We start from the raw sequence: 60,948 nt of genomic DNA, 5'->3' as shown, positions 1-60,948 counted from the left end.
GATAGGACTGGGTGGTTAGGGTTCTCCTCCAAGTGTGTTAAGCAGTCCAGTAACGTTGTGTTGGCATTAGTGGCTTTTCACATGAAGCCAATCTGAAAGAGTTCTATTATCTGTAAGCGCTTATCCAGTTCAGGGTCACGGTGGGTCCAGAGCCTACCTGGAATCATTGGACACAAGGCAGGAATACACCCTGGAGGGGGCGCCAGTCCTTCACAGGGCAACACAGACACACAGATACACATCAACTCACACACTCGGACACTTTTGAGTCGCCAATCCACCTACCAATGTGTGTTTTTGGACTGTGGGAGGAAACCAGAGCAAACCCATTGTGGGAGGAAACCCATGTGGACACAGGGAGAACACACCAACTCCTCACAGACAGTCACCCGGAGCGGGAATCAAACACACAACCTCCAGGACCCTGGAGCTGTGACTGCGACACTACCTGCTGCACCACCGTGCCGCTACCTGAAAGAGTTCATTCACGTTTTAATTGCTTGAACATCCAGTTAGCAATTTATCATTTGTCCACTTCTAATGTCTCTCCTATCACACATTTAAGGGCGACTGAGTCCATTGTGTTATTCTTGCCGCCATTTCAAGCCCTTTAGAGTGATCTGTACGCCTGTGTTATAGAGCCATAATAAAATGTGAACCTTTCTAAAAACTTATTTATTTAATCTGCCAGGCTTAATGTGTTTGGATCTCTTGGAGCTAAGATACAAGCCCCAAAGCTTCTCAGTTGCAGAAGAAATATAGCAACGCTGCAGAAACTTGACTAAAAATAGGCCCATCTAAAAATGGTACTTGTGATGCATGTATTTCTTGCCACGTTTTTTCCCTGGGAAAAAAAATCAGAGGTTAGAACAAGCACATTTGAAAGCTGTGGAAAGCTGGATTACAGAATCCTACCTCTGCAATCATGCGGATAACCTGTGAGGAGACAGGGTGCGGACTTAACTCTGTCTGTGTTGTATTAGAGCCAGTAAAGCTCATAATCTGAACATTCAGAGACGGTTTTTGAATCCTGCATTGTTTGTGGAAAAAAACAGCAAACGCACCTTGACGCCGAAGCTCCATCCAATCTGCTGAGGCCGCACTCTCTTATTTGACATAAACAAGCAAAATTGGCCACCGGCTTGTTTTCTTCCATAAGCCCGTGCCTGAAAGCTGTGCCTTTTACCAATTACACTCCTCCATCTCACTTCACAGACTCACAGAGACAACAGCAGAGTCCAAGCAGTGCATTATGCTTTAAACTCAACTCATTTAATGAATCATTGCACATTCACAATAAGAGATTCTTCACGTACCCAGAGGCCAAAACCAGTTCAGATACACCACAAACAACAGTCCAGACAAAGAAAGAAATATTCACAACACACAGGAACAGTCTAGCGATGATAAACAGTGCTGCTCAGTTCTCACCGATGCATCGTTTCAGTCGTTTAATGGTTTCTGCTAAATGTGAGTGAATCGTGTGGGGCATAGAGCACAAATTAATTGGATCTAATTGATACTGATACTGCATGGCACTGGCCTCCGTGAAATAACATGCATTTTTGCCTTGCTACAACAGGGAACATCATCATCATTATAATCATCTTCATCATCATTATCCGCATCATTACTTTACTGAATGAAATGACCCTTTTATTCTTGCAAAATCACCAAAACAGACTTGTATCAACACAGTCCATACACTTCAACACAACACCAGATTATTATTTATTCTTGTTTTCACTTTTTTTTCACCATTCACACATACTCTACTGGTCAGAAGTGTGGAATGACTCATAGCTAATATTTTGTTTTTAATTGGATGTCTGTTACAACAGCTTTCTCAGATGTTAAAGAAAGTCCTACAGCCCTGGCCCTCATTCTGCACATATTCTTCATTGTGTTACAGCCTCCTACATGTTGGTTAAAGCCTAACGTTGTTGAGATTGATCCTCGTCATTGAATCCTTGTAAACATTCGTCTTATTTATGCTCCACCAATAAATGCATTTCTGGCAACTGTTGCTAGGTTGGACAAGCTTCATGCAGTGTTGGCAACAGAGCCATTTCCTGCCAAGTTCCACACTTCGTACGCAGGTTTGTTGTTGTTTTTCTTCTTCTTTGTCTTCTACTTCTTCTTCTTCTTTTATAACTGGAATGAATCAGAATACCACCAAAAAGAAATATGTTCCTTAAAACTAGACAGTTTTGAAGTGACGGTGATGCGTTAGCCAATATGCTAACGCTAGTTCAGTTACACGGCAAAAGGGACATGCTTCTTATTTTAGCAGTGATTCTTTTCACACACATGGAAAGTAAAATCATTTAAAAATTAGAATGTACCTCCCATAAACCATGACACAAATAGAGCTGTGCTAGTGTTTCACTGAGCAGAAAGGGATGTTTGTCCATGTTTTGCAAAACCAGTCTAACCTCACAAAAGTAGAGACAATTAAAATCACATTTCTCAGCGGAGCATTAAAAGGTCAGTTGTTCTTAAATATCACCTCTGAAGTTGTGTGTCACTTTTCAGCATCACGCCCTTATTAGAAACTCCAGCGGTAAGCAGATATTCCTATGGGAAACAATGAATGACATCTTAAGGAGATCACTGCTATTGCACCCTGTGGTAAACAAACACACTATGAACTAAATGTGGCTGGATAGACATTGTTCTTCTGAAAGTTACCTCTGAAATCTGTTTGCTAAAGGGTTGAAAATATGAAATATGAATATAGCTCCATGCAAAAAAACCCTCTAACCAGCGCTGACAAATGTGGTGGAAACTGTCACTCTGCTACCTCAGTGCTCAGTAGTACAACTTCAATTTGGAAATATAATAGACGCTCTCATTGATTTCATAAATACTAATTCAAACCCAAATTTCTGTTATGAAACCTACAGATAGTCCACCTCTGGAAAAGGGAACGTATTGTACCTTCAACCCAAATAGCAATGAACGCTTGGTCGACGTGTGGCTCCAATGTGGCACACCTGCAGGTCTCTTTTGGCTTGAATGACGGCACTCATTCAATGAGTCTGGCTGCCTCGACTCAGCCACAGATCCACATTGTATGGGCCAGATATCAGGTTTGCTGTGGAACAAATCTGGACGGAGTAAACCTTTGGCCCACATCTGGCCCACACTACACCTGCCAGTGCCATAACTGAGTCCTTGGTGCCAAAAGTGAGACAGATTTCAGCTATCTGGGAACTCACACAAGTGCACTGCAAGGCAACTGCTGTATGCTTCAAGAGATATTTATACTCTGTCTCTGTCCTTAGCAAACAACAGTGAACCTGTACAGGATCTCTTTGTTGTTGTTGTTGTTGTTCTGCGACACTTTGAGCAGCTGGTGTTGGTGTAGAATGGTATTAAAGTGTAGATTCAGTTCCATGTTACATTGTCTCTGTGCAAAGGAGGAGCAACATTCATATTTCAACAATTTTCAAAGAAAACCAGTGACATTCATGTTCTCATAGAAAGACCTGGGCACAGTAGGCTTAATCCCTCAAGTACCTTCCTAAAGAATAGTAGTGCTTCAGAAAACACTGCTGATGCACTGAGTTACATATAGAACTACAGTGAACATTACAGTGGAAGTGTTACAATCTAAAAATTCTCATTAAATACAACTCCGTCAGTGGCTTTAGCTAGTTACCTCCCACCCGTGCTGATGAGGACTTGATGGTTACTACAAAATGAGGTCTTTTCTATTGAACTGAGCAATTCCAGACTTGTGAGCAGTAGTGCGGCTCCTTCACTGTTCCTGTACCCAGGTGTGTGTGACTGGTGCAGTGTCGCAAGCGTGTGTAGAGCAGGCAATGGTGGTTCTTCGGCGCATTTCTGACCCATTTGGCTGCACTCCTTAAAGAGCAGCTTCGTTGAGACGCATTGGAATGGATTTTCAGCTCAGGGGTGTGTGTTAGAGTAATTGTGCTTGTTGTAACAGAGCAGAGCAGTGGAGTGTGCGACCGAGTCAAGGTTTAACCGCATTGTTCTCAGCGCATTAAGCGTCTATCTGCAAGATCAGAGTCACAGATTGCGCTCCTCAGCCAAGTGCAGATCAGAATGGGATCTGAAATGCAGATAAGCAGCTCATATTCCAAATACACACACACACACACACACACACACACACATTCACACACTCTCTGTTTGTGTTCACAGGTGATACTTCCTCAGCAGGTCTGATTGCCACATGTTCTTCCTGTCTGGGAAGCGCTCAGGGATTTTGATTCGCCTGAAGTCCTGGATGCACTTCTGCAGCTCCTGCTCAGGGGTCATCTTCTCCTTGCCCGCTTTCCTCTTGGCGGTCATCAGGTCCCGGGGTCCATGAGTGCGGACCCTCAGCAGGTCCGTCCTGCGCCTCATTTCCGCCTGCTGCAGGGCCTGGGCTGGGACCTTCTTCATGGCCCTGTCTAGCGTCTGGACGTTAGGCTGGCGAGGAGCGGGCCGGACGATGACCGTTTCATGAGGAGAGCTGGCCTCAGACTGAGTCTCAGAGCAGGAAGTGGACAGTTCGTTAAAGGACGTCCCGCTCTCGCCTTCCCGCTCACTCTTCTGACTCTTACAGCAGCATTCGCAGTGAGAGGATGACCAACCGGATGGACCACCTGAGGAACACACAGAGATCTTTAACAATAGTGTCAATGTTTGATAACATTGTTAGTGTCTAATTTTTAAACACTCAATGCCATATACACTGCTTTATGTCTACTTTGTGATGAATGGACCAATACATACACAAAACACAGCACAAAATGTAAGGAAGTGTGTGTTTGGTAGATTATTTCTTTGTTGTAGCAATGTTTCTTGGCAATAAATCTTGGAAAGTGTTTTGTTTTTATAAGCAAATGGCTCTTTGTTTTGTTCCTGTCTTCCTTGTCTCCGCCTTTGCTCCTCCCTCTTTTGCCACCTTTGTGTTCCTGCCCCCTCGTTATCTGTCCCAGGTGTTTCTTGTTTGTGTTTTCCTTTTAAAGTCCACGTCAGTGTTTCCTGATTGTGGGTCATGGCCTTGCTTGAGAGTCTTGCTATGTTTAGCTTCAATGTTCTGAGTTTAGCTTCAATATTCTGTGTTTAGCCATCTTGTTTTGCCTCGTTTAGCGTTAGCTCCTTTTTGCTCTTGCTTAGTGTTCACTGTTTATTTTTCAAGGTCTTTGTATTGTTTTTTTTTTTGTTCAGTGAGTTTAGTAGTCATTGTCTAGTTCCCTAGGCTCTCTGTTTAGTTCCCTTGTTGTGTTCATTAAAAGTCTCCTGCGATTGCCTCCATTCCTGTTTTATCTCTGACCATCCTGACACTCCCCCACACCCCACTATGTGACACATAAAGCTTATTTTGTGTGATGGTGTGGGGCAGCATCTCCCTCGCTGGAAAAACCAGGCTTGTCATCATAGGAGGCAATCTCAATGCAGAGATATTGAGATGAAATTCTTCAACCAGTGGCAATCCCATATCTCCACAGTCTGGGACCGAACACTATCCTCCAAGATGACAGTGCTCGCCCCCACAGAGCAGGGTTTATCTCTTGTGGGATCAGCTTGGGTGTGCTGTTCATGCCAGACTGACCAACACAACCACATTGGCTGACTTGTGACAAATGGTAGTTGAAGAATGGGAGGCCATCCCCCAGCAGTGTGTGACCAGCATGAGGTGCCACACTTGTGGCTGTGTGTGGTTCTTCCACATGTTACTGAGGCTCCTGTTTGTTAAAAGAATAAATTGTTAAATTGCCAATAAGTCTTGTTTCTTCAAACTTCAATCATCCAGTCCACCAAACACCAAACGAGTCAATGGCAGAATAAGCTGTTTGGCATTGGCAGAGAGGATTTGGCAATTTTTTCATGGGCGCAACTCACATACACAGCTCTACTGCTCATCCACAAAAGCATGTTCCTTACAAATGTGGCACCATTTAAAAGGGAAATTAACAGGCTTTCCAGCAGTATATTCAAGCAGATTTATTGCCAAGAAACATTGTTACAACAAAGAAATAATCTACCAAACATAAATTTCCATACTTTTTGTGCTATGTTTATATATATATATTGCTGTCAATCAAAAATATCTCCCAAAATAGCAACTTTACAGGAGAAGGAAAAAATTTCTTTAAAAATATATATATATAATGAATTGTGAATCACAATTTTTAATTTACTTATACTTGAGCCTAAATACATTTTTCTGTATATTTAGGTATAGACATAAAATGCTTTAATTTAAGACATAAATCTAACAAAATGAGCCTCATCAAAATGTATTTGTTCCTTTCAGAGTGCAGTTCTGACCCATTAACTTTAGAGGAAATATTTTTTTCCATTCTGCTGTTACAGCACAGTGAAGTACTGATGGACACAAGCTAAAACCATTTACTCCTACATACAGTTACACTAAAATACACAAAGATATTTAGAGCTGTTGAATTACTACCTCTGTTAGGTATTGTCTGTGAGAACCTAAAAGCGAATTCAAGTGTTCAAAGCCTAACCCTAACCTCCACCCTAGTAACACACAACCAATGGCTTGGTCCTGTAGGTCCTATCTGTTTGCATTTGGTTTTCTTACAAAGTTAGATCTTAGTTGTCTTAATCCAATCTATGTTAATTCAAGATGGAAGACAAATTGCAAGTCATTTTGTAAGAGCTGTCAGATGCAGTTTTACTGGGCTGTGGGTGTCATGTTACAGAGGATTGGTGCCTAAGGAAACTGAGAGGAAGCATGCAACCTGATCGCAAAGGTCAGCGCGCACAGATGTGTGAGATGCTATTCCGAAAAGTTTCAAGATGCCATTAGCTTCCAGTTACATCATGGATGCCTTCCCGATGCCGCCTGAGCATTTCAGATTCTGTAATGAGTGCTCACACCCATGATAATGCTGTGCCATCCGAGATGTAGCATTTCGACTGGAGGAAAGGAAACTCACAGGCCTCACTTACACAGCCCCATAGACTCGGAACCTTGACATTCAGCCCAAAGCATCAGCATGCGAGCCAAAGCCAATCGCTTAACCCTGAAAGGTCGCGCTAGCCATTTGACCTTATCTGTGACATTACGCCATATAGCATCAACATTTAAATCGCAGTTTGAACTTTAATAGAATTGATTTGCTTTGTGTTTGGGGATGGAGCTTAACTCCAGGCACAAAGAGCTTAGTCCTTGTCTCCATCAGATTATGGTGAGCACTGAAAACTTTTTGTTTGCTGATGGACGCATGCGAGCGTGACTGCAGGTAGATATGAGGCATGTATCAATCTTTACTCTTTGTTTTACAGTACATTTTGGCCTTGCACTTGTAATTAGTGACAAACAGCCTCAGTGCAGTCCATCTGTGAATGAACTTCACATTGGCAGACTGAGCTTACAGTTATGGGCAGCTGTGGCCTAATGGTCATAGAAGTGGGCTTGGGACTGGAAGGTCACCACTAAGACACACTCAACCAACAAGAAAATTAGTGGGGGGGGTCTGTTGAAGGAACAACATTTTCTCCACCCTCAACCTCCATGGCCGTTGTGCCCTTGAGCAAGGCACCTAACCCCCAACTGTTCCCTTGGTGCTGGTATGGCTGCCTGCCACCTCATGTGCTGGCACAAGTGACAAAAGAAAGCCACAAATATCAACATTTTCTCCTTTAATAACTATGATAACCAGTTTATTGTCTTATTTTAATGTAGTTTTAATGCCTTATGTCCACTTACTTTAAAACAAGCATAGAACATTGACAATAGTAAGCCGATGTCTCATAATTTCCAGTTCCACCATAAATGATGAAGCAATTACATCCTAGTGCCTGTGGATATTGCAGCATTCAAGGTGGGAATGGAAGTTTCAAGCAAAAAAACAGCCAAATAAGCCACTGATTTCACCTTTGACACCATAGAGTTAGAAGTGTGTGATAATAAAGGTTTATCAAACACTTCTAAAAGCATACAATGCCCGAAATTTAACTACATTAAAGTCCAGCTGAATTTTTCTGATATCGCTGCAGTCTGACAACAGAGTGCTGGTGAAGTTCTGCTCTTTTTATTTGTGTTCTGATGATGTTTCAGACTCTTGAAGTGTTCTTCCATTTCATAGGGGAAGATATCGAATACTACATGTTGTATCTCAGTTCCAAGATAGCACTTGAAAACAAGGGGTAGGGGTAACATTGTTTAAAATGGGATTCGCCCTTAAACACAAAATACTTACCTCCCACCTCACTGCCTTATACTGGTTCATTTCCTACTTTACCAACAGATCATACTTTGTTGCTCTAGGTAAACACAAGTCGTCTCCCAAGGAGTTCCCCAAGGCTGAGTCCTGGGCCCTTTGTTTATCATTTACATGCTTCCACTTTCAGATCATCCACAGCCATGGTCTTAATTTCCACTATTATGCCGACGACACTCCAGTAATGGCTCCTTCTGCCCTTATAACTGACATTCACAACCTGTGACACTCGATGCACATTAAATTTTTTACACTTAATTTATTAGGCATAGCCATAAAATATCGAGTGCTTCACAATCCAGACATACTTTTAGATTCCTTCCTTTCCTTCAAACCTCATATTATGATCCTAACCAAAATATATTTTTCCAGCTTCATAATGTTGCTCACCTTAGTCCTATGCTCTCACTTAAAAATGCATTTATCTCTTTCCATTTAGACTACTGCAGCTCCCTCTTCACTGGCCTACCTAATAAAACATACACTCTTCTCAGTTTGTTCACAACTCTGCCAAAAACTCAACTCTTGTCACCCCAGTTCTTCATCAACTACTCTGGCCAACCTTCTCGCTTTGTATTCAGTTTAAATTTCTCCTGGTGACATACAGATCTGTACAAGGTCTGGCACTAGCCTACCCTTCTGAACACTTAGATCCCTACTGTCCTGCATGATCACTGGGGTCTTCACCTCTGCTCTTCATTTTCTTCTTCTAAACCTCAGCTAAAAAATACCTCTTCTCTCAGTATGTCTCCACTCCTCTCTCTCTATTTTTTTGTGTCTTCCTATGATGTAAAGTGACTTTGGACATTAGAAAGATGTTATATAAATGCAACATTCTGGGACATTGAGGCCTAGGCTCTGGGGTGGCCAGTCCACTGTTCTTTCAGCTGCATATTGTCGAGTTGTCAAAGCACAGTGGAAGAATAGACAGAACTGGGTATATTTTTCTACATCTGAAGCCAAAGTGGAGCTTGGTTTCCTCCTCTCTCACAGATATGAGCATGGGGACAGTTATGGGTGGTCTATCAGGCCTTGTTTTTTTTTTCCTCTCTCTTTAGAAATAGCTCTTGTAAAAGGAAATTCTTTGTTTTAACTGGAACATCAGCACAAAAGGGACTGCTGCATAGTTCTGTCGTTTTGTTCCACAGAAAGTCCATGTATCTTCAGAGTTATCATCCTGATGCTAATGGCAAACTACAAAATGACAAAACATCCCCAGAGGCCTAAAAATATGATAAAAGCCTCCTGAAGGCCTTGAGTATGGACATGTGTGTTTGTGTGTGTGTTTGTGTGTCTGCCCTTTCTTATTCCCACCCTGATGATTCCCCACTGTGTTTTAAAGAACACAAAGTCCTTATCTGCTGGACTGGAGCTCAATAAAAATGAATCAGATATGCTCCCCACAGAGTTCATCATATCTCCCGCTTCCTCCCGTCTCCATCTCTCACTTTCGTCTGCCGTTACACAGAAACGGATCCTTTAACACTCTGCCCTCCAACATTAGCAGCTGACTGGGCGCCAGTCCTTCGCTTCTCTGAACACACAATGCACCTATTATTCCATTCAGAACAATGAAATATTATATTGTAAATTTTCCATTAAAATGAATACAATATAATATTCTTGGAAATTAATACATAAATAAATGTGTTTTATTCAAAGTAACTGCTTTGGGGTTCAAGGCATTTTCAATACAAGGTCTCCTCATGCTCCTCAAGCTAAGGTATAATAGAATTAACATCTAGAATGCCTTCGCTCAATTTCAAATTGAAATTGAAAATGAAATTAATGAGTTTCCCTGTGATGTACTGAAATATATTCAGATGTAACCTTGACAACATGACTTGTCAATCAACAACAGCCTTTTATGATGAAACTATTGTGATGTCATAATGCACATGCGGTTATTGTTCTATCTAAGATCATCAGTTTAACTCTAAGCAGTGGATGGGTCAGTGAACTGCAGAAAATTTCTCTCTACACAAATTAGATCAGTCTCCATTCAGTCTCTCCTCTCATATCACACACACTCACACACACACACACACACACACACTTTCTCAAACCCTTCTCCCTCCCTCCCTTCTCTCCTTCTCACTCTCATTCTCTTTATCTCTTTTTCCACCTTTTCCTCTATTTTCACTTTATACACACATTGTTCTGTTTCTCTTTCTTGTTCTTTATGTATGGATGTGTGTGTATGTGTGTGTGAGAGAGAGAGAGAGAGAGAGAGAGAGAGAGAGAGAGAGAGAGAGAGCTTGGAGTGGTCCAGTGGGAGTGTATAGATGCAGAGCGAGGCCAGGCTTCATCCAAAAAAGATCATAAAAGTTTCAGACTGCGGCAGAGACATGAGCTCTGCAACCAGCAGCTTTTCAACTCCAGACCTCCTCCCCATCTCTCCTTCTTTCATTCCCTCCTTCCTCCTGAGCACTCCTTCAAAGCGTTCACATGTGTCTCTGGCTGATAATAGAGCGACTGCTGTACGCTGGATTTTGGCAGAGTACCGGAGCTCATACGGTACGCTGTGATATGGTTTAATTCATGTCTGTCTTAAATACCAGAGGCATTGTGTGCTCAGCCACCATCCACTGACTTTGTTTAGCAAATATACGGGTAATCTGAGACCAGCTTTGAGCAGCAACTCTAGGTATTATCTGAAATGGCTTTATTCAGCAGATACACAGGGCCATCTATTGTTTACCCGAGACGATGTATAGTTTTAGAGTGCCCACATAAAAATCAATTAACACACTGCGAGGGCGGGTGCGGTATCTCCCGGCCTGAGCACTGATTATATTACACTACATGTGACACGCTTTCCTTCTCTCTCTTTATCTTTTTCTCTTATTCCTTCTCTCTGTTTTTTCTTTAATTTTATTTCTCTCCCTCTCTTTCTTTCCCATTGTTCTTAGTGCCACTCCTTCCCTGTGAGTTCATTTTCGCTCTTTTTGTCTCACCCCCTTTTATTTTTTAGTTTCCATCCCTCGCCCTTCTGACTCTGATGATTTCTCTCTCTCTCTCTCTCTCTCTCTCTCTCTCTCTGACCTATATAACTCGAGAAGGAACAAGGTGGAGGATAGACCTGGGTCGGATGTTTAACCTCTGTTTCTTGCTTTCGTAAAATATAGATTTGTGCTTGAGTTTACGTTCTACAAAGCCATGAGAAATCTGGAAGTATTTTAGAAGAAGTGGTGTTACAGCGACTTGTGGTGGAGGGAGAGCTGGCCCTTCTCAGTCCGTGGAGTTGAGAAGATATTTATATTATATTATTTATGATATTCCGGTACCCTGTATAAATAAAGTTTTTTGATAAAAATAAAAAAAATCTCTCTCTGTCCTAGTGACTCTCTCTCAAATTCAGATTCAGATTCAAATAGCTTTATTGGCAACAACAACATGGTCTTATAAACAAATGCTATATGTATCTGTATAATATATACATATATATGTTGTATATATGGCAAATATTCTCTCTCTCAGTATGTCCTAGTCCTCCTTGTCTCTCTCTCTCTCTCTCTCTCTCTCTCTCTCCCTCAGATGCAGCTGTACATATGATATTGCAGGTCCATTAGGGTGAGGCCTTGTCTCTAAAGCTACTCAGTAACTCAGTTACTATATAAGAGCATTCAGTGGAATCACTCAAAGAGCTGTTGAGATGCATTTGGCACCAGCAGACCATCAAGCCACCAGGGACTTGGCAGGGGATGTGTTCTTGTCCTCCTTGTCTCTCTCTCTCTCTCTCTCTCTCTCTCTCTCTCTCTCTCTCTCTCTCTCCCTCTCTCTCTAGTGCCTCTTGCCCTTAATGCCTCAGATGTATTCAAATCCAGACCCACAGAGTATTACGCATCAAAGGCGACTGGTATATAAAAAAAAAACATAAAAAATCATCTGCACCACTCTCTTTGTGGTACTTTAGAGATCACTCCCAAAGGCGCTGGGTCAGCACTTCTCTTTCAACTTCTAAGAATAAGTTAATACAGCTCTAAGTAGTTCTGCAGTTGTATGTGAGTAAATGTATGGCCTTAGCAGTGCCTCTTAAACTCTCCCATAAACAGCTCCTCCAAGCTCTCCATGCCGTACTGAACTGCCAAGGGACATGGGTTAGATCTGAGGTAGCTGTGGTAGTATGGGTCCTTGCTTCTGATGAAACAATTTAACAAATGAATTATTTATAGATTATTGCCTATTCCTTATTATTAGTTATACTGGTTATACACTGCCATAACATTATGGGCAACTCTACACCCACGGCCCAATTCTCTCAGCTCCACTGACTGTACAGGAGCCCTGTGTAGTTCTACAGTTTCAGACTGGAGCCCACTTCTTGCTTTGCATACTTTGTTAGCCCCCTTTGATCCTGTTCTTCAATGGTCAGGACCACCATAAAGCAGGTATGATGTGGGTGGGTGATCATTCTCAGCGCTACAGTGAAACAGACATGGTGATGGAGTGTTAGTGTGTGTTTTGACGGTATGCGTGGATCAGACACAGCAGTGCTGCTGGAGTTGTTCAGTAAAAAGATGTATTGTCCATTTTGAAAATCCAATTGTTTGCTAATCTATCCTTGGCTCAGACGTACAGTTCTGGGAAATATTTAATAGAGATTTGATCGGTACACTGTAAAAAATTGCTGTAAATTTACAGCAAGTCTGCTACAGTATTTTATTGTAAATCACAGTATTTACAGTAAATTATTGCATTATTCAATTACAGTAATATGCTGTAAATTTGAAATACAGTAGTGTTCCTGTAAAAATACGGTAAATGGCTGGGAACTCTGCTGCCAGTATTTTACTGTAAATCACAGTATTTACAGTAAATTATTGTATTATTCAATTACAGTAATATGCTGTAAATTTGAAATACAGTAGTGTTCCTGTAAAAATACAGTAAATGGCTGGGAACTCTTTTTTACAAGAAATTTTTTACAGTGTAGGGAACCAATAGGCATTAGGTGTGGATTCTTTAAACTTAAAAATTGTAGCAACCAAAGGAAACCTGTCACGCCCTCGTCTTGTCTCCTCTGTTTTTCCGGCCATGTGCTGAGAGAGCACATGGCTATGTTTTGTTTATATCCTTGTCTCCGCCCTCGTCCCGCCTCCTCGTCCGTGTCATGTGTCAGCCCGTCCTCGTTATCTGTCCAGGTGTGTCTCGTTTGTGTCTGTATTTAAGCCCTCTTGTGTCACGTCCTGTTTGTCGTACATTTCACCTTTGTTCAGTCGCGTTGGTTCACCTTTCACATTTCACTTCATTTCGTATTGTTGTTTAGCTCTGTTCCAGTCAAGTCAAGTCAAGTTGTGTCGTGTCGTCTCGTTCTGTGTCCCAGTCGCGTTGTTGCCTTCCTTCCTTCTTCGTGTCAAGTCATTTTGTTTATATCCCTACTCTTGTTGTTTTCTAATTTCGTGTTTGCCCTGAAAGTCCGTTTGTGTAAGTTTCCTCTGTCAGCGTTTCGCTTTGTTTTCCGTCTGTCCCCGTTTACCCTGCTTATGTCTCAGAGTCTAGTTTAGCCTGTTTTCCTTTTTGTTTAAAGTCTGTTTTGGTTATTTTCTGTTAAATAAACTCATTGTGTGTTAGCAAGTGCGTCTGCCTCCGTCAGTCTGCCCGTGAACCGTGACAGAATGAACGACCCCAAGGACGCAGCTAGCTCGGACCACTTCGTCAGGAGGGGTGCTCTTCGTCGGACTCCTTTTCGAACAAGCCCCAGAGATCCGGTGGAGGAGGCGTTAAGAGCAGCCTCAGACTGGAATCAATTGCATCAGCTCTGGCCCGACGTGGTTCCTGATTCCCCAACAAAGGACTCGAGTCGAGAATCGATGGTTTATTCTAGCGAGAAGCTAAGAGAAGTCAAGGCTAATATTATCCAGGCACTAATAGAGTCAAGGACTTCTGTTGAGTCGACTCCTGGATCGGCGGATTACTCCAGCGGGAGGCGAAGGAATCGCCGTAAGAAAAATGCTGGAGTTACTCCGTCGATGGTGGATTACCCCCTCAGGTCCGGGGAAATTTTTGGGGGGGGGTTAAGGATAGGGGCTGTTAGCCTTCATCCTCAGGAGGCTAACAGGGGCACATCTCTGGGGGATCCATGGTCGATGACATCCCTCATGAGTGTGCCCGTCAAACCCCCTAAACCCTCTACAGCTCCAACGCGAGCCCGGCGAGCGGCGCGGGTTCCTGCCTCCGAGGACGTCATCGCAGTAAGGCTTGCCGCTCCAGTCTCCGTGAGCGCGGCACCTCCTGCCACGCCTGTCTTCGTAAACGCGGCGCCTCCTGTGACGACGGCACAGATTCCTCTGCCTCCGTGGACGTCGTCGCACGTTCTTCAGTCTTCGTGGACGACGGCGCAGACTCCTCTGCCTCCGTGGACGTCGTCGCACGTTCCCCTGTCTTCGTGAACGCGGCGCCTCCTGCCGCTCCAGTCTCCGAGAGCGCGTCGCCAACGGCCGCGCCTGTCTCCGAGAGCGCGTCGCCAACGGCCGCGCCTGTCTCCGAGAGCGCGCCGCCAACGGCCGCGCCTGTCTCCGAGAGCGCGTCGCCAACGGCCGCGCCTGTCTCCGAGAGCGCGTCGCCAACGGCCGCGCCTGTCTCCGAGAGCGCTTCGCCAACGGCCGCGCCTGTCTCCGAGAGCGCTTCGCCAACGGCCGCGCCTGTCTCCGAGAGCGCTTCGCCAACGGCCGCGCCTGTCTCCAGGGACGTCGTCGCTAGGCCCCCAGTTCCCAAGCACCGCTCTGCGCTCACTCCTGACATCCAGGAGAAGCTTGCAGGCCTCATGGCAAGCCTGGAGCTCTCCTTGAAGGCGGCGCGCGCCTCTCCTGTCGTCATGAGAGCGACGCCCGCCTCTCAAGTCTCCGTGGACGACGGCACAGATTCCTCTGCCTCCGTGGACGTCGTCGCACGTTCTTCAGTCTTCGTGGACGACGGCGCAGACTCCTCTGCCTCCGTGGACGTCGTCTCACGTTCCCCAGTCTTCGTGGACGACGGCGCAGATTCCTCTGCCTCCGTGGACGTCGTCGCACGTTCCCCAGTCTTCGTGGACGACGTCGCAGACTCCTCTGCCTCCGTGGACGTCGTCGCACGTTCCCCAGTCTTCGTGGACGACGTCGCACGTTCCCCAGTCTTCGTGGACGACGTCGCAGGTTCCCCTGCCTCCGTGGACGACGTCGCAGGTTCCCCTGCCTCCGTGGACGACGTCGCAGGTTCCCCTGCCTCCGTGGACGACGTCGCAGGTTCCCCTGCCTCCGTGGACGACGTCGCAGGTTCCCCTGCCTCCGTGGACGACGTCGCAGGTTCCCCTGCCTCCGTGGACGACGTCGCAGGTTCCCCTGCCTCCGTGGACGACGTCGCAGGTTCCCCTGCCTCTGTAGATGACGTCGCAGGTTCCCCTGCCTCTGTAGATGACGTCGCAGGTTCCCCTGCCTCCGTGGACGTCGCTGCAGGGCCTCCTGTCTTCGTGATGGTGGCACCCGCCGCTTCTGTCTTCGTGAAGGCGGCTCCCTCAGCCGCTCCTGTCCCCGTGACTATGGCGGCACCCGCCGCTCCTGTCCCCGTGACTGTGGCTACGGCCGCTCCTGTCCCCGTGACTGTGGCTACGGCCGCTCCTGTCCCCGTGACTGTGGCTACTGCCGCTCCTGCCCCCGTGACTGTGGCTACTGCCGCTCCTGCCCCCGTGACTGTGGCTAAGGCCGTTTCTGCCCCCGTGACTGTGGCTAAGGCCGTTTCTGCCCCCGTGACTGTGGCTAAGGCCGTTTCTGCCCCCGTGACTGTGGCTAAGGCCGTTTCTGCCCTCGTGACTGTGGCTAAGGCCGTTTCTGCCCCCGTGACTGTGGCCTCGGCCGTTCCGGCCCCCGTGACTGTGGCCCCGGCCGCTCCTGGTCAAGTCCGTAGGTCGGCCCGAAGGACTTCGGGGCCAATCCCTAGAGTTGTGCCCAGGCTGGCTTCTCAGTCTGCCCCACAAACTTTTGCCAGTCCTGGGCATCCACCTGTTACTTTGGTTCCCTTGTCTGTCCCAGTCCTGGTTCCCGTCTCTGTCCTTGTCCCTGTACCCGTGTCTGCCTTTGTGTCTGTCCCGGTCCCTGTCACTGTGTTTGTGTCTGTCCCCCTGAATGTCTTGGTCCCTGTTCCCCTACCTAGTCCAGTCCAGTTTCCTGTGAGTCCTGTCCAGTCCCCTGTCAGCCCTGTCCAGTCTATGTTTCAACCCCCTGTCCAGTCTCAAGTCTCGTCTCCTCTCCAGTCACCCTCGGTCCTATCTCCATTCCAGTCCCCTGTCCTGTCTCCTGCCCATGTCCAGTCTTCTGTCCCCAAACATGTCCAGTCCCCTGTTAGTCCTGTCCAGGCCCCATTTCAACCCTATGTCCCGTCTCCTGTCCAGTCCTTGTTTCAAACCTCTGTCTCGTCTCATGTCCAGTCCACTGTCCCCAAACATGTCAAGTCACCATATCCATCCCGCGTTCAGTCACCTGTCCCGTCTCCTGTCCAGTCCCTGTTCCCGTCCAGTGTCAAAAACCCCGTCCAGTCGCCTGTCCATTCTCATGTGTTCAATCCCGTCCTGTCCAGTCTACTCCAGTCTCTTGTTTTTCGGTCTCCTGTCATGTCCCCAGCTCCTGTATCTGTTCCCATCCTGTCCTGAGTCTTGTCTCCCATGGTTCCTTGTCTTGTCTTAGTCTGTTTTGTTTTCCGTGCCCTCTCCTGTGCCAGCTCCTGGGGGATTTAGGTGTACGCGCCCCGGGAGTTGCGCGTTCAGGGGGGGGCATCTGTCACGCCCTCGTCTTGTCTCCTCTGTTTTTCCGGCCATGTGCTGAGAGAGCACATGGCTATGTTTTGTTTATATCCTTGTCTCCGCCCTCGTCCCGCCTCCTCGTCCGTGTCATGTCAGCCCGTCCTCGTTATCTGTCCAGGTGTGTCTCGTTTGTGTCTGTATTTAAGCCCTCTTGTGTCACGTCCTGTTTGTCGTACATTTCACCTTTGTTCAGTCGCGTTGGTTCACCGTTCACATTTCACTTCATTTCGTATTGTTGTTTAGCTCTGTTCCAGTCAAGTCAAGTTGTGTCGTGTCGTCTCGTTCTGTGTCCCAGTCGCGTTGTTGCCTTCCTTCCTTCTTCGTGTCAAGTCGTTTTGTTTATATCCCTACTCTTGTTGTTTTCTAATTTCGTGTTTGCCCTGAAAGTCCGTTTGTGTAAGTTTCCTCTGTCAGCGTTTCGCTTTGTTTTCCGTCTGTCCCCGTTTACCCTGCTTATGTCTCAGTCTAGTTTAGCCTGTTTTCCTTTTTGTTTAAAGTCTGTTTTGGTTATTTTCTGTTAAATAAACTCATTGTGTGTTAGCAAGTGCGTCCGCCTCCGTCAGTCTGCCCGTGAACCGTGACAAAACCCATGCCGGCACAGGGAGAACACACCAAATTCCTGACACCAGAGGCGGGGATTGAAACCACTCCTAGAGATATGTGACAGGGACTTTATCTGTTGTGCCAACATGATGCCAAATGTTGTGTTGCTGTATAGTTATACCACATACCTCTGCAAACTTTTAATAATGTGTTGTACTGTACAGAACTGTGCTGTACTGTACTGTTGAGGTGATGAATTCATGATATAGCCCACTAACCTTTAACAATATGCCACAGTTAAAAACAAGCTCATTATTTAAGTATGGCACTGAAATTTTGATCAATGTGCAAATAAATTAAATTTAACAAGAGTATATCTGTTTACTTTTTTTCATATTAAATGTAATCCCATAAATATAACAGCAATATTATAATATAAAACAGCATATTTTCAGGAGGCACCTGCAATGAGATTGCTCTCTTTTCCTGTACCCAAAGCTGCTTACCACTGCCTTTTTGGAGATTTTCTGAACGCGTAATCCTTTTCCAGGTATTCGGTTCCTCTCCAGTCGTGAAGACAATAAGAGCTCCCTGGCCTTGGCTCTGTCTAAAACAGCGTTAGGAGTGATCAAATATCCACTGCTCCCTCCAGATGACTGAACTGAGGCTTCCCTTTCTGACAAGTCTACCAATCACAGCCCTCGCAGCCCTGCAGGCCTTTCTGAAGCAAACTGAGCTTCTCAGGTCCAGACCACACACACACACAAAGACAATCTCTCGACTGCAGCCAGAACATTCTGCCTGCAATGGCCATTCATATCAGTCAGACACAAATAGAGTTCCACCTTTACACTTTTACAGAGGTTCCTATATGATTCTATCTGGTCAGAGTTTTTTACAGAAGAAAAATGAGACATTAGAGTAAAAGAAGATTAAATTAATACAAAGAAGTGTATGTGCAGTTGCTCCAGAGCTTGCTGTTTCATGCCATGCCTTTCTACGGAACCCACCTACAGTGGCGTCGCCCTAAAGGCGATGTAGGCGATATTGGAGGACTACAGTTTTCATAGCAAAACATACTCACTCCTCTGATGTGTGTTCATTCAGAAGCTCCCCATCTTTTAAGGTGTTTAATGTTTGAGTGGTTGAAGTTGATATTCTCTGTCCATATTTTGTTTTGAATTACCACAGAAACTCATTTGTTGCTCAAGCTGTTTAGTTTTATAGCACTTTCAGTCTGTGTTTATTCTTTGCAGTCAGTTGTCTCTGGAATTTGCAGTAAGTTCCATCTAAAGTACCTTTAGTAGCAAATAAAAGTCAATATTATGTACAAATGGGGCTGAAATAGAGCAACATCCTCAACTCTTTTCACCCTTTTCACCTACTGATGCCTGACGCTGTTTGACCTGAGACACTTATGGCGCTTTTCCACTGAATAGAACCTACACGACTCTACTCGACTCTGCACGGCTCTTTTGATTTTTACCAAATCTGGTCCTGGTCCCTGGAACCGAGTAGGTTTTCAGTCCCAGCTCGCTCGGGGTTCCAACCGTGCGAAGTAGGTACTAATTGGTGATGTATAAACCCTGCAGAGCACTGATTGGCCACAGCCATGTCAATCACCACGGAATGCAGAGCTCATTCAAATCCAGCACAAACTCGCTGCTTGTAAAATCTCTTAAATTACAACAGATTTCACATTTATTTTTAATGGACTCTCAACGGCAGCTCGTAACTTTACGTCAAGGTGTTTTGGAGAGGTTTATATGCTTCTTGGGTCGGTGGCCGATGAAAATTTCCAGTGAAAGTCGAGTGTGCAAAAAGTAAACACTAAACGGAGCTGTGTTCAGCCTAAAAAGCAAAAACAACATGTGAATACATGATGAGTAAATAGTGCTTTCCCACTGCTGTTGTTGTGGTTTTTAAAAAGCCAGCGATTCCTGTTAGAGAGCCAACAAAAGCAACATTAGTACAAACACCGGAGCTTTTTTCAGTACTCAAACAGACCGGACGAGCTAGCAAATGGTAAAGAAACATTGTCTGGATTGTAGTGAGAATGGCTGTCCACAAACAGTCCTAGCCAATGTGGGCCTCTATTAGCTGATATAACAGAGTAGGGCAGTTAGTGTTCTTCTCCAAGCATGTTGAGCTGTCCATTGACATTGCTTCAGAAGCCATTTAAAAAGGGCCAGTGGCTGGCTTCATATGTCATGTTATTCCACCGTAGAAGAATGTGTGCCTGAGGGTGAGATAACTCTGATGTGGAAGAGGAAGTGTCTACATACTGGGGTGAAATCCATAAAGGCAGTGTAATGATGGAGAAACTGCACACCACACATGATCAGCCATTTCCTGATGTTTTATCATGCTGTGATGGCAAGCATGTCAGCACAGATTGCTCTGAACGTTATCTAGTCCTACACCACCACACCAGGAGTCTGACTGTGTGTCTGCTACAGGAACTGGAAGCAGAGTGATGAGAAGCCAGAGTAATATGCTCGGTTCACTAAAGCCTGGCTGCTAAGAGGGACTTTGATGCTGCTGCCTGATGAGTTCTGGCTCTGTGTGCACCATGTTTTGCTCTGCCAACACACCGCAGAGCACAAGATCAAACACACACACACAACCGCTGTACATAACCCCACATGCAGGCTTGCTAACAAATCCCTTTGCCTGTTAGACGTCATGTGATTTTTGTTAATGTTTGGTCTCTGAAGTTTGCTGCTTTAGGTTTATTCTGGAGCTATTACGCTACAGCCATGGCTAATGTGGCTAGCTAATAATGTAAGGCAGCAATCTCCTTGCTTAAATCTTAACTTCGAGTTAAAAAACTGGCCTCAGATCATGACAACCTCAGATTGCTAATGATGTTTTTCTCACTGCATGACTTTTCATTATCACATGAACAAAATGGCTGCCACAACCATAGACTCTGGTGGACTACATCAAAAGGTGTCATAAAGTGTCTGAAACCTGATTAGCAAGTATTTGATACGTGATAGTAAACGTCTTTCATTATCATCATCATCTTTTCTGTTTATCCATTTCAGGGTCGCGGTGTTAAAAGTATTTGAGTTGCTGTTTTTCAAAATGAGGTCTAAGGTAAAAACCTTAGTAAATATCAGTAACAGAGCCTGTTTGCCTTAGCTTTCTGTCAGCTTTCTGTTAGCTTTAATTCAATCAAATCCTTTACATAATGTTCATATTTAATTCATATACACACAGCAACAGGAAATCATTCATTTGAAAGCTTCTACTAGTCTGACCCTTCTTGTGTGGGTTCATTTTAAATTTACTAACATCAAACTAAACATTAACTAAATTGAGAAATAAGTGTTTTGATGATGCTAAATGCTAGTCATAACCTGCTCTTAATTGGTAGCTACATTATGTTTACAGTGCCAGTAAAAGTTAAGGATGCAGAAAATAAGTAAATGTGTCTCAACCAATCAGTAATATTTGTGACAATGAGAAATTCTAAGGGCAGAAATACATATTAGTTGATTTCAAAAAACTGAAATGATAAATGTATATAAAATTTTGGCTTGCATTAGCGACACAAAGCTCTCATTGTAATATAGTGTATGTGTCTGATTTGCACTGCTTTGGGGTTCTTTACCTTCTTTGTTAAGGCACAAATGAGGCCAATCTGTCCTTGGAGAGGGAGGCATCATTGTATACTGTTAGCTCGTCCTTCTTACCGACACAGAAACCCAATATCCAAGCACACAGCGCGGTCAGCTTAGGCCGAGGCCGGCCTTAACCCCCGTGGGCCTCCATCATCTGCACTGCTGTAATCACACTGCATAATGTGCATATATTTTGGTGAGTGATAGCTCCTCTTCTGTCAATAGCAATGCTAATCAGGAGTGGTTATATGACAAAAGCGCTGACCAGTGGCGTGAACAGAATGAGGCAGGGTGACAGAGGGGTCTGTCTGGGCTGATCTTAATAATTCATAATAAGTTTTAATAAGCGTGCATTGTCTTGACGCAAGGGCGAGAGGCACTGGCCAGGCACTTTTCGCTGTTATTATGCGAGCAAAGTGACAATAACATCGTCTGAATGATGATGACAAGTTCTAGCATCTCTTCGCAGTCCAGCTGAGGAGCAGACCAGTGGGAAGACAGACAGATTGGAGTGTCCGGATTGTCCTCCTGTGGTCGCGGCCCCTCACCAAACAGCTGATGGAGCGTAATGGGACATCCTGACTAAAGAGACGTCCTGAAGAGTTCCTGTCATCACCAAAATGAACTCTGAAAAGAGATATGAGCACGAGGCTGTGCTATCGACTGATGAGGGAAAGGCTGAGTGAAGAGAGGGGAAACACATGGTTATATAACTTGTCAAAAGCATGCCGCATTGAGGCATGTTCCAATGCTGGAAAAGTGGTGTGTAGAATTTACTCGATTGAAATATGTGCATCATTTCAACATGGTTCAGGATTACTGTTGTTATGAGAAAGACTTTAAACTCTTGCTCATCCAACATCAAAAGAAGAGGGACATTTTTCTGTGAGGATGTGATTGCAACCCTCACAATGTACACAGTCCCCCTGCTTCACAGTCCAGTTCTAATGCCTTTATAGCCATCTAGCTGATGCTGTTCATTTCTTTAATTTCCTTTTAAAGCAGCCATTAAAGGCCACATTCATGATGAAAAGAAAAAAACTGTTTTAAAAATCTAAGGATATTTCCTCACCATTTGCTGCTCTTCAGTGTGTTTGTGTGCTCGAGACCTATCTAATTTATTTACCATGCTCCAGTGTCTGTAATTGTGTAAACACCAGAGTTTCTCTGCCCTGTATGCTAGGCGTTCTCCCTGCTCCTGGCAGAAAAGCAGCATTTTGGACAACAAAGATCATCAAATTTGAAAATCATGAACTGAGATGAGGATATTTCTCTCTTCCTCCTCCATAGTAGGTTAATATTGACTTATTTTTGCTGTAGATGGAACTGACTCAAATTTCGAGAGAGAACTACCTGCATGAAAGTAAACATAGACACAAAGTGCTACAAAACCATACTTATACTGGTAATACAATAGCTTCTGTGGTAATACAAAGAGTGAACAAAGTTAAACTTCATTTCATTTTCCGCCTCAAACATACCATTCCACCTTAAAAGACACAGAGCTTCTGAACGTAAAAAACCCACAGAACAGTGTTTCCCTTCTTTAGATACAATCAGTAATATCAGTGTTTTCAGTGTTTAATCAACACTATTAGTGTTAACTTAACACTGAGAATGCAACATTATTATATGAATTTTCTGCATGTTTCCCCATTATTCACCACTTATGTCCTTCCTTTTGTGAGTGCCTTATCTGCCATCCCATCTTGATCGCCTCATACATGCCTCTTGGAAAATTAATAACTTACTACTGAACATAGAATACATAATATCTCCCTTTGTCTTCAACCGAACACAGTTCTGGGCTCATAATGAAACGTCTGTGATAAGCTTTGTTCAAAATACCACAAGGGTCAATCAGCGCAGCAGCATTCTCCCCTTGACTAAACAACCCTGTTTAGAATGACCGCTTTCTGTGGCTGTTTCTTTAAATGAGAATGTGCCACAGCTCAGTTCATCACGAGTGACCAGGAGCAAGGAGCAGAAGCTCTGGATTATTGTCATTTTCGCTCTGTTCTCTTTCTTCTCTGTTCTTGTTTGCTCCAATTTTAATCAGTACTCTATTTTTCCTTGCTCCATGAGTCTTTGTTCTTTTTAACCGTGTCTTTGCCCTCTCACATAAACCTGGGTTCTGCGCTGCGACTGGAGGGGCTGAGACGACGGGGAAGGTTTTATTTCACAGTCTGTGAGATAGTAGCCCCCCCATCCCCAAATGTCCTTTTTTACAAAATATATCCCCTTTAGTGACTGTTCTAATATTAATTTCAAATTAAATAAATGAAGGCTTGGGTCTCGCTTTTCCAGTGTCATATATTGTCAGGTTTGTTTTTCTGTAATTACACTTGGCTCTGACATTTAATAAAAAACTTTTACATTCAGCTCTGGGACCTCTGCACACAGCCTGATTAAAATTAATGAAGCATTAACTGATAGGACTGGGCAAGCTGGATGTCCCTTAGAGCCCCCAGATGTTTTGGAAATGGCTGTGGGTTCTGAGATGTCATCAGATATATATTAAATCAGCATAGTTCCTGTGTTATTACACTCCTGGACAAACCAACAGAAAGTAAACTGTGTTAAAGTGCCACACTATTAGTTTTAATCATATTTCATTAAACTCAGCAAATGTCCTACACAATGCATGTCATTTTCATGAAGTAGGACCAATAAAAATGCTCGATTCATTAATCTATATTAGAAGTACAGACGGTTATGACCTTCTCCTGTAAAGCTGCAACTCTGGAGACACTTCTTCTTTGTTATTTTACTCACGTGGAAGTTAAGTAAAATTCAAAGCCTCACTGTTTCCAAACACACCTCCTCAGCTATCTTTTTATTTTTTTTGACAAGCTGTCTTGCGTCCAGCGCTCAGAACAATGTCACATCAGCAGCTGGACGGTGCGTTAATTAGACAGTCTGATGTGGACGCTCTCTGTGAAGTACGGCTAGCATGCAAAATCCGCGTACGTCAGGCGGAGGGTTTGTTTGCCGGCATAAGACGCATTAATTGGACTCTGGAGACGGCAGGTGGAGGTATGAAAATACAGAAACAAACAATGGCTGCATGAGGGGTTTTCTCTAGGTTGGAGATCTCTCCCAGCTGCAGTGAGGATGCTATATAGGCTAAAGGTCAGATCCAGAACCAAGCATTGCTCAGGGCTGGAAGTGTGACCTTTCCGCTGACTGTTGCTCCACGGCTTTGGTTTGCGTGTTTGTCTGGCGGGTTCTTGTGATCCTCCCTGTGATTCGACCACACGCTGCAGTGAGGTGATTCCCTGGACCCCCATAAGCCTCAGCATCACCAGGCTTCGAAATCTGTTCATGAGGCTGAATCCCAAATGCCAGCGCAGCAGGGACACGCTCACGCAGCATTTATCAGAGCGGCAGCACATTCACACGTTTCTGAGGTGCGGATACTATTAACACTCACAGCGAGGCGGCTCTGGGCTTCGTCAGCCTCTCTGCTGTAGTGTTATCCCTGGGCTGCGTGCTGTTTAAAGCCGGCTCTTGTAGCCTGGAAGTCCACACGTTATATATTTTCTCCCAAAATCTTGAGAGAATTCAACATATCAAGGCATAAGTGGGTATGAAGACTGAGGGGTTTTTTATCCGCTGTTGCTGTGGTCTCATACATTCATTCCTTCATTCATTCCTTTTCCAGTTCAGGGATTAGGTGTGTCACTGGACTGGAGTCACTGGGAGTCACAGGAACACACCATGGACGGAATGCCAGTCCATCATACACACAGTTTTAGGACTGTGGGAGGAAACCAGAGCACCTGGAGGAAACCCAAACAGACACAGGGAGAACACACCCCAATCCTCACTGACAGAGACTCAAGGTGGGAACAAAGAACCTCAGGATGGACACACACACACACACACACACCATTGTTCAGCAGCAGGAGAAAGCAGTTGTGAGAGAGTAGGAGGTGAGAGGGTGGAGGTGGGATGCGAAGTCTTTGTCACAGGACACAGAAGACGGAGGAGGCTTGTAGTGTGTAAGAGCAGAAGGCGTTTGGGTTTGACATAACTCCTTTTATCGTCTAGTCACATGACAGAAGTGACTAAGAAGTGCAGCAGTCTTAGGACAGAAGCAGGGGTCCTAGTTTAAGTGCGGAGCCTCTACATCATTGTAATTGTTAGATATAGTGTGTGTTCAGTACAAATGATGATGGAGATGTTACTCAGCTGATCTTTACAGTGAGGGGTGTATGGCATAGTGGATAACACCTCTATCCTCCACTCAGCAGACGGGGGGTTCGAGTCCCTGCTGAAAATCTGGATTTTGCAAGTCGTGAAGCACGCACACGCAGGTTTACTTCGCTCCATCTGTCTCAGGAAAGCTCAGGCCACGAGAGCAGGCGGCATCGCCCTCATCTCAGCCCCCCATTACCATGATAGGATTGATTTCCTCCGTCCAGCCGCCCCCGCCGCCGCACAGACTCCATTACGGCCGCAAATCACCGCATTCACAGGCAAAATGAAAACTGCAAGTCCACACATTAAAGTTCTGAGAGGAAGCAGCCGGTGTAATCTCTCTCTCTCTCTTCCACATCTTTCCATCCTGCCTTCATCCCTCTTCCTCTCTCTCTCTCTCACTCTACCATTCTCTTATCTTTCTCTGTTCACCCTTCTCTTTCACTTTTTTTTTCACCAGGCTCCCCGTCGTTCTGTTCTGCCTCCTTCTCTATCCCCAGTTCTCTAATTTCCTCTCTCTGATTTCACCCATCTCTCCCTCCCCACTCTGTCGTTCAATTCTGCCTCCATCTCTCACCTTCCTTTCTCTCTCTCTCTCATCTCTTTTCCTGTTGTTCTTTTCTGCCTCCATCTGTCTCACCCTCCTTCTCTCTCACATCATACATCTTTCTTTTTCTTCCCCTCATCTCACATTTTCTCTCTCTCTCTCTCTGTGTCTCTCTCACCCATCTCTTCCCACTCTGTCTTTTTATTCCACCTCCATCTCTCACCTCTCTCTTTTTCTGCCCCTTTGCTTTCTCTCTCTCTCTCTCTCTCGCTCATTCTCTTTCCCTCTCCTCAATTTCTCTCACCCACTGCTTCACTCACTCTCCTTCTCTCTCTCCCCCTTCTCCCCTTCTCTGTCTCTCAGTTGCACGTTCCTTGCTAAAAGTGTAAATGGACCCAGGGCCCTGGTTCTAATGCAGTGCTCTGTAACCTCGTCCCTCTGTGCTCTGCTGTGGAAACAGACAGTGAGAGCGCTGTGACATTTTCACCACATCCAGTGGATCAATGTGAGACTGCAGTCTCTCGGCCGGACGCTCTAATGTCCTTCCGCACGTTCTGGTAGGTTTTCAGTGACTTTTTTAATTGAAACCGCTTATTTTTCATCATTAATTCCACTCACTGGCCACAGAAACACTTAGACCTCTTTGACATCCACACACTGGCTGCTTTTATGCTTTTATTAGAAATATTTATCTTCCATGTCCTGACCATTTTAGAGGCACTTGTCAAGGAATTCCACTCACTGGCCACTTTATTAGAACAACATCTTTCACATCCACTTTCTGGTCACTTTATGGCCTACTTTTCAGGTCCACAATACACACCGTAATGGTCAAAGATCATCATTTGTCAGCTTCTGACCACAGGGTCACTGTAGTCCAGTTATTATGTTCAGGGTGGACATTTCTCAACCCAGCAGTGACACTGATATTGTTGTGTGTATGGTTGGGTTGAGAGTGGTCTACTACCATTCATTCATTGTCTGTAAGCGCTTATCCAATTCAGGGTCACGGTGGGGCCAGAGCCTACCCAGAATCACTGGGCGCAAGGTGGGAATACACCCTGGAGGGGGCTTCACAGGGCGACACACACTCACACCTAAGGACACTTTTGAGTCACCAATCCACCTACCAACGTGTGTTTTTGGAGCATGGGAGGAAACTGGAGCACCCGGAGGAAACCCACGCAGACACAGGGAGAACACACCACACTCCTCACAGACAGTCACCCGGAGGAAACCCACACAGACACAGGGAGAACACACCACACTCCTCACAGACAGTCACCCGGAGGACACCCGCGCAGACACAGGGAGAACACACCAAACTCAGTGGAGCTGTGTGACTGCGACACTACCTGCTGCGCCACGGTGCCGCCTGGTCTACTATACCAATATATATATATATATGCCCTGTGAAGGACTGGCGTCCCCTCCAGGGTGTGTTCCTGCCTTGCGCCCAATGATTCCAGGTAGGCTCTGGACCCACCGCGACCCTGAATTGGATAAGCGCTTACAGATAATGAATGAATGAATGAATATATATATTGGTATAGTAGTATATAGTATATATCTCCTTGGGAAGCTCTTTAATGGTCAACCTAGAAGGTAGGTGTTTCTAATAAACTGGCCAGAAGGATTACATGCTCTGTGTGTAAATGCTGGAAGGAAAGCCTCTCATGTGACTATGTGTGGAACTGAATGAAAATCAATGTGGTTTTAAATATCATGAACGGTCCCCTGAATCTGCCGCTTTGCAAAGTTCAATGCGGCCATTTAATCCATGTGTCCGCTTTATGACCCAAACTCTGTCATTGATTATCATTTGAGATCCTTCTGTGCATGAAAGCGAAGGTAATATTCAGAAGGATCTGATAGCATTTTAATTAGAGAGCGCTGGAGCAGGTCCGCGAGGTAATTAGCTAAAGGGCTATGGTCCTTAATGAGTAAAGAAATCAGGTTAAGCTCATTTATCACCGTGGGGAGCTGCACCAACTGATAGAATCTAAATAGCAGAAATCCCTCCTGGGCGACGTGGTCTTTAAACAACAAGTCATTTCTGACCTAAATTTACTTCAGCCTGTGAAGAGACGCTGGAACAGGAGCAGGGTTTGGATTGTTTAATCACACAAAGCTGACTGGGACATCCATCCATGGACAGCTCTGTGGTTGGAAACTGAGCATTAATCTGGGGATTGACTAACCCCAAACTGTGCACATTTATAGAAGGGCTCAGTAGGTGTTTCTAATAAAGTGGCCAGAAAGGGTGTGTGTGTGTGCTCTGTTTGTAAATAGAAGGGAAGTCTTTCCCATGTGGAAGATGTAGTCCTTGACAAACTGTAGAGATACTTAATGAGCTGAATACTATTCATTGAGAGTAGATGTTAATTTACAGACATATTTACATCTGGAAAAACTGGAAAGAGGCTATAATCCATCTGCCAACTGGAACTACTTGAGTCCTCCAGTTCATGGACCCTGGTCAGATACACGCACAGGGACTGCCCAGCATTTGATTTGATCTGGGCAGTACACAGAGAGCCCACAGTGCATACATCGTTCTTATCAACCCTATTTAGTAGAAAAAAGAAATCACTTGCTCAGTGCATTAGCAAATTAATGTTTGCATCTGGAGACACTCCCAAACCCCACTCTGTGAATCAAGACCACACAGTTAATGGTGGGCGCTGCCTAAGTCTCCAGGGTGTGTTCCCGCCTTGCGCCCAATGATTCCAGGTAGGCTCTGGACCCACCGCGACCCTGAACTGGATAAGGGTTACAGATAATGAATGAATGAATGAATGAAAAATGGAGATACATGTTCTTCTTTGGACAGTGATGATTTGTGAATGTTGTCACTGTTCAAAAATGTATCTCTGTCTTTTTCGTATTTTGTTTGTTATTAAACATGTCAACTGCTTTGTACAGAATTCCTGCAGAATAAAATCTCTACATGAACGTGTATTTCTGCTTTAAGAAGGTCTTTGCTCACTCCTGTACAATCACCTCTTTAGAGATATGTATCTACAGGGCAGTGACCATTTATGGGCTGTGCATTCTTTTCTTCACATTATGAAAGCCTGATTCGTGATTAGGGGAGATGTATTCATAAACTCCACTGCTCTTATGCAATGTATTACTCTCCTCATAAAAATAACAGTGTGATTAAATCTTCGAGCTCAAATCGCCTCTGTTAATTAATTCTGCAGCAAGACCGCCACTCAGCAGTCGGTCAAACGCGAATAAATAAAAGACGAAATGTCAAGAATGACCTGCAGCAAGTCCCCAGAATTACAGAGAGAGAGAGAGAGAGAGAGAGAGAGAGAGAGAGAGAGAGAGAGAAGGGGGGTGGAGGCAAGAAAAAGTGGGGGAAGGAAAGACAAAAGGGGGTGTGAGGACAAACAGTGATGGAGGGAGGGTGTGAAAGAGAACTGAAGGAGGGAGAGAGAGAGAGGAAACGAGAGACAAAGGGGATGTGTGGAGAAAGAGGGATGAGTGAGAAAGAGTAAGAGTAAGTGAAGGTTAGAGAGACAGAGACAGAGAGAGACAGAGGGAGAGAGAGAGAAGGTGAGAGAAGAAGAGAGAGAAAAGTGGGTGTGAAGTGAGAGGGACAGATGGAGGGTGAGAACTAGAGTGAGTAAGCCGGAAGATAAAAGACAGAGACACAGAAACTGTAGAAAAAAGAAGTGAAGAGACAGATAAAAGCAGAGAGAAGGAGAGAAGTGAAAAGGAAAAGACTGTGTCAGAGAGATGGGGAGAAAAGGAGATTGATGTAGAGACGTTTTAGAGAAAGGAGCAAATGGAGAAAGAGAGAGAGCAGTAACAATAGAGAAAAACAATGGAGATAGAGCAAAGTATAGAGAGAGAGTAAGGAAAGACAGTGTAGATGGGGATGGAAAAAGAAGTAGAGCATGGGGCATATAGAAAGTGTGGGAGTGAGGAGAATGGGGTTGTGGACAGAGAGAAAGAGAAAGAAACATAGAGTGATGGAGGGAGGGAGGGAGAGAAGGACAGAGGGTGAAAGGGAAAAGAAAAAACGCTGATGAGTGATGTAAAGAAAAACATCCTCCCTCATAAAACTGGGTCCTCATGTCACCACCAATGATGCATTGTCAATCAGAGCAGCGCTACTCTGATAAACATCAGTGCCATTTGGACGAGGGATGAGAGAGAGAGAGAGAGAGAGAGAGAGAGAGAGAGAGAGAGAGGGGGGAGACAGAGAGAGAGAGAGAGAGAGAGAGAGGGAGAGAGAGGGAGACAGAGAGAGAGAGAGAGAGAGAGGGGGGGGGAGACAGAGAGAGAGAGAGAGAGAGAGAGAGAGAGAGAGAGAGAGAGAGGGGGGGGGAGACAGAGAGAGAGAGAGAGGGAGAGAGAGAGAGAGAGAGGGAGACAGAGAGAGAGAGAGAGAGAGAGAGAGAGAGGGAGACAGAGAGAGAGAGAGAGAGAGAGAGAGAGAGAGAGAGAGACAGAGAGAGAGAGGGAGAGAGAGGGAGACAGAGAGAGAGAGAGGGAGACAGAGAGAGAGAGAGGGAGACAGAGAGAGAGAGAGAGAGAGAGAGAGCGAGACAGAGAGAGAGAGAGAGAGAGAGAGAGAGAGAGAGAGAGAGAGAGAGAGAGAGAGAACTTCAGAGGAGGCAGTGAGGACGGTTCAAAGGCATCTGTTTAACTTCAGCAGCTTGATGCCAGCAAACTCTACTGAGAGAAAACAAACAAGGACAAACAAGAGTCCACTTCCTCATGCTGCGGAAAAAACAGCATCAGAAATGACTCTTGTATCAAGGCTAAGGCTGGGCAGTTATTCAAAACTAGATACAATCGACATTCAGAACAAATAATTGATATTTCTTTTCATTCTGTTCATGATTTTTTGTTAACTCTGTTAATATGTCCCCACTGTGTGCTCATGTACTGTCCCTTTAACACCACACTATCGCACATGTGGTCAAATGCTCCTGCCACATGGTAGCAACATGGATGAGAACCTAAACACCGAGGCCAACTGAGCAACACGAGTAGCTTGTACCAAAGAACAAAGCTGCATCTGTCATTTAGACGTATTTTGACTTTAGTGAAGATGACACAAGTCAAATGTAAACACTTTTTAATTTAACACTTTAACCACAATCTCCACACCAGATGTAAACAGTGCATGGCTCAAAACGCTCATAGATAAGAGCATTTCCCTGCTTTAATACATGAGCATGTTTATAGTACAAGCCGCTGTCAGCCAGGTATGAGAGCGAAAAACAAAATAATCATTCAATAATTGTAATCAAAGTAAAATGTTCAACTAATCACGATATTGATTTGTGGTCAAATCGCCCAGCAATAATCAAGAACATCAAGGGTTCATGATCCCGCTCACCTCACACTGGCTGGGTTGGCTGAACCCCATCTCACTGTGCAGCTCTAGCCAACGCAGATGTCTCTTGACCAATATAATAGAACGGGAAAATCATTGTATCCCCAAGAGTGTTTTGCTGTCCAGTGATGTAATGAGTAATTCAAAAACATATCTCCAAGGAAACGTGCTGAGGATGGATAATTATTGATAATAATAATAATTTATAAACACCTTTCAGGACACTCAAGAACACATTAATATTCAAAAAGTCTTTTTGAAAAACAAGATAAAACTTACAGAAAATAAAAATGACAGGCCATAACCCAATAAAATAACACAAAGACAATAAGACAATAAGCGAAATACAGTGTTAAAACTACTAAATCTAAAAAGATATGTTTTATATGCCTCCTAAAATATATAGCAATGGGCACATGTGGAGATAAGAATCTGGAACCTGGGCGCAAGGCAGGAATACACCCTGCAGGGGGTGCCAGTCCTTCACAGGGCGACACACACTCACACTTTGAGACCAATTCACCTACCAACGTGTGTTTTTGGACTGTGGGAGGAAACTGGAGCACCCGGAGGAAACCCACGCAGACACAGGGAGAACACACCAAACTCCTCACAGACAGTCACCCGGAGGAAACCCACGCAGACACAGGGAGAACACACCAAACTCCTCACAGACAGTCACCCAGAGGAAACCCACGCAGACGCAGGGAGAACACACCACACTCCTCACAGACAGTCAGCCGGAGGAAAACCACGCAGACACAGGGAGAACATACTACACTCCTCACAGACAGTCACCCGGAGGAAACCCACGAAGACACAGGGAGAACACACCACACTCCTCACAGACAGTGACCCAGAGCGGGACTCGAACCCACAACCTCCAGGTCCCTGGAGCTGTGTGACTGCAACACTACCTGCTGCGCCACCGTGCCACCCCCAGAGTGATCAAGATTAAAGCAAATACAGTTACAGAAAATGAATGAATTGAATTGAATAGCAGTGCCAGACTCTGGGTCAGACTGGGGGTGTTGTTGTTTGGGGGCTCACTGTCATGAAGAAGGATGTCTTCTGGCGTGTGGTGCTTCTGTATCTTGCTACACAGCAAGTCCAAATACTGCCTGTTCTCTTGGGCTGTGTCTCAATATCCATCTCTGTATATAAATACAGTATATAAATATATATTCATTTTTATACAAATACAATGGGGTACTACTACAAGCTCTGGCACGGTTCTGTAGAGCGTCATGCTTCAGTTCCTGTTAACCCTCAGGTCTCTGTCTTTTGACTGATCTATATGGATCAATAGAGTAGAGGCAGTGGTTGTAGAACCATGAACTCTTAAAGAACCATTTGAATGTCTGGTTCATTGCTTGGTAAAATGGCTCTTCTCTGTGACTGAAAGAAACCCTGTTGTAAATGATTCCGTAAAGGATCTAAGAGTATTGTTTAACCCAGGAACCATTTTCAGTGCAAGTATTGCAGCATATTGTGGCAGCATGTGAGACACGGGGATGTTGAAAATGATATTACAGCAGCGCTGTGTTAAATCATCCATGACTTAAAAAAAAGTAGCCAAGGCACTAAAGCTGGGATTCTGGGTGTTGTTTATTCTATGAGTGTTTTTTGAGCGTTGGCCTGCTGTGTGGATGTGTCTGGTGTAAAGTAAGCCATGGTGACACAGCCTTATTGCTTTGTCACTAAGAAGAGAATAGTAACCTTTATCATTTATTATATCACCCTCAGAGAAAGTCATTCATTCATTCATTGTCTGTAAGCCCTTATCCAGTTCAGGGTCGCGGTGGGTCCGGAGCCTACCCAGAATCACTGGGAGCAAGGCGGGAACACAGCCTGAAGGGGGCGCCAGTCCTTTACAGGGCGACACACACACACACACACACACATTCACTCACACGGACACTTGAGTAGCCAATTCGCCTACCGGTGAGAGACAACCGGAGCACCTAGAGGAAACCACTCCTGGGCCCTGGAACTGTGTAACAGTGACACCACCGTGCTGCCCCCTTAGGAGATGAACACACACACACACAACCAGAGCAGGTGACTTCCAACCCCCTTGGCGCCTGGGGAGCGGTTTGTGGTTAGGTGCCAGCGCTCCTCCAGCCTCAAGCTCACTTCTCTAACCTTAAGGCCATGGCTTTAGACATTGATGACTCCATAATAAACCATAAACTATCTGCATTCCAGTACTGGGTGGCAACAGCAGCACAGATGCAGGCGGGTAATTGTTGGAAAATCTCCTCTTGATGGCCTGGCCTAGTCTTTTTTGAGAGTGCCAGGGGGAAAGGCAGTTATTTTATGCAGGAGGTGAAAGACATATGTTTTTCTAACACCGTTCCTGGCCTTTCAGGTCTTCACTCGTCCAGGTCTAAAGCCCCTTTTACTGCGGTAATTACACTGATGACACATTGCAAATCATTAAGCGGCCATATGTCCCCTCGCCCGAATGTGAGCGCTCGGCCTTTTCTGCCAGCCACCTTTTCTTTAGGATTACCACAGGGAGCCGGTCAGAATTACCAACAAAGCGCTTTTTAATTGGCCATATGCTGCGCCGTCTCTCTCCTAAAACAGTGACAAGCCAGATTAGCCACTAATGAAGGCAGGTGAAAGCATGTGTCCGTGATCCCGCGAGACAAATGCCACTAATGCTCCATTTTGGAGGGACAAAAGCGTCAGCTAAACCATATAAATCAGCAACAAGGCCCAGAGAAGACAGGCAGCAAAATGAATAACTGAAATATTCATCTCACACACTCCTCATCTCTCCGAAAACTGTAATCAGAGGGGATTTCTCTGCATATGCATCCCCACACTGAGCTTTATCTGATGTTCTCCTACATTTATCTGGGGCTGCAGCACCCAGACTTTCTACATCCACCCAGTCTGCCTCAGCTTGGCTTTTAGTAGCCGGTCAAGCTTCATCTCATGGGAAGGAAAACTAAAGATCAGACCTCCTTAATATCATTCTCCTAGACAACAATGAGATTAGGTGGAAAGACAAAGGAGACTTTAGTAGATTTAGGTCTGCCGTTACTTCTCCTGAGATATTTCTCCTGAGAAAAAAAGAGCCCAGGAATCTCATGTGTCTCCTCATGTGTTTTGCTGGAGATCTAGTAAAGTCCCACACCATGCTGAGATTTGCTGAGATAGTAACACTAGGTTTATCTGCAGTTGAACTGAAGACAGGTGTGGAATTTTATCTTATTTCATGACATTAGATTTCCTGGAGATAAAATAAAATCCGTGCGGGCGGCACGGTGGCTTGGTGGTTAGCACGTTCGCCTCCCAGCGCTAGGATCTTGGGTTCAAGTCCCATCTGGGTGGAGTTTCCATGTTCTCCCTGTGTCTGCGTGGGTTTCCTCCGGGGGCTCCGGTTTCCTCCCACAGTCCAAAAACATGGAGGGTAGGTGAATTGGCTTCTCTAATAACTGTCCTGGTGTGTGAATGAATGTCTGTATGTGTGAGCCCAGATATGGATTGGCGCTCTGTCCTGGGTTAAACCCTAGTGCCCGATGCAGTCCTCCAGGTGGACGGTCGTTTCTGGTTGAGAGTACGCTGTGCGCGTTTGGCTGCCGCTTCTCGCCAGTGTGTGTGAAGTGTAACGATGATAATAATAAAAAATAGAACATTTAGTGGTGGTCTATTCTAAGTGTTTATGCAGGACGGGTGGTGATAGAGTGCCTGGGATGTCATTAAATTGTACTGTTTCCACAGTAAACCATATTAATGCAATGTCAAAGGGCCACTATTCATTGAGCACTCCCTGAGTTTGAGATCGTCAGCTCAGGCTGTGAAACATTCTGTGCTCATTCAGAAATTACAACAATATTGGGTGGTAAAAGGTCCTCAGCCAATCAGAATGCATTACAGGTTTTAAACCAAAAAAAAAACTTCTGCTCCTCTCCACATTTTCACTGGTTGAGAAGAGAATGGTTGACACCCACATCTCGAGCCTACTTCAGTATCATCAGGGAATACTGAAAGACACAAAACTCTGTGGTGCTCCATGATCAGTGCTCTCACATTTTAAGCTAAAACAATGCCATAAAAACATGAACAGAAACAACAATGGTGTCTTCAGGTTCTCTCATCAATTTAATTCCTGATATGTCAGTAATGTCATTTCAATACTTTCAGTATTATATATAAAAATATATAATTAAAGGGGACAAATTATACCTCTTTTTAAACAAGTTAGTATAGGTCTGTGGGCTAGACAAAACATGTTCATGAAGTCACAAAATCACATATAGAGATCTCATCAGCTCTGTTCTTACCAGTTTCAGTCCCTTTCAGAATGAGACGTTTAAGGGCTCTGTCACTTTTATGCAAATAAGCTATTGCTGGTCACACCCCACTCGTCCCATGTTGGTCCCATGGGTGGTGCCATGGTGGTTCTATGCAAATTTCCTTATTGTGACATCACAATAAGGCACCAAACGATTCAAAGAAGCATATGATTCCTGACACCAAAATCTTTTAACTGACTCAAAGGAAATGGATGGATGTTTTTGTTCATGCTTTGAATGTTTATAAGAGCAGTAGAGACCCAAGTGGAAATACAAAAGCATACAAAAAGTTAGTTTTGCATAATATGTCCCCTTTAAATATTTTTAAAATGTGAATGTTTAGTTCAGTGTTTAGGCTTTTATTAGGTGTACAAACACAATTAAATTGTTTGCCTAACATAACTGTTGTGTAGTATTAAAAATGACAATTGCCATGTTATTAAAATGAATATATAAAAATGTAACGTTAATATTTGACATTCACAATCGCTAACATTGAAATCACCAGTTTAAGTCGTGTAAAGCACAATTTACAGCTACTTCTGGATACAATATTAACCCCAACATTGGCATGAACTGAACAGTGGCCCTATATCGGTCTGCAGCCTGGTGATCAAGAACCTCTGAAACAGACAAAATGGCTGCCGCAAGTCAGCTACATATGTCATTTTCACAAGCTATTGACTACAGTGCGGTTTCTTCTTAGTTGAGCTGTGTTCTGAGTTTGGGGCAAGGCACGTCCTGTCAGGAATATCAGTAGAACCAGTGATATTATCAAACAAGAATATCAATATCCCTGCTCCACCCTGGACACCTGGTGTATCTGTTATAAAACGTGTGAATCTCCGTGTGCTGTCTCTTACGCAGTCTCTGTAGTGACAGAACGCTAGGCAACACTTTTCTGCTTTAACTTCTCATTCTCCTGACTCTTCATCCTTTTGTCAGAGAAAACAAATTCCCAACACAAAACAGTAACTATGAGTAACTGCATTTTTGTCAGCGCCTAAAGCATCTCAAGTCTTCATTGTGTCTGATATTGTTTCTCCTAAGGAACTTTACAAGGAGTCATGCAAAGTCTCCTGAGCTGTCGGTTAATTACATGAGCAATGAACTGGTTCCCACTGGGAGATCACTGCCCTCATAAATAGAGTCCCAAAAGGGTGCCTGCTGGGTCGTGTTGTTGTAGGTAACAAGACTTAATTAAAACCAATTAGTTCATGCAAGGTAGATAATGTGGAGTTTTCTTAACTTTTAAAGAGATTTGACACACGTCTCAACACTTTCAGCACGGAATAGAGTAAAATTCAGGTCAGCCTGAAATCTGGTCAGCCTTCTGTACCGCTTTTTGAATGCTCTCAGCGTAGGTCAACCTAGGTCAAGCTTAAGTTGAGCTTCAGCAGAAGAGAAAAGTGTGAGCGTGGCTGCTATCTTCTGCACTGAAATTGCTTGTTGGAATCTCACACATTCCAATCATTCCAGGTCACTGGGTGATAGAGGAGACTCATAGTAGGCTGGAGAATGGAGTTTTGCCATAAGCCACATGTTTATGCCATGGTTATGTCAGTATTATAAAGTAGGGTTTGAGTAAAGTGTCCTTAGACAATAAGGAGGTGAACAGTATTTTTTGTTAGATAATTGTGTGTGTGTGTGTGTGTGTGTGTGTGTGTTTAACCTCTGTTCTGTAGACTGTAGATGCACTCAATGCAAGGTTTTCACAGTGAAGAACATTCATTCATTCATTCATTCATTCATTATCTGTAAGTGCTTATCCAGTTCAGGGTCGTGGTGGGTCCAGAGCCTACCTGGAATCATTGGGCGCAAGGCAGGAACACACCCTGGAGGGGGCGCCAGTCCTTCACAGGGCAACACAGACACACACATTCACTCACACAATCACACCTACGACACTTTGAGTCACCAATCCACCTACCAACGTGTGTTTTTGGACTGTGAGAGGAAACCGGAGGAAACCCACGCGGACACAGGGAGAACACACCAACTCCTCACAGACAGTCTTAATGAAATGTCTGTGACCTGCTTTGGTCAAAATACCATAAGGATGAAACACCACAGCACCAGTCTCCCCCATTCAGAATGACCGGTTTCAGTGCTTGTTCCTTCAGATGAGAACGAGCCACGGCTTAGTTCAGCGCGAGAGCCCAGGGGTGAGGAGCGAGGAGCAGGAGCTCTGTTTCCTCTTTGTTCCTTTTCTTCTCTTTTCTCATTTTCTCCATATTTAATCAGTAATCTTTTTCCTCACATCTTGTGTTTGTTTTGTTCTATTTAACCACGTCTTTACACCCTCACACACACCTGGGTTCAGCCCTGTGATTGGAGAGACAAGCACGAGTGCAAAATCACCGCTCAAAATTGTTCTGGAGGCAGTGCTGCCTTTGAGGCAGAATGGACGCAAATGGTTACCAGCCAACGGATGGGGATGAAGGCGACTGAACAAAGATTTAAGTGTTTTTGCTTGAAAGGAGAATAATGTAACTCTGTACCTCTGAGGAAACTGCAGAATGCTCTGCTTCCTCTGAGGCAGTACTTTCCTACACTGTGTAATGACTGTTGCCTCTGAAGAAGCTGCAGAATGACATCCAACAATGTTCTGCACCATCAGAGGCAGCCATTATGTGTTATTCCACTTTGTCATAGTACCTGCCTGAGTGGAAGCAGAGCATTATTGTATTACATTCTGTAGCTCCTTCAGAGGCAGTAGTCAACTCAAATTTGCAGGAAAGTACTTCTTCAGAATCTGCCTCAGAGGCAGCAGAGGATTATATTATTCTGCAGCTTCCTCAGAGGCAGCAAATTACATTATCCTCCATTCAAGTAAAACAGAATACTGAGACTGCAGCACTTTTGACAAATTATGAAACAGGACTAAGTGCACGGTAAATAAAAAAGAAAGTTATATTGCACTTTTATTCTTCCAGACACATTTCTGACCGTCAGAGCAAGCAAATATAATCGCCAAGGTGAGCTTTACTGGTTTATGGCGAGGTATTTCAAAGTCTCCGCCCAATGTGTTTTAACCAATCACATTCATGCCCACCTTTTAGCTTGTAACCAATTACGTTCCTTCTTCCTTGATGGCAGGGCTTCCTCCAGAACCAGTGACTTTGCACACGTACGTCTCATTGCACTTGACATCAGAACAACTCGGAGAAGGGTCTGGGCGCAGATCTCACTCCTGAGGCTACCTCTCCTGTGGTACCTATCTGAGGCGCCAGAGAAGAGGTGGCGCCGTTTCCATTATCGCCATCTAGTGTCATGGGGTGGTTTTGCCAGTAGACCCAGAATTGAAACGCCGTTTGTGTGGGAGCGTGTTTGTATGTGTCAAAATTTTAGACGGACAGATTTGGAGTTTTTGACGGTACGTTACGAGATGTCTTTGTTTAATTAACGAAGATATTGGGTCGCTGGGATAACTTTTTGTTTTTCCGAATTAATGAACTCACGTTAGCTCTGCATCTACCTTGCTAATTTAGCTAGGTACGACAATCATTAGACGCTGTTTGTCACGTCAGGCTATATATATATATATATATATATATATATATATAGCCTGACGTATTAATATATTAATAAAGCATTTTTGGTTTGGCATGAAGTAGATTAGCCAGTTGGCTAAATGTGTTTGGTTCTTAGTTACGCAATGTGTTTTAACACAATATTTTTTTGCCATTATGTAGCATTTTGTACAATCTTTATATATATATATATATATATATATATATATATCATTATTTATTTATACATTCATCTATCTGTCGTTGTGTCTGTATGTCTATGTCTGTTGTTATATGTGCATATACTGTCCTGGTCCAAGGCAAATGCATACACAGATCAACCAAAAACAATGTATACAACAGAGCAATAGATGGACTTGAGTCTGTAATTTTATAACTACAAAATGCTCCTGTGGACAGTGGAGCTGAGAGAATAGACAGTGAGTGTAGAAACAAGGAGTTGGTCACAATATGATGGTTGATCAGTGTATAACTGTCTACAAAACTTTCATTGATGCAATTATTAATGTATGTTTTTTTTTCATTTTTACATAGATGCACTCTTCAGTCTGGCTTTGTGGTTCAGACCCATCTTTAAACAGATGCACAACATGCTGCAAAATGTTTCATTGTCCTTTGTGCCCTGTGAAGTTGTTTAAGCCTACCAACTTGGCAAGAGTTAAGAAACACATTGAAATTCACTGGAAAAATGCAATACAGTTTAAAGGTAATGTAACCCTGCTATTTTTATTTTTTTGGCAGCACAAAGTTCATGTTGATTCATGTGTTTTATTTTTTTTTTATTTTTCACATTTTTCACAGAATATCGAATTCACAGATGTCATCAGAATTGCAGATCAGAAGGACACTATCACTGCCCTCTGTGCTCAAAAACCATTTTGAGGAGAGATAATATGGAAACCCATCTTCAGGCTTGTCAAGTTACTTCATCTGTGGCGCACACACCTTCACCTGCAGAAGTACCTTTCATATCTGCTATATTCACTTCAAATTCCTTAAAGGAAGCACCACCTCATTTAAAGTCAACCACACCCCAAGCACATACTTTAACAGTTGGTGCTTCTGAGATTTTATCATCTACTCCTGCACTTTCCTCTACATCATCCACTTCTCTGTCACTTCCTTCTCCGAAAAAGGCTCAAACGACATCACCCCAAAGAGTAAAGTGTCCTCACTGCACTACAATTGTACATGAGAAGAATTTGCCTGGTCACATTTCCAGAAAACATTCAGAAGAAAAACCAGATATAACCAGCACATCACATTTGAAAAGCGTTTGTGTGGATGCGACCAATGGTGTGTGTGCTGTTCAAAGAAGCAGGCATGGTTTTTCTATACCTGTTCATGTACAGAGAAAGACATGGGGCAAAAAACACTTTACTGGATGTGAATTAGAAGAATGTTTTCAGTACCAGCTTCTAGCACTACGGAGTGGATGTGCCTTCAGCCACTGTGAACATATTCGTTCACTTGACTATTGTTCTCACACCATAAGTGAAGAGTTCCTTCAAGAGGGTGTTCTAGATGAAATGGTGCATCATAAGCTATTTGGTGTATCAAAGAAGATTCTGTGCATAAAAAGACAGAAAGCAGCCATGTCAGCCCATGTACCTCTGTCTGTAGAAGTAACACTCAGTGGTTCATCCCAAGCAATATGTCTATCTATTTATGAGCCAGTGAAGAAGCACTTCAGTCGTCTTGGCAGAATTATGGTGACCTACAAGACAAAGAAGAACTCATGGCATTGTCCTTGTGCTAAGGCAAGAATGTCTTGTGTGCACAAAAGTATAGCAAAATGGCACTTATTCCAAACTCAGAAACACTTATTTGAGACAGATTCACATGCTGCTGTGACACACCAGCCCACTACCCAGCCGATCTACCCTGTAACAGACCACTTGGAACGTGTAGTACAGTATATTTGTACTCAGAAAAAAATTCCCTCCAGACTCCCAGAAGACGTGACAGCTCCCAGAGCACCATTTAATTACCCAACAAAACTTCTTCCAACAGAGACCAATTGCACTTTCTGTTCGAGTCATCCTGCTTTGGATAATCCAGTGATGATAACAAACAAAGCCCGGATTGTGGGTATAGGTGGCATTATTGACAGTAAGTTTAAGCCTTTGATTAATACCTCAGGTAATTTTAAATTTTTATTCAGTAACACTTATTATTATTATTTCTTCCTTAGATGTGTCAACTTACTTCAAACAATGCACTCTGTGTCAGATGGTGTACCGTTATCAAGAGTGGAAAGCAGGACTCCATAATTTTGATGATCATGTTGTGCTTACCTTGGAACTCTGCATTTTTCTGAGGCAGAACCTTCAGGTAAAATAACACATTGAATGGTACACTTAAGTGGTTGAGTATTAAATGTTGTCATACGTTTTTTTGTTTTTTTTTAAAACAAAAATGTCATCTACAGAACCATACTGCAGTCTCAAGAACCATAAATTCACTGGAGGGACTTCGGGGTGTTAAATTTCCATCAAGAGACACCATTCTACATGCATATTGCCATTTTGAGGCGCTCACAAGTCATGATTATACATACTCCTGTATTAATTGTGGCTACTACCCTGCTGTTGTTATTATGGATCTACACAAAAAAGGAGTCTTCAGCATGGCGGGTAAGTTCTTCCTTTTAGAGCATCTCAGCCCATACTTAATCCCAGAGAGCAAGTTGTTAGCCCACCTCATCCCAGAGACCTAGTTGCTAAATGACCTCATCCCAGAGACCTAGTGGCTAGCCCACCTCATCCCAGAGACCTAGTTGCTAAATGACCTCATCCCAGAGACCAAGTTGTTAGCCCACCTCATCCCAGAGACCTAGTTGCTAAATGACCTCATCCCAGAGACCTAGTGGCTAGTCCACCTCATCCCAGAGACCTAGTTGCTAAATTACCTCATCCCAGAGACCTAGTTGCTAAATGACCTCATCCCAGAGACCTAGTGGCTAGTCCACCTCATCCCAGAGACCTAGTTGCTAAATTACCTCATCCCAGAGACCTAGTGGCTAGTCCACCTCATCCCAGAGACCTAGTTGCTAAATTACCTCATCCCAGAGACCTAGTGGCTAGCCCACCTCATCCCAGAGACCTAGTGGCTAGCCCACCTCATCCCAGAGACCTAGTTGCTAAATGACCTCATCCCAGAGACCTAGTGGCTAGCCCACCTCATCCCAGAGACCTAGTTGCTAAATTACCTCATCCCAGAGACCTAGTGGCTAGCCCACCTCATCCCAGAGACCTAGTTGCTAAATGACCTCATCCCAGAGACCTAGTGGCTAGTCCACCTCATCCCAGAGTCCTAGCTGCTAAATAACCTCATCCCAGAGTCCTAGAGAGTTGCTAACCCTCCTCATCCCAGGGTCCCATCTCAAACTTGTCCCTGCTTGGGTTTTTTTTTTTTCAACTTTTAAATAAACAGTTTTGGATATTTTACCATATTAGATCTATTGTGAGAGTGGTTAGGCTTCCTTGTTAGTAATATGTTGCTTTAAGGGCTGGTATCTTTTAATGGGGACATTCAGAACCTTGTAGAGTCAAGGACTGCATTTAATCCCTGTCTGGAAAACAAGCCTAAAAGTGCTTTTTGTTTGACAGTGAGTGACATAAAAGAGCCTCCTAAAAACTTCAAAGGAGAGGTCAACATTGAAGAATTTTGGAACTCAATTTTGAAATGATTGCTCGTGGATTTGTCCCCAGTAAGTTTATGAATTGTTATTTTAATAATTATATAATATTATTAATAATACATTACATTTATAAAATGCTTTCAAAAAGCTTTGACAGTTGGTTTGAATACCTATGCACAGTGACACCTTCTTGTCATTATTTTTGTTATTGATTTATTAGGTCGTGCAAAAAATCCCTGGGCTGTTCATCCATCTTATGAATATTGGGCACCATGGATTGGCAGACACACCAGAAAAGGAGACTGTGTGCTTAACACAGAGTATGAAAAAGTCTTGCCTGTTCGAGAGAGTCCAGAGGCAGAACTGTTCATGATAACAGAGGAACGTCTTATGGATGAGCTTAAAAAACAAAAGGTATAACTAAAACATGAGTAGTGTAAATGCAAAATGAAATGTGATGAATGCACTTTATTTCTACAGTTGTTATTTTCTCAGCTCCACTGAATGTACAGGACCACTATGTAGTTATGCAATTACAGACTGTAGTCCATCTGTTGATCTGCATATTTTGTAAACCTCATTCAACCTGTTCCAACCCCTGGTGGACCTTAGCACTGCAGTGACATGGATGGTGATTGTGGAGTGTTACTGTGTGTTGGACTGAGTGGATCAGACACAGTAGCACTGTTGGGTCTAACAAAATATTTAGATGGACAGATAGACTACAGTCCAATTGTAGGGCTATGAAGTGAATGTGTGTGTGTGTGTATTTCTCTAGGTAGGCACAGTGCGCAAACTATGCAAGGCATGCCACATAGACCCAAGAGGGTCACGTGATGACCTAATTGTAAGATTGCAACAGGAGATGAAGAACAGGCACACCTATGACAAGGTCTTTCAGAAAATCTGGGGTGCCTCTGGTAAGCAAATTTCAGAAAAGTTATTTTGCCTGTCCATCATTTTTGTTCTTCTCTTCCTTATATTCATTTTTTTTAACAGGTGGATGGTGTGTCATTGCATGTCCACATGGTGTTGTGTATAGTTTGAAATTCAACTTAAGGGCAGAAAGTCCTAGAGACTTCACTGATCTTCTCCTATCATGGAAACACATACCAAATGTGTCAGTCTATGATTTTGCTCGTGGTTTGGCCACACATGCCAACTTGAGATTTCCAGCCATCATACCGTTCAAACCCCATGAAGGACGGTTGGCTGAGCCTACACCTGAAAACATTTCTGCAGCACAGAAAGGAAAACTTGAAGTGTCCCTCTCTTGGCTTGTTGAAAGGTCTCCCAATTCAGATGGTAGTGGCCATCCCATCACTGGGGCTAGCAGTCATTATGTGCTTTACGATAAGCTTCATGAATCAAACACAAAGGATCAGAGGGACATCTTAAGGAGAATCAATCTTGTCCCAGAACTCCAAGGTTCACTCAACAGTCAGATAGCAGAACAATTGTTTGGAAGTATGCGAAAAAATAATTATTTTCTGAACAACATGTCCCCCTCAACACATGTATTTTTAATGAGAAATATTATTCACCATCGCAATACATCAGTGAACTTCCGCCTTTTGGAGACACAGCTGAAGAGAGGACTAATGGACCAGCGTATTAACAATATAACTCTGAATGAGCTTGGGCAAGCAGTTTTAGGTAAGTGTGTTTATGTTAATTATATACATCCTGGTTCCTATTTTTATACTCTGTGCATGCGTGCACAAATTAACGTGCTTTCTGTTCAAACCTCCCAAGCATCTACACATACACAGCAGTCAGGTGTGATGTCAGTGGAACAAGGATCCCCAGAACCCATGCAGCCCCAAACACTTGTGTCTTCGTGTGATGATGGTAGAACATTTTTTGCTTTTAAATAACAAATGTATTGTCCAAAATATTTTAGTTTTTTTTTCTCATGTCACTCTTTGTCACTTGTCATATGCAGAATATGAAACCTGTGGGATGCAGTGTGAAGCCCGCACAAAGTTTCAGAACATCAAACCTTCTCGGGCTTTTTGGTCGTTGACTTTTCACTCTGACCAGGAGAAACTGGTATAAGGAAATTTATAGTCCAAAATAAATCATATGTTTAAGTACAAAAATAGTGATATGCAATATATGTTTAATATGATGTTGTTTTTACAGCTTTCTTATGTCCTAGATGAACAAAAGCCAAGACAAGAGCTTATTGTAAAAAAAGGAAAAATTTGCCTTGTCCGGGAGGACTTTTGGACTTTGGGCTTGCCGCAAGACATGGAAGCAACGGTGATTAAATATTTTTAAACCATTAAACATATTGTATAATTAAACCTATACATGTAATGTATCTGAATCAGGTTAGGCTGCATGTGTGTTGATTTATTTACACAGAACCGACACTTCATTAAGTACACTTCGGTGCAAGTGGCTGGACAGGGTATTTATCTGTTTCTTGCTGTTTGTTTGTAGGTAGGAAATGCCTGCCTCAGTATCATTGATGGAATTGCCAGAGCACAGGTAATAATCACACAGCTAGGAATTTTCTTTGTAATTTTGCTGATTGTGGTTGTATTGTATTAATGTAGGTATTAATAAAAATAATTTATAGGGAAGGAATATTTTCATTGCAAATATCTATGTTGTGCCAACGTGGTTACCTCCTTGCAATGCTGATCCGCTTGACCATCTCCCAGTAAGTGTTTGCACTCTAACCCTAAACCTATTTTCGCAATATTCAGTGTTATCGTGTGATTATTATGTGAATAATATCTGTATTTCTAAGTATGATGCTCAGTTGAAAGAGGCCCTTGTCATCCCACTGTGGACATCAGGACACTACATTTTATCGGTAAATTAATTTAATCATTTGCATTGTACTTTTTCTTTGTTTTCAGTCTGGTATTGGACTGTTATAGGAAATGTTGCTTTGCTAACTGTATCTATGACATGGGATGTAGTGAGCATTTTTGTGTGTAAGATGTTTACTGAGAATGCAGACTTCATATCCACTCATAGGTTTTGAAGCCAGCCAAGAGGGAAATTCTTTTTCTAGATCCCATGTTCACAAAAAGAACTGAATCTCGTGGATTTGGTGATCTGATGTTCCAAACAATGTTGAGGTTATAGCTTACAGCAAACATTGCATGCCGTTCAAGTATTTACCGGTCTCGTTCCAAGACCAAGTGTGTAACAGCATGGAATATTTGGGTTGCAATTTCATGTTCTGTTTGATGTTAAATTTTATGTGTGGTTCATTGTCAGCTGAGGTGGGTTGATGATATTTCTTTGCTTAAAACTATTGTTTTCTTTGAAATGACAGTAATCTGGCTCAGATGCTGAACCCAGGACAGTGGGAGGAGAAAACGGGGTGGGATTTGCAGGTAAAAAAAAAACGAATAAAACACAACTCTTTCCCACCTTTATGTTAATATTAAGTTGTTTCTAACAGAATGTTTTTCTATTAAAAGGACCTTCCAATTCAGCACTGGGGAAATGATTGTGGCATCTTCATGTTAATGGTGACAATTTTGAAACTTATCTGTTTATTTTATCTTATTTTTATGTATTTATTTATTGCTTTTCTGTCATGTGTATATTAAATGATTGTGTATCTGTCTTTCTCCTTTTTCAAGTATGCACTTTATGTTGTACTGGATGGCTCTTTCGACTTCACTGTTGTGAGTAGATTTTATTTATTTATATTTTTATAATATATATAATATTTTTCTTATAAATAATAATAATTTAAGTTATTTTATTTAGCATGACATGCCAATGCTACGTAAATGGTGGTGTGTGATGATAATGGAGAACTTTGAGATAGAAGGGTAAGATCATATATTCTTCTTTTCTTTTTATTTTCCCCAGCAATTTACTTGATTATTGAAAACATATATGATCTTTTTTTTAAGCTATGGAAAGAGATTTGCCCACTGGACAGATGATGCTAAAGCTCTTTTGAAAGGACACTTGCAACCTGTCTTCCGGGTCGGAGAACATGTGTGCAGCCAGGTTACGTTTCAAGATTGGTTACAGTAGATTGATATTAAAGATTAAACAATATTAAACAATCCAATTTTAATAATTCAGTGTAATGATCCAGTATACTGATACTTCTGTTGATTTCAGTTCCTGTTTGGTTATATTTCTTTATTGGTTGATATCATGGAATATAAATTATATATAGATATAGAATTATAGAGTCTTATTTCTTTAAAAAAAATCATTGCTATGAATTCTTGCTTTGCTACATGTACTGTTTCACTGCAGTATTACACTGACCATAATGAAAAAAAATATTCTCACTAGGAACCTCTACCACCAGTAGAGACGGAGCAAGAACGAAAATCTACACACCACTACCACTGTCTTGCACTGGACATATATGCCTGTGTGTACCAAAGGATAGGAAAAAAGTAATAGAAAATTATCTTTTGCATAAACAATTTACCAATTTAACATTGAAATATATGGTCTAAAACCTGTGGTGTTTTGGTTTTTTTTTTAGATCAATGTATTCAGAAGTGCAGTCAGTGAATTGGGTCCAGTGTCAGTATTGTGGGGCTCAGCTGCATGCCGACTGTGCTGGAGTGGAAACATTGCAAGAAGACGTGCCATTTAGCTGTGGTTGTCACCGCCCAGAGCCCTATCTATATAAAAGGTTTAATTTATTATGTTAAATGTTTTCTTAGATTATTTGTATAACATACATGAATTTAAAAAAATGTAAACTTTTTTTGTGCCTCCAGGACATACGCAGCCATAAGAGAAGGATCAGTCATCAACCATGTAACGGATGAAGAAATTCTTGTAAAGAGCATTTTAATTTGTGAATATACCTATTTGTGGACACTTTATTTTAGGCTAGCTTTTTTCCTCCCTTTTTCTTTACTGTTTTAGGTATATTCATATTATATTGGAGAAAGCAACTTTTTACTTGTTTCATTTTTAAAACAGTTATTAGCCTCTATTTCTGCTTGTAGACACTACAAAGGAATTTACAACACGGAATATTGAGGTCCAACAGGATGTTCCTTCATGAGAACCCCACATTTCACCCAAAGATGAAGCAAATTAGAGACGGAAGCATATCAGTTTTTGATGAAGAACAGGTGAACAAATTTAAGATATGGTTTATTTATAAATAAACAGGCAGTCATGGCCTTGGTGCTGGAAGGTTGCTGGTTCAATCCCCACAACGGGCAGGACCATCCATGGCTGAAGTGTCCTAGAGCAAGGCACCTAACCCTCAAAAGTGTGTGTGTGTGTGTGTCCACAGATGGGTTAAACACAAAGGTCAGGTTTCGTTTTACGGTTATACTATGATCATAAAGCATGTCACCTGTGAAAATAAATAGGCTAGATGTGTTGAACAGTTTGAAACCAGTGGTTTCCATTCCTTGTCCCGGAGTACTCCCTACTCTGCAATTCAGAGTGTCCTGCTCTGATGCAACTGACACCTGATCAAACCAATTGTTTTATTCAGAGGTCAACAGTCTTATCCACAAACAGATGCTACAGGTTTAATTACAGCTAAGCAGAAACAAACCTTTTCAATACTTTGAAGACCGAAACCAGGTGATTAAACAAATATAATCAGCTGAACTCCTGCTTGATAAGCATTAAAACCTGCAGCCACACTGGCCCTTTTTGGATAAGACTGGTGACCAGTGGTAGGTGAGTTACAGCAAGAAATAATTAAAATGTGCAGGCTCTCTGTTCCAGAATTGGGAACCAATGTCCTAATATAATAATCTGATCTTTTATAATTGGTGTATGGCTCACCATTCTTTCAAAGACAAATTAAATGGTGCTCAGGTCAAGTCTTGATTATAAGTAAAAAAAATTAATGTCACAAGCATCATTTTACTGTCTGTTCATATTTATGTCCAATAGTGTATAAATAAATTTTTAAATTTCTCATAGACTGAAGCCATCATAGAGAGGACATTTGAGGTGATAAAATGCAACAGAGCAAGTCTGAAGAGTACCTCGTTCGTTTTAGAAGTCATGACTCCAGAGGTAAGAAATTATATTTAAAAAATGTTGTTTATTAACATTGCATTGTCCTGTCTAATCAATAATTTATCTCACTTTAAGATCACCATCCTTCTGCTGAGAAAATTGGAAGGATTCAGCAGATATGAAGCTGAAAATGTTTTTTCACGTGTAGCTTTTGAATGAGTCAAATTGATTGCTTTTTTCATTCTCTAGTTTTTGTTGGATTTTAAAAAACTGCTTGCTTTTATTATATTGTTTTGCTGTTTGCATTTTGCTGTTACATAGTATTGGTTTTTTTTGTGTGTGTGTGTGATGGCACAGTTTGTTTTATTAGTAAAAACCTGTTATTGCGTGCCATTTATTTTCTCTGTACAGATTTGTTTTATTTCATTATTTATATTCTTTGTATTCTGTAGTTTGTTTTTATAATAAACAGAATATTTGCTTTTATTACATTGTTTTCCTATTTAAATTTGTTTTAACTGTAGAATTTGTAAATTTAAAAAAGCTGAATGTGTGCTTTTTCTTAATTTTTAACTTTTTGCATTGTTGTTAATAATTATTCAATTATTTTGGAATACAAATAAATAAATACTTTGTTTCCAGTGTACTTTACTTTTGAAAATGTGCTTTTATAAGGTGTCATTAAAAATACAAACTTTTTTTTTTTAAGTAAATGCAATAAGAACGAAATTCTTAAAAAGGATGCCTAAAAATGTAGAGAAAGTGTTGAGATTGTTAGAAATCACAACAATTAGCCTTTATTTTAATTCACCGACTCGTTCATATTAGAACATAAACATATCGTTTATATCCCAATCAAATTTAGTGGAGATGCTGAGACTAACATCATTATTAGCTAGGCAAATATTTCACTGACCAACCATATACTATACATCCAGGAATATATGTGACTTAAATTTTGTGTACATCATAATATATTACAGAATCGTATAAAATGCAAAAACATTAAGTTTATTTACAACTATTTCCACTTGCTACAGCCAGAGATTCGTACACTGCGTTTTCCGCCATGTTGGCTATCAATCATGTGACTTTCAGAAATAGTGATGTCATTTGCCGGACTCAGCGATGAGATAGGTCTCGGAGGAGAGGAGGACTGACAAATGAGATTCACGGCCTGACGCTGTTGACAACTCGATTAGTTTTCAGACTGAGGCAGCCCCAAATAAAAAAGAAAAAAAAAGTGTGTTGATAAGAGCTCTACATCCCAAACCTAATTTGCAAATATACTGAAAAGGTGATTTTTTTTCATGACCTATGTGAAATATGAAAAGAATTCCACATCAGAGATATTTTTGGGTGAAAAACTTTGGAAACCTAAGGACATAAAACTCCTGACTGAGCTGATTGGTGCAGTGTGCCCTCTAGCGGTCTCTGTTGGTAACGCCTCATAAACTTGAGTTTCTAAACAGCTGTGTTTTTAAACCTTTCATTCTCTCAGTGTTCCCCCAACTTCACTTCTCCACCTGCTCTGCTCTGCTCTGCTCTGCAGTCGACTGGAAAACACCCTGTTGGAAACCTGTTTCCGTACCACTGACAAAGTCACAGGGCAGGTCAAATACTGTGATGAGAGAGTGGTATAGCAGTGCTGTATAATACTATAATGTTTGTTTTATCCACAGATAAGATGACACCTCCTGACAGCATGGCATCTGCATGTTCTTCTACAGCAGAGTTTAGGAAAGTGTTTGTGTTTAATATTTTCTTTAAATACCCCCTCCAGCCTCAAACCTGGAAAACTCCCCAAAGCCCAAACCCCCAAACCTGGCAATTTCCGTAAAGCCCCCAAACTTAACAAACATCAAAATTCCAAACAAACCAGCAGCCACCCCGAAACTTCCTCTACTGTCCCAAAGTTTAAACCCCCAAAACTACCATATACCACCACCCTCTGTCCTCAAAAATGCCCAAACTTAACTACACCATCTAAATTACCAAACTGCAATCTCTGGATCTTCTAACCCCAAACTACAACCCAGCAACAAAATCCCAAATTCCAAAAGTTCAAAAGTCCAAAAGCCCCCAACTCCAAGCATTTCCCAAACCCTAGCCCCTTATAACTCCAAAAACCCTTCCAATCCTCAGCACCCCATGACTCCAAACACCCTCCCAATACTCAGCCCCCTATGACTCCAAACACCCTCTTAATCTTTATCCCCCAAAACTCCAAACACCCTCCAAATACTCAGCCCCCTATGACTCCAAACACCCTCTTAATCTTTATCCCCCAAAACTCCAAACACCCTCCAAATACTCAGCCCCTTATGACTCCAAACACCCTCTTAATCTTTAGCCCCCTATGACACCAAACACCGTCTTAATCTTTAGCCCCCATAACCCCCCGTTCAGTCCGACTCTCAAACTTACGGTAGAAGACGTACTCGGCGCTGGAGCTCCAAGCGCTTCTCTCCGTGTCTTCGCGCCTGCTGTCGCTCACCGCGGAGGAGCTGCACGCAACGATGCGGAATCCGTTCTCCGCGAGCATGTCGAACGCGCGCTCAGTGTGCCTGAAGCGCAGCAGGTGTCCGCGCGCGGTGTAGCGCTCTCGGTTCTCGCGACTCTCGCTCACCACCAGTGCGTCGCCGAACACGCGGCGCGCGAGCGCGAGCCTGCCGCGCACACAGAGGCGCGCGCCTCGGCACGACACCGTCAGGAATCCGAACGCGCCACCGTCGCCGTCGCGCGCCGTCCTCTCGCTGGTCGGAGACCCGTCATCCGGGCCATCGCCGTCGTCGCGCGTTTCGTCGTCCTCCGTCGCGAGCATCGCGGCGAGCTCGTGCAGCCGGTAGAACTCGGCCTCGCGGCGGAGTCTCGCGCGCTCCGGAAAGCGCTCGGGCAGCAGCACGCGCCCGTCGCGCAGGTAGTCGAGCACGTAGCGGAACAAGAAGCCATCGCGGTCGATGAAGCGGCGTCCGCGCGCGTCTCGCGCCGCCTCGCGCGTGAACAGGCGTCCGAGCGCCGAGTCCGGCACGGAAGCGAGGGTCGCGCGCCGCGTGAAGTACACCTGACCGCCCACATTCAGCTCCACCACCTCCTCCTCAGCAGCGCGAGCGGCACCGCAGCCCGCGGAGCCGTCTTTAGGAGACTGATACAACCGGCAACTCTCCGTCAGAGCCATGGCGCGAGCGTCCGGAGTTTACAGCGAAGACAGGGGCACCTTCATCATCTTCATCACTCGGCTACATCCTCAGCTCTGACCTCAGTCTGATCTTCATCAGCTTCACGAGCGATCTTCACCGTTAACACTGACCTTCATCATCCTCATCGTCACTGAAGAGCATCACCTTTAGCACTGGACACGTGGTCTCCAGCCCATCACGCCTTTGATCATCTTCATCGTTCTTCCCATCAATCTTCATCACCAGAAGCAGTCTTCCTCACCTTTGGCACTGCTCAATCTTCATCCCCCTCATCACACCCCGTCTTTGATCCTGGATCCCATCCTCATCCTCATGAGCCTCTCCGACTTCAAAGTCCTTCAAAGCTCATGTTTACTCGGTCCTCAAAAGACTGAGCGCTGTCCTTCTGCAGCTCCGCCAGATGTGACCAGCACCACTCTCTCCGAGGGTCCTCTCCGCTCACAGAACCTCTCAACTCTGGAGAGAGCACGCCGACTCTTCCCCAGAGGCAGCACGCACCCCCAACCCTGACTGATGGGGCACCTTCCAACTTCTCTCCAGATGCTTCATGTAGTAGTTAGAAATGTGACTTTATCCAGCTGTGTCACATCTGCAGGGGTCCTGTCAGACGCTCACTTCGGCACAGCTGCGCCCTGCTGCTGCAGCTGCTTGTGTGGACTGAGGCTGGAGTCTTAAAGCACGCACTGAGAAGGGTGGAATGATGTTGCTCCAGCACAGTGTGTGTGTGTGTGTGTGTGTGGAGGAGGGGGCGCATTCTTTGAGCATTTGAGCCTTACATCATCTTAAAGGGAAAATGACAGTGTTGGGAAACAGGAATACATGCGTGAAGTAGATTGCAGTGAATCACTCAGTGGCAGAGGCTGCGCTTCACTCTGAGTGAAAATGTGGCGTGTTTCTGGTTGTTTCAGGTGAATAGTCCTTTGCCACTACTCCAAGTCTATAGGCTGCAGGAAGAGTTCTATGGAGCGAAGCCATAGGAGATTCCCCTGGGTTCTCATTGACAACCCCTTAAAGGAGCATACCGTAGAGTATCAAAGGGATCGTTTGGTCTGTTTACATTTATTCTAGAAAGTGCAACTTTGTGGTCCCTGAATGAACCTGTTCATGCTCCATAGAGGGGGGTCCTCGACATGAAGGCAGCCATATTTAAAGGCAAGTTTTTAATCAGAGATTGTTTCCTTACCACTTCTAGTCCTCCTGTCCATTTTGGCTCTGTAAGTGAGAAACAGACTAAGTGTCTCACTGTATCTGGAGGCATTTGGACAATGGAGAGTATTCTGGAATTTGAGAAGCATGAAAAGAGATGAGGATGTTGCTCTGTAGGTGGGTAACACTGACTTATTGTTGCTGTTTCTTAGTTTACGTTGTTGCATTACTTAACTTTTGGTGGAACTGACTCGAAATTCTGTGACGGCTAAATTTCCATGAAAGTAAAACAGACGGAATGTGCTACAAAACAGTGAATAAAAACTTACAGACAACTTCAACTTCAACCATGAACAAGGTACAGTTAGTTTCTTATTATTCCACCTTAACCAGCCAGGAGGGAGGGAGTTTGTATTGCTGTGAGAACAGTAGAATTTCAGAATCATCCTAAGAAACCATTAATTTTAAGAGTTTATGACTACAAATGTCTTGCCTGCTCCCAGATTAGCTATTGGGTTATTAAAGGGTTATTGAGCAACAAAGAGCCACTTTTGAATTCTTAAAGAACTAGTTTTTAAATGTTCAGTTCATATTTCTATAACATTAACATTCTCTACGGGTTTAAGGGTTGTTCATTCAACATTGACCTCATGTGGACCTTCACTAAACAATAAGATTCTTCATTCACAGACCTCCAATACACAGAGAAAGTGAGTTTTTGAATCAAACTGAAAAGTGGCTTGTGTTGAAAAAGCAACAGACCGGCCGCCCCAGAGCCAACGTCAAACATTTAACGTGTTTTTGGAGGAAGAAATAGCTGCCAATGTCAAAGACTGAATTTAGCAAAAACAATGGAGGCTGTAATGAAAGCAGAGTTGACACACTAAATGGTTGTTGTCTGGGACCACATTAATGGGTGCAGACCCTCCACACACTCTGCACCAGCTTATGAGACCATCCTGTAGCTTTCTGAAAGGTTCTAGGAACATTAAAGTTTATTAAAACCTTAAATCTGTTTGACGGGGTTAGATTTCAGTGGTGAAACCTGTGCTGCTTTACGCTGATGGATGGGCATTTTTTCAGCACCAGGGACAGATCCTCATAAACCTACGGAGGGGTTAAAAGACCCCCAGCTCTGGAATGTGAAGCAGTGGAACTGTGTTCTCTGGAGGGATGGGGATCCATCCAGTACCTTTCAGTAAATCTGACCTGACCTCACTGAAGCTGCTACTGAATGCAATCAATTACTCACAGCAATGCTCCAAATTTCTGATGTTATCAGAAATACATAAAAGTGTGTGAAAGGCCGGAGGTTGTTCCCAAATTGTCACTTATGAGAGAAATGTAAACTGTGTATATATAATCACATACACAGTTTTTTACGCTATTCTTAAGGTGCATTGTGGGATTGCTTGAGTGCACTATGGCTGTGTCCAAAACTGTACCCTGTTCACTATGTAGTGCACATCTTTGCTGCCACTTTTGACTGAAAACATAGTGGACAATTTTCAGTGCACTGCAAAAAGTAGTGTACAACCCATGCACACTAGCCGATAGCAGATTACCCATAATCCACTGCATTGTTTGGTAAAAACCCACATGAGGCTGTGTCTCTAATGAGGCTGAAATCTTTCACTACCTTCCTGAATCCAGTTCCCTACAGTAGTGGACTATAGAGTGAATAATAAAGGGAATAGTGAATAGGGAGCCATTTTGGACAAAGGTTATGTTTTCAGACACCAATAGTTATAGGGCACAGTTTCTGCCACAGCCAGGGTCATGGTTGCCCAAGGCTCACTGATTCATCGAGTGAAGGCTAGCCAGTCTGGTCTGACCACACACAAGATACAACAGCACTCCTGTGTTATCGGAGCAAACAGGTTAGCCCTTGCCCCACACCCTTCTGCCAGTTCATCAGTGGTTCTTTCTTGGACCATTTTTGGCAGGTACTAACCACTGCATCCACTGCGTACTAGGAACGCCACAAAAGGCCTGCCCCCAACAGGTGCCATTGTAAACGATAATCAGTGTTATTCATGCCATCTGTCAGTGGTAATAATATTGTGGCTGATTGGTATATATATATATACACACACACACACACATTTCAGAGATTTGGTAAAGTACACAGAAAAGCAAGCTTCAAAGGAAGTTGCTCTGCTCTTATAAACATAGGCCTGGTGTGAGATCAGTAGACTCATCGCCCCTGGGGTCTTTCCTGCTCGAGCTGAGGGGGGAATCAGTGCAAATATTTATTTGGTGATGTGAAGCTTGTGGCACTGATCTGCTGCCTCTGAGCTTATGGTCACGCTTTCCCGGCTAATCAGGAGCACTGGGCTGAAAAGTGTTGCTAAGCACCAGCGGGGGGACGGAGAGTGGGTTAGGCAAAGCACAACACAAACACACACACACACACAGTCTTGTCTCCATGGTTTCAAGGGACAGTAAATAAATATACTTCCATTAATGTTGTAGTAACTATAACATGTTGTAGACTAATCTTAACAGCCTGACCCTCACCTTAACCATAACCCTGACCCTTACACAGACCCTAAATTTACTCTAAAATCATCACACATTTTCATGACACTGGGACATGACTTTGACCCCAATAAAGAAGACGTGTCCCTGTAATGTGAGAGTTTAAACTGATTTTAGTCCCCAAAATGCAATATCTAAATGGGCCAACTTCACTCACTCCCTCCCTCCCTCCCTTCCTGAACCCCTCCCTTCCTCCCTCATTCACTACCTCACTCCCTCCCTCCCACACTCACTCCCTTCAGCCCTCACTCACTCACTCACTCACTCACTTACTCATTGCCTGACTCCATACATCACTCACTTGACCCAATCCCTCCCTCCCTCCCTCACTTCTGTCCTCACTCTATCCCTCTCTCCTTCACTCACTCCCAACCTCCTTCATTCCTCGCCCCTTACTCCCTCTCACACTCACTACCTGACTCCCTCCCTCATTTTCTCAACACACACCACATCACATCACAACATGTACACACACACACACACACACACACACACACACACACACACAGAAGCAAGCAGAAAACACAGCTCCTTCTCATTGATCTCTACAGTTCAGAGTCTTCCAAATTCCATCAGATACGCGCGTGCGTGTGTGTGTGTGTGTGTGGTGTGTGTGTATGTATCCATGTACTGAAAGCCTGCTAAAAAATAGTTTCCCAAGAGACCTGAATCATTTTATTCATAGTGGACTTGATTCAAATTACCACAAAACCATTTGAATTTCAATTTTAAAAACCCTGTTCTCTCCAAGGCAAGGATTTCGAAAGGAGGAGGTCCTGAGTAAGTTGGGTATGCATTATTGAAGATGGTAGTGAAAATGACTGAGTTGCTGTTAGGCAAAAAAGGGAGAGAAGAGAAAAACAGAAGACATTCCTGCGGCAGTTGCTGTTAAAGCATTTTCACATTATGCAAAGCGCTAGTCAGGTAAGAGTCTAGCACTGTTCCTCCTCCGCGGAGCCTGGTGTGGAGGTGGATTCACAATCAGCTCAACTCAGGTCCCATTGAAGTAGGAAAGGACTGTTTATCCTCAATGCACCAACTGTGGTGCAAACTCGCCATGCTGAGGGCTCGAGTAATCACACGTGCATCACTGCACTGAGGCTACAGCCCTGGAGTTTGTGTTGTTGTGCTTGTCTTGTGTAATTCCATTCATCCACACACAGGCATGAAAGAGATCCTTCAGAGGAGGGAGCTATCATTGCCGTGCAGCAATCCATTGACCTAGATTTGTGCTCTTTTCTCTGGATTTCAGCCACTCTTGTCACAAGGAGGCAGCAGGAGCTGCTTGTTTCCTCTGGATTCTTTATTTTTTTATTTTTTTGCAGGGTCTCACATGTGAAGGTCTTTGGGTCGATGATGCCAAGTATCATCCATCATCGTATTTTTGTCTGCACACAGCTTCAAATGTGATGTGGCTTTTGGGAAAAGAGGATAAACTCCTGAGCACCATGGCAACGGTGGAGCATTCTTAGTGTGAATTACATTAGTTACAGAATTAAGGGGATAATGCACATTGCAAAAATGATTCTAATGTACTGGGTTAGACAGTTTGTCTTGATTTCAGCTGTTGTCACTGGGCAGGATGAAAGGAATTAAAGGACCATTCTATTTGTTCCAAGCCTAAGCGCTGTCTCTCGCATCTGTAACATGCTGTCAATTAGCACGGACAATAATTACCCTCTGCTTAGATAAGAACAGGAGCCATTGGCCCAAAGCCCATTTATAACAGGAGACAAATGGCGGCTGCTAAAGTGCTTGCCCATTGATGGAGGAAAAGAAGTCTAACTATATAAAGATTTATACAACCCTTAATATGAAAAAATATCAACACAATTACAAACAAGCCCCCTCCCTCTTACTTCTGGGAATATGCTAGCCTTACTAACTATGCTGTGAATCTACATGGCGTCTTTCTGCAGGGCCCACTATTGGCCAATTCACTGATGAAACAGAACTCAAATTATAATTAACATAACCAAACAGAATCACTTTCTCCTGTCAGATTAATTAGGGCACGTTGGACACTGTAGGCCAAATGCATGAAAGTAAACACAGACGGAATGCGCTACTAAACTAAACAACTCGAGTTACAAATGAGTTTCTGTGGTCGTTCAAACCACATGAATAAAAACTTACACACAAACTAAACTTCAGTCGTGTACAAACAACAATGGTTTTCCCACTCAAACATATCGCTGAGCTTCTGAATGTAAACAAATCAGAGGCAACAGCAGGTCTTCACAATCATAGACATTGACTTTAAGTAGTTGAGATAGAGCTGGGTCTTCAGTCTGCGTTTGAAGACCGTGAGAGAGTTTTGCTGTTCGGACCGCCGGTGGGAATTCATCGCTCCATCTGGGTGCCAAGACAGAGAAGAGTCTATTTATATATAAAACAATGGCTATGTCTGATACAAGCAGAAGGATCTCTACTAAGGCCATATTCAGAGGATAGAAGTTGCCAAGTTGTGTCTGAAATGAATGTGTGACTTCTGCTCTGATATCTTCAAAGTTGTAATTAATTTTCCGAGCACTGTAAGTGGACCTGTGTCCTGGAAATGTGTTGAAATAGTTCTGCCTCTAAATATCTCAGTTTGTAACTCAGTTACAAACACCTTGGTTTATAAATAAAAGTTGCTGCCTTCTGTTTCAGAAACAGGCAATATGTGCGCCTTGCAGTTAACGGAACATGAGGTATTATTTTTAACTTCAAAATGAGTGTGATGCTTCACTGACCTGTAATAGGGAGAACAGAGCTTCAGTTGTTGCTACTTCAGAAACTGCACTATGTAACACTTGGTGAGGGGCAGGTAAGCACCTCCCCTCCTTTGCCACATCTCCCTCTTCATTTAAGGACAATGCTTCAAATGTGAATGCAGCTTTGCAACAATAGGGGGAGCCCAGGAGCAAAAATACCAGATCTTACCTAGTGTTCCTTTCAAAAAGGGGGGCATCAAATGCTGATTGGCTTGCTCACCTACTCCAGTTTAACAAATCATACACGACAACATCAGTGTCACTGAAGACACCTGAACTGCTAGTGTTCCAGACTTTTAGGAGCTATAAAAGCAAATAGTCTTCCACCAGTGATCATAAGAGTGTGTAATAAGCCTGCCTCAGCTGAGAAAAGTGCTCTGAACTGGTTACGTATGGTGGAGGTGGGCTATAAAGAGCCTGAAATGACCTAAGGGTCAACGAGGAACTTAATGGAAAACCAGTGCAAGCTGAAAACAACCAGGGTCAAGTGCAGATTTATAGGATGTTGTGTTATGAACTGGAGGAATAAGTTTTGGGGGGGTTTTTTCCCCTTAAAAAATCATAATAAAACAAAGCTTGCAGGGACTGGGCAGACCGTGATCTAATTATGATTTTATTATCTATCATTAAACCCAATTGACTGAATCTATGAATAGCTTAGTGATAGATACATCAAGGATATGTAAAGTCTCAGTAAGCTGAGCTTGATGCATTATTGCACAGTCTATAGGCCCATTAGACTGTGATGTATTGACAAAAAAAAGCAATTCTCTCCAGTTTATAGACTATCCAATTTTCTGCTGGTGCCACTCGCTCACTGCATCTACTACCGCTAAGCTTCAGCTAGATAGGGATAGAGAGAGAGAAATCAATAGCGGTCTAACCGTGGTAATTTACTCCAAGGCATAACTTCAACATACATGTCATCCGGTGGTGGTGAACTATTGATCTCTCTAAAATATGCCTCAGGAGTAGCTACGGTTGCTGTTTATTTATTTACTGAACTCCTGACAGGAGGTGATCTCTATCACCACGTCCCTGATTACCACCACACAGGCTGGTTTAGATAATGTCCCACATTTGAGGCTGTTCAATCCATACAAATCTATACAGATATCAGCCTTGTTTACTTAACCAAATAACCCTCAGACTTCCCACTGCATTTTACTCTGGGAATAAAACACATCCACCAGATGGTACTGTTGAGCAAACGAGTTTTAAATGATTCCTCTCCATCTGCCAAAGCAGGCGTCAGGTCATTAGGTTCAAATAACATATCAGCACACGCTCTGGCCGAACCCCAAATCCCTCCCTCCTTCCTATGTATTACACTGCAACAGTTATGAAATGGTGACTTTTAAATGTCCCAGACACACATTTGGAGTTCAGCCACAGCCTCCACTATCTCTGCTCAACACTTTTAGCACTGTCTGATAATAAAAGGCACGCTTTTATGACTTATTTGGAAGACTATAAGGGGATTAAGGAGTTGTTTGAGATCCACACACACACACCTTCTATTCTCATACAGCCTAAATGTTTGGCCATGCCTCTATTGAGAATAAGATTTGCATTATTGTATTATAACTTTCAAATAAATCTGTCAGGATATTTTTCCACAAGGATGTTGGTTTAATTTTCTAAAGCAAATAAGATGATATGGGCCCTGGGTGGTGCAGTTAATTGTTCGGTGAAGAACAACAGCTTGACAAACATTTACATTTACTTCCTTTTTGTCTTTTTTTTTTATTTTTTATCAGTACTACCTGTATTCAAGCTCATGTGGCTAATGATTACAACTGTTCTTTTAGTGTTTTTTATGTGTAAAGATGCCTAGTGGTACCTGTAAAAATAAAAACAGAGGGCTATGCCAGTAAATATTTTGGTTGGGAGAAAGTTGAGTTCAGTTTTGATGACGCTGAATGGAGCTGAGCTGAGTTGAGCTTAGTTTAATCCGCAAAGGTCTGAATGAAATTTTAATTGGGATCAATGAGTTCAAATGACTTCACGAATCCAGTAGTGATAAATCTGACCTGAGCTAATAGTTAGTTGGAGTTCGTTGGTCTTGATGTGAGGTAAAGTTGAACTGACTTTTGCTGAGCTGAGATAGAGCTGACTTAAGATAAGTGAATCACACTTGAACTAAATTGTTTATATAAAGTTAACTTGAATCATGATAACATCACGTTGAGAAAGTTGAGCTGTGTTTCGATAAAGGTGACGTGAATTAGATTTGCGTTCAGCTGAGTTTGCTAGAAATTTGGGTCAAACGGTGAAAGGTGGCTTCAGCTGAGCCAAAAGTCATGTTAATACAGACTGCCCTGAGATAAAGTTGATTTTGAGTTTCACTGAGCTTTGAGTTCAGCTCAGTTCATTCGAATTGAGTTGAACTGAGTGGAATTTAGATGAGGTGGAACAGGGTAAATGTGAGTTTAGATGTAACAGATCTGAGTCTAGTTGATTTGTACTGAGTTTAGATAAAGCTGAGTTGAGTAAAGTATAAACTATAACCATGTATATCAGATTTGAATCTCGTTAAAGACATTTAGGAAAGATATTTAAAGGCCGGAAGCCACAGTCATCATCACAATCTTATGTGACTGTAATCC

General features: G+C 43.3%; 2 protein-coding genes and 1 long non-coding RNA gene across 3 annotated transcripts; 2 read left to right on the top strand and 1 right to left on the bottom strand.

The window, feature by feature from the left end:
• Positions 1 to 1,301: 1,301 nt before the first annotated feature.
• Positions 1,302 to 52,597, bottom strand: LOC136695420 (BTB/POZ domain-containing protein KCTD16-like). The gene is made up of 2 exons (XM_066669485.1): positions 51,124 to 52,597; positions 1,302 to 4,619 (listed from the first exon to the last, which is right to left on the bottom strand). The coding sequence occupies exons 1-2, from the start codon at positions 51,872 to 51,874 to the stop codon at positions 4,168 to 4,170; spliced, it is 1,203 nt and encodes a 400-aa protein (XP_066525582.1). The 5' UTR covers positions 51,875 to 52,597; the 3' UTR covers positions 1,302 to 4,167.
• On the top strand, positions 38,860 to 41,715 carry LOC136695421 (uncharacterized). The gene is made up of 5 exons (XR_010802287.1): positions 38,860 to 38,953; positions 39,645 to 39,816; positions 39,912 to 41,222; positions 41,305 to 41,444; positions 41,542 to 41,715. It is a non-coding gene; the product is annotated as an uncharacterized lncRNA (long non-coding RNA).
• LOC136694022 (uncharacterized) lies at positions 42,794 to 49,043 on the top strand. Its single transcript, XM_066667360.1, has 22 exons — positions 42,794 to 42,822; positions 42,974 to 43,167; positions 43,532 to 43,673; positions 43,753 to 44,409; positions 44,509 to 44,604; positions 44,699 to 44,805; positions 44,899 to 45,018; positions 45,202 to 45,249; positions 45,341 to 45,424; positions 45,515 to 45,580; positions 45,748 to 45,851; positions 46,052 to 46,112; positions 46,200 to 46,250; positions 46,365 to 46,409; positions 46,495 to 46,559; positions 46,644 to 46,743; positions 47,041 to 47,147; positions 47,240 to 47,392; positions 47,481 to 47,541; positions 47,715 to 47,843; positions 48,658 to 48,753; positions 48,832 to 49,043. Exons 1-22 carry the CDS (start codon positions 42,798 to 42,800, stop codon positions 48,913 to 48,915), a joined length of 2,595 nt encoding a protein of 864 aa, XP_066523457.1. The 5' UTR covers positions 42,794 to 42,797; the 3' UTR covers positions 48,916 to 49,043.
• Positions 52,598 to 60,948: the final 8,351 nt, after the last annotated feature.

Source organism: Hoplias malabaricus, chromosome 4 (genome assembly GCF_029633855.1).
Source record: "Hoplias malabaricus isolate fHopMal1 chromosome 4, fHopMal1.hap1, whole genome shotgun sequence".
Taxonomy (NCBI): Eukaryota; Metazoa; Chordata; class Actinopteri; order Characiformes; family Erythrinidae; genus Hoplias; species Hoplias malabaricus.
Note: the sequence above shows the minus strand (reverse complement) of the source record. Positions and strands in the feature narration are given on the sequence as shown.

Coding starts and splice junctions, on each gene's coding strand:
- LOC136694022 (XM_066667360.1), top strand. CDS start 42,798: ATGATTGCTCGTGGATTTGTCCCCA. Junction 45,250..45,340: donor ATGGAATTGCCAGAGCACAG/GTAATAATCACA, acceptor AATAATTTATAG/GGAAGGAATATTTTCATTGC. Junction 46,251..46,364: donor GTGGCATCTTCATGTTAATG/GTGACAATTTTG, acceptor TCCTTTTTCAAG/TATGCACTTTATGTTGTACT.
- LOC136695420 (XM_066669485.1), bottom strand. CDS start 51,874: ATGGCTCTGACGGAGAGTTGCCGGTTGTATCAGTCTCCTAAAGACGGC. Junction 4,620..51,123: donor CGCCGAGTACGTCTTCTACC/GTAAGTTTGAGA, acceptor TGTGTTCCTCAG/GTGGTCCATCCGGTTGGTCA.